The sequence below is a fragment of the Quercus lobata genome, chromosome 7 (assembly GCF_001633185.2).
Source record: "Quercus lobata isolate SW786 chromosome 7, ValleyOak3.0 Primary Assembly, whole genome shotgun sequence".
Taxonomy (NCBI): Eukaryota; Viridiplantae; Streptophyta; class Magnoliopsida; order Fagales; family Fagaceae; genus Quercus; species Quercus lobata.
The window spans coordinates 11,312,227-11,374,009 of record NC_044910.1 but is presented as its reverse complement, the minus strand read 5'-3'; the positions used below and the strand labels follow the sequence as shown (position 1 = coordinate 11,374,009).

Genomic DNA, 61,783 nt, shown 5'->3' with positions numbered 1-61,783 from the left:
ATATTAGGTACGCTCGTGAGGAGCCGGGTGGTGCTGGTCTTGGTTGTTCTCGACTCAGTCACGCCGAGAAGTCGACATGACGAGCCCCTGCTTCGGATTTTGGCTAAAAGAGAGGCGGGACAGATTTTAAGTCTGCGCCACCCTTGCCCTGACCGAGCCATTTCAAGTTTTGTCAGAATATGGTGTTTTGAGGAGGAGCGTGTTTCCTTCATCATTCGTTATGGAGGGCGTATGCGGATATGATGTATAACAAACGGGCTAAGTGGACGCTAAAGGGGGATGCGAATTTCGGATTTCAGAAGGAAGGAGAGGAGTCTGTACGAAAGTCACTGCCACCTGTTTGCCTTCTTATAGGAAGGGCAAAACGGATGGAATTAAATGCGTTCAAAGTTTCCAAAAGAATCTGAAGAGGAAAGAGGCGCCCGTTCCGTTTCCCCACCTTATCAGATGAGCCGCCGGACATAAATGTGCCTCGTAAAGGGAATTCATTTAAGGGCGCGTCTGGGACATCCAAGCGGCAGGAGTAGATCACGAGCGGATTAAACGGAATCCCTTGAAAACCGGCTGACTTCCTGGGAAACCGCTCACATAAATGCGGGGTCAAACTAAATGGGCCATATTGAGGGCCCGGGTTTGCCAAAACCCTCATTTCCAACCCGGAAGTCGGACAGAAGGGTTTTGAGGGGCTATTGTGGGGCCCAACAATTCGTGGACCAGACCCATTTGCCCTTAGAGAGTCCGAAGGCCCAATCCGAAGAGAGCTGTGGCCCAAACTCTACAATACAAAGCACAAAAGAATTTTGGGAGGCAGCCGAGGACAGTGTAGTCCTCGGCAGATCCATAGTCCCACCAGAACAAAGGGGTGAAACTGGTATAGGGACGAATTCGTAAGGAGATCCAAGATACCTTGGGGAGGTTATCTTTACTACTCTTCCGGATAAGACCCAGCGCCTGACAGAGTCGTACTCTGCAGCTTTATCGAACCATCCCCAACAATTCTGGGATTGGACTGATGGGATAAATGTCAGTGATTGTAAAGATTGACCCTACACGTGGACGAAGGATAGCGAATGCAAGCTAGTATAAAATAAGGAAGTAAGTAAATCCCAAGGGGGATCCCACCTCCAAAGAAAGGGAGACGATCTGGGTGAGAAGATCTCAACAACTCCTGAGATTACAGAAAAAAAACCCATCGTCGGGTAACCGGGGTAAGACCCCAACAGTCCTCGGATGAAGTCCGAGGAGGCCCATCCCACGGGATGCGAGGCCGTAGGGCTTAAAACGTTCAAGCCCAAATCCTTTTTTCTACACGAATTCCTCTAAAACCAGGACCGGGCACCGCCTCGCGACCAACGGCTAGTTTTTCAAGCCCACTCTCTACAAATCATATTGTGAGGGATCTTTCATGCGCGAGCCCAACATCCTTATTAGGCCGCTAGAGAATTGTGTCCTTACACTATCCTTAATAGATGTAATAATTTCTAACATTAATATATTTCCAAATAAACAAACTTTCTATATTCACCTAACAATTATGGAAATAAAAAATCATCAAAAAATAATTCATCTCTCTAAAATTTAAAATATTTTACTTTCTAGACAATATAATTGTATGAATGAGATATTTCTTAAAATAGAACTTAAGTTTTATTCTAATATTATAACTCACAACCATACTAATAAATATGTTTAGTTATTTCATTATAACACATTTTATTTCTAGTAATAAATATTACCATTCATGTTGTAATCCACATTCAGTATACTGAACATTCCCTAAAGAAATATAAGCCGACATCACATCGATACCACCTAAATTTTACATATGTTTTTGAATGTGTGTAGGCATTGTATTGAAGATTGTCTAAACCATGCTATTAAATTAGCTGGAAAACCTTAAAAAATCTCAATTCCAAAAGAATTGAACTGCATGTCCCAAAAGATTTCCCACAAGATCTCCAAAATAGTGTTTTATATATATATATATATATATATATATATATATATATAATCTTAATCCAAAAAATTGAGGAGTCCCAAAATGCCTCCCACAAGATCTCCAAAATAGAGCCATCAGTTAATAAGATGAATTATTTAAACTTTACGTATGTGCCTTTTCAACTTGAGAACTAGAGATCATCAATTATAAAGAAAGAACATGTCTTGGACAACGATTTCATGCACACGCCCAAGAACGATAAGGAAAAAGAGGGCTATGAAAGTTACCAAAAGAGTGGCAGTATTGTCACACGGCATACTATCACAGGACTGCCATGCAGATTCGGTGGCTTGACGTGACGTGGATATCCATGTCCATATGTGTATGTGTCAACCAACGGCAGTGGAAATGGACAAGATAATTATTTGGGGGCCTTTATTAGTGCCGCACGGCACACGATAGGGTTAAACAATGCGACAGATTCTATTATCACTCATTTTCACTGAAAATGATGACTCCACGGCACCTGATGGGCACAGTCAATCATCTTCCCAATCAAACAGTATTTCTTTTTTCTTTTTTTAATATTTTGAGTATTTCATTCCATGCTGTGAATTTTAGGTTCCGCTTTAAAAGAAAGTAAAAAAAGAGTCAAATTCAATAATAATAATAATAATAATAATAATAATAATAATATATCGTAAACAAGATGGTCAACAAAAGAATTATTTTAAGCATTTTTTTTTTGCTGAATAAAAATCTTATTGAACCACATCATAAACAATAGTTTGGGATGCCTCAGTCAAAATAACATTAACAAACTTAGAGGGCCAAATCCTACGTCAAAATAACCAAAAAAAAAAAGACTGGCTAAGGGACCACTTGGCTAGCACATGCGCAGTCTGGTTAGCCTCCCTATGAACCCAGTTAAAAAATACATTACCATAGTCACTAATTACATTCTTAACTGAGTCCACAAAATTCAAAATTCTCCAAGGAATAAACTTCTCCCACCAGCTTTAATGGCATCTATACAAACTTTACAATCACTCTCTATGATGCAATTACAAAAAGAGAAATTCAAAACAAAGTGGACAGCCAATAGAATGGCATTAGCCTTAGCTTGAACAGGGATGTTGGTGTTAACTTTCTGTGAAATCGCAAACACCAACTACCCTCTCCAATCTCTGGCAACAAGAGCTATACATGAAGATAAATCACCTACTGCTGCATCACAATTCAACTTTAGCATACCTTGGCTTGGACAACACCACTTGGCATTGTTTCTAGTTGGGACACTTGCCAACACTGGGACTTTGGGCCGCCAATGCTCCAAATACAACTTCTGAATGCTTCTGTTAACTTGACCCTCCAGAGAAAGAGAACTCTCATTAATTGCTTTGTTTCTCCACATCCAAATCATATCTAAAGTAAGCTCCAAATAGTAAGAAATCATTTCTTTGCTCTTTATCCAGCTGGAGAGATGGCGGAGGATCAACAAGTAACTCAATCATTTTAAAGTAATATTCCTATATATTTACATATATTGCTCCGTTAATTGGATTTCTAGAAAAGCAAATAACACAGCTCATGCCTTGGTGAAGTGGTTCTTATTGAACAATGTATATGGTTTTTTTTTTTTTTTTTGGACAATGACCCTCCTTGTGTTGTATCTATGATTAGATTGGAGACCGGCTTGCTCTCTTTGTAATTGTTTTGCTTTTGAATAAGAATCTTCCAATTCATAAAAAAAAAAATAATAAATAAATAATATATTTACATGTATAAAACTATAATAATATAGATTTGAGATTGAATTTGTAAATTTGAAAATAAGTTTATAAATAATTAAATATTATCATTTATAATATAAATACACTATTTTCTATTGTTAAAATTTAACTTTTATAAGTTCATAAACAAAAATAATGCTATATAAGCAACTCAAACAATATGATTTCAACTGTAATTTAGTTCTTATTTATTATCATATATTTGAGAAGGAGAAAGTATTTAGTTACTATAAATGAGAACATAAAAAGTTAATCAAGTAACTCGTAAACAAACTATACTTGTTCGACAAGATAATGAATTAAGGTTGAACATATAATTTAGTTTGGTGATGAGCTCGAGCTCGAGTTTTGACTTGTGTTTAAATAAAATTTACTTAACCAATCCTTAACTTTTTTTAAGGGTAAATTGCAAATTACACCCTTAAAGTTTAGAGGTGTTTGGATTTTATATTCTAAAGTTTCAGAATTTGGAATTTACCCCTAAAGTTTGAGGGTGTTTGGATTTTACACCCTGATATTTTAGAATTTGCATTCTACCTTTTAATGTTTAGAAGTTTTCGGATTTTATGCTTCAAAATTCTAAAACTTTAGGGTGTAGAATCCAAACACCCCTAAACTTTAGGGTATAAAATCCAAATACTCCTAAAATTTAGGGGTTAAAATTCAAATTCTGAAACGTTAGGATGTAAAATCCAAATACCCTAAACTTTAGAGGGTAAAATCCAAATTTTGAAATTTCAAGCTGTAAAATCCAAACAATCTCAAACTTTAGGGGTGTAATTTGCAATTCATATTTTATTATTATTATAAAGTTTCAACCTGTGGCCCAATCCTGAACTTTTGATACTTAGGTCAATTCATTTACAACCCTAATTAATTTCATTACTCAAATATGAAATTCCAAAAAATTTACTTAAAAGTGGGATGATGTTAATTTTATATACTAAGTTCCCTTGTTTGAATTAAATAAGGAGTAATTTTAAAAAAAATTATGACCCAAGGTGAATTATCTAGTACACTAGTTAGGAAAGTTCAAAAAAAAATATGACCTACTTTATTATAATATATTTTTAGGAAAATTCAATAAAAAAAACTATTCTCTCTTTTTTATATTGTATATAAATATGAAATTTGATAATAATGATAGTTATTAATAGAAATTTATTTTGATTTTGTTTATATATGAAATATTAAATATGAAATTTGATAATTATGGTAGTCATTAATAGGTATTTATTATGATTGTATTTGTATAGATTTTTATTACGATAATTACTTTTGATAGATATTTATTATAATAATTAATAGGTATTTGTTATGATATTTATTAAAACATAATAATAGTAATTATTATTATTATTATTGTAGGGTCACAATTTGAGGCCCAAGCCCAAAATGTATGGAGTCATGGTCCAAAGAGCCCAATATAATGAATTTGTAGAGAATGGGTCAAAGAACTAGGTCCTAATGAGTTGAACAACGGCTAGTATTAAATTGTATGGCGGTCAAATACAAACCAGGGATGCTGATATCAATAAACTTTTAGTCCGAGGAGGTTAAATCTTTATAGAATGATCACTCTAGAATATCAGAATGGTTCAGATTGCTATATTGTTCTTTTCTCTCCCTTTTCGATCTCTCTTTCATAAAGGGTCTTTCACCTTATATATCCTCTTTTGAATCATCTTCACCCTTCACTTATTGATTATCCAAACTTCTACTTGAATACTTGTCCCATCAGATACCTTCTCTAGCTCTCAGTAAGTTGCGGTAGCCAAAGTAGCCTGTTCAGAGGTCTTCTCCACATAAATGCGGCTAGTAAAGTAGTTGTAGTGCATTTAATGCGGTAGTGTCAGCCTTCCCTTAGATATTTTTAGGTTTTCTTCCTTCTCACATGTCCATGAAGCACATCCCTGTCATTGAACCTTCCTGAAAGGTCACTTTAATTGCTGGATTATATATTTTGAACCATATTCATTAAGTCCGAGGAGGATGTACTCCTCGGACAGCCATTCATTTGCTCTCTACTTATGGAACTTGGTCTGGGAATATCTTAATAATTATTTGCTTCTCCTTAGACCCATTTATATCCTCGGATAAAGCCCAGGGCTCACTATACGATCTTGGACCCTTGCCCCTATAATTATTATTATTATTATTATTATTATTATTGTGTTTGTACATGAAACTTTCTATTTCATTAATTAACAAAAGTAGGATAAAATAAGATTTTAATTGAGTATTCAAATATAAAATAATTAAACTTAAAAATATATATATTATAATATTAATGTGTAAAATTTGTGAGGTATCAAAAACTTAAGTGATAAAGTATTAGAATTTCAATCTTCAGCTATATATATATATATATATATATGTATATCACTAATCTCACTTGTGAAATCTTATTATTGACGCCATCATTAATATTTCCACTAACCCTATTGTTGCTACCACGATCATTCTCATCGTATATCATGGTTATTGCAATTGATGTCACTGTCACCACAGCCCGATCACCGTACCATGACTACTGCTTTCACATTACAACCATATTATTATAGGCTTATAGCAATGCCACTACCCTCTTCATTGCTCCTCACCATATAATTAATCACCGCACAGGGCCATACTGTCATTGATGCTACCAATACCATTAGCGCAATGTAGCCATTGCCATCACAACCCCACACACTGCTATTATCATCTCTTTAATACCACTTTCATTGCTTTCTTTGTTGCTGCCATCACAATGTCATTGCCAGCAATATTAGTCTATTGTTATTAGGGCTGTAAACAAGCTGAGCTGAGAATTAAAAAATTCAAACTTGTTTATTTAATTTTATTTCGAACACGAGTTGAGCTCAAGCTCATCACCAAACAAAATTATATGTTCAAACTTGGTCATTTACTTGTCGAGTAAGCATGAGCACTCAATTAGCTTGCAATAAGTTAATCAAGTAGCTTGCAAATAAGTTAATCATGTTCAAAAGAATAAGTTAATCAAGTAGCTTGCAAATAAGCTAGCTTATTTGCAAGCTACTTGATTAACTTATTCTTTATTTATTTATAATAAAACTATGACTAAAGTATTTTACCCATTTACAAATCTATGAATTTTTATTACAAATAGATTGTTTATGTTTTGAATAAACTACAAATACTAATTTTATGTCATATGAACTAATTTACAGACTTATACAACTCAATTTCTAGTTTATATAAATATAATTTTAAACAACTATACATATAAATATGTAGTATTATATATAGTTAATTCGAGTCTCCATGTTTATGAGTTTGTTCACAAATACATTATTATATTTGATCTTGACATGTTTAATAATCAAGCCTAAAGTTGGTATTGAGTTTGGCTCGTTTACTAAATAGAAGAATATAAACAAGTTTTTTCTCTAGCTGAATTTGAACTATTCATAAACAACTTGATTCATATACAACTCCACAATCGTTATAACAAGGCCCAGAGGAATTGCCATTATCATCGTATGACGTTGCTACCATCACCTTTACCATCACCATTGTCATTATGTTGCCATTGATAGTGTTACCACCACCATTGTGAAGCCTTAGCATCAAAGGCCCCACTACTAATTTTGCCATTTACTATATTGCCATTGTTGTGATCTTTGTAATCGGTACATAGTAGTATGTAACACCGTGAAAACATACCACCATTAGAATTATTACAACAAGGGCAAGTTAGTATTATTACAACAAGGGCAAGGCTTCCATCCAATGAAATGGAGCGCTAAACGTGATTAATTTTGGACACATATTGTGTCTGTGTTGCATCCAGTATTCCAATGCATTAGATATGAGAGCCCACACCTTTACTACAATGCCATTTTTTACTTTTTTTTTTCTTTTAATTCGATAGTTATAATGAGAGTAGGGGATTTGAACCCTCTTTTATTTTATAAATTACCTATAGCGTCCACTCCTGTTGATAGCTCTTTATCAACAGACTAAGATACCAATCAGTTTTTGGTGTAGGCAGGGATTGAACCACAAATCTCTTATACAACCATCAGAGATTTTACCAGTTAAATTAACTAGAACCCACTCTACATTCATTGTTATGGTTATTATTATAAGACCATTCATATCCATCGTTGTAAAATTTAACCAAATTTTACAATAAAAAATCACTCTTTCTATTTTTTAACTATATATCTATTGTTTTAAGAGCATCCACATCAGTCCATGGATACTCTTACAAAATACATAAAACAGTCCTTTTTACACATTTTGGCCAAAAAAACACCCACATCAGTAGGTGTAAAATTGTGCAAAATATACACCCGGCTGTGCAAATGAACAGTAACCGTGTAAATATACACGGTTACTGTTCGCGTGTAAATGATTTTTTTATTTTATTTTCTCTCTCCATCAAACTACTTCTCTCAACCATTACAAGTGCGCCAGAATAACCACCCTAGCATAGAGTATTAACCAAAATCAACTGAAAATTAACCCAAAATAAACAAAAAATTTTCCCAAAATCAACTGAAAATTAACCCAAACACATCCACACAGACAAATCAACACAAAGATACACTTGCTCAAAAAAAAAAAAAAAAACACAGAGATACACAAACACACCCACACACAAACAAACCCAAACGAACAAACAACAAAGAGAGATCGATGCTTATCGGAACGTTTGGTGCTTGACTGGAATGACCGGAGCTCGTGGGTCTCGCTTGATCGGAGCTCATGGGTATGGGTCTTGCCTGATCGAAGCCTAATCGAAGTTTCTAACTGATCGGTGCTTGTGGATCGGAGAGATAGATCGATGCTTGTGGAGCGTGGATCGACCGGTGAAGAAAGGATTTGGGTCGCTGGAGCTTGGTTCGTGGGTCGGCTGGTGAAGAAAGGATCTGGGTTTAGGGATGGCAATTTTTCCCCGCCCCTCCCCGCTTCGCCCCGTGCGAGTTTTTCCCGCCCCACAAAGGTGGTGGGGCGGGGATGGGGCGAGATTTTAGACCCACACCACGGGGCGGGGCGGGGATGGGTTTACACTTTTTAAACCCGCCCCACCCTATCCCCGCCCCGCCCCGCATTAATAAGGGTTAAATTGTAATTTTATTGTACCTTAAAACCCTACTATTTAAACAAAAATATCATCAGCTTATTTTATTCTACTTAACGTGGCTCTACCTCTTTTTTCTCTCTAGCAAAGTTGGAAATAAGGTACCAATTTTAACTTTTTTTTTTTGTCTTTATTGGAAACAAATTTATATACTATTGAATTGATGATTTCATTCATGATTCAAACGATCTTTCTCAACTTATTTTTCATCATGAACATAATATAATTTTTTTTAATGAGTTACGGCTCTGTGGCTTTAAATATGTGTCTGTGTCATTGTTTTTGTAATTTTGTGTGGGCATTTGGCTGCTTAACAACACTGTTTCTTTAAGCTTGTTAAAATTTTATTTTATCATGTTATGAGGTTTTTGTTGTGATATTGTCTTGTTAAACATTTAGATAATATTATTTAGTTTTTGCTAAAAATTAGTTTGATTTGATAGGATAAATTTATTTATAATTTCAAGTATATTTTTATTATTGAAACATGTCATTTTATTTGAAAAACTGGTAATAGTTGTAGGGAAAATTAACAAGAAATAAAGTTTTACGGTGTAGGGCAGGGCTTTGCGGGTCTTTGTGGGGCCTTAAAGGGCAGGGATGGGGCAAGAAATTTTCCCCGTCATGCGGGGCGGGGCGGGGATGGGGCAAGAAAAATCCATGCGGGACGGGGGCGAAGATCTCATCCTTCGGCCCCGCCCCGCCCCATTGCCATCCTTATCTGGGTCGTCGGGGCTTGGTTTGTGGATCAGCCGGTGAAGAAAGGAACGGGTCACGGAGCTTGGTTCATGGATCGGCCGGTCGTGGAGCTTGGTTTTTGAGAAAGAGAGAGAGAGAGAGAGAGAGAGAGAGAGAGAGAGAGAGAGAGAGAGAGAGTGGTGATCTGTTCTGAAAAGAGAGAGAGAGTGCGCGTATATAGGTAAAGAGTGTTGAGAGAAATAATAAAAAAATGAGAAGAATGAATATTTTATTGAAATATCTTGTAAAATAGATAAACTGATGTGGGTGTTTTATAAAAGTGATAGTGTAAAATAGAAAAAGTAGGTTTTTTCGTGTAAAATGGACAGAAAATTTAGAAGGACTAATGTGGATGCTCTAATACTCCTTACATCTCAAGAAATTATAAAATTCATATAGTGGAGCCTCTCCCCTCTCATAGGAGGTGGGGCCCTATATGAGTCCTATAAGTAGGGCCCACACCCCCATAAAAGGGGTAGGATTCTACTTGACATGCCCAATAATTTCTCCCATGTCTTACTATTCATTTTTCAAGGCATCCTATTAAAATATTCTAATAATTCTTTTTTTGCCCTCCAAACTTTCCCAACAATTTAAATTTTGTAGTATAATGGTTGCATACAAATGTTAGTGACTCAATGACACACACGCACAACAAGATTAGCCATTACTTGCCTCGCAGTAGTGACCCCTATGGCCAGATCAACCACTGTGGGACTCCACAAAGCAATCTTGATAACGCCATTGATAATTTGATACAACCCCAACAACACCCCAAAAAAAGATCCCATTATGGCGCCCTAAATTAGCCACTTCTCAACAGACGCCAGTGACTTCCCACGACCGAAGTGTGAGAGGAAGGTTTATTTAGTGACTTCCCACGACAAAATTGGCTATAATGCTTTCATTATGAGAGAGAGAGCTTTGCCTAACTAAGAGCATTCACCTCAGTTCGTGCACAAATTTCTGTTTATTTTAGCATAAGAACCTACTTTTTTTTTTTTTTTTTTTTTTTACATACTCACTTTTCAAAATACTTTACATCAAATTATCTATTTTACACTATATTTCATTAAAGTAATCAATTTTCTTGATTTTTTTTTTAATTTCTCTTTCCTCAGTCCTCATACACAACAACCACCATTCACTCCCTTCATTCATCCTCGAAATACGTAAAAAAAGAATAAACAACTAAATACAACATAAATAGTGTCTGTAAAAATTTATATGGTTACTACAACAAACTTGTAAATTTGCACAACTATAAATAGATTGATTAAGTCATTTTTGTACAAAACTGTGTAAATTCTACACTTTTTTCTATTATATATGAACAGATGTAAATGCTCTAAACATGGGTTTTTTTTTTTTTTTGTGGCACAATTTTAAACATGGGTTTTTTTTTTTTTTTGGGCACAATTTTGAACAGTAATGCAAAGCTGGGTGGGATGTACAAGTCTTTTTATTTCTAATATGGTGTTTGCCAATTTGGCTAAAAACTTTTTTTTTTTTTTTTGCTGAGATTGGCTAAAAACAAATTACAAAAATTGCTAATTCGCTTATGTATTAACACTAATGACCTTATCAAAAAAAAAAAAAAACACTAATGACATCTCTATATATTCTAATATCAGATTCACCAAATCTTATTTTCTGATCTTCTATCTATTTATTCAAATCAAATTTATATTTATCTTTTCAAGTCTATCTTTTCTTACTATTCCTATAAATTAAAATTGAAAAGCTGACGATATTGTATAAAAGGAAATGACAATCAACACCAGATTTTATATCTTCCATGCCACCTGCACTTAGAAAATGGACTTACGATAAGACTTAATATGTGAAAAAAGATGGTATCGAGCGGTTGCGGAGCCAAAAAAATTTCTCAGAGGGACCCGTGAATGCATTTTTGTATAATCTTTAGATTTATTATCAAATGTAAAAGAGATTAATGGAAAATTTTAAAAGTTAGAGGGGACCATGGCCCTCCTTGGCCCCCCTAGCTCCGCCTATGTATCAAAGTAACTAAAATTAGCATTGAGATAGGATGCCCCTTTAACTATTTTTGCTCATTTAAAAAGCTATTTTGTTTTTTATTTTTATCTTTTTTTTTTCTATATATATAGAAAGGTAAGAGTTTTCTAGGGTAATTTTTTTTTTTTTTTTTTACATAATCAATAGTACAAAAAGTGTAAGAGATTTGAATTCTAAATGTCATAAAAACACTAAAAAATGTTAACTAATTGAACTACCCAAGGTAATTTCAACAATAAAAATTATTTTTACTTGGTGTCATGCATTGTTTTTGGAGGTTGACAAAGAAGATAAATTTTTTTTTTAAAGAACACTTTAACTTGGTTCCAGCGTTTCAATATATTGGATCTGATACAATTTAAACTCGTGTAAACTTAATCATGTGTCTACATCTCGTCTAGTGGAGCATTAGACTGAAATTTTTCCCAAAGAAAAAACTCAACTATAAAGGAAAATAAATAGATTGTAACGTGATAAATTGTGGGTGGGTTAACTCATCATTCTTTTTTTTTTTTCAACAATCTCACTTTATAACATTACAATTGTAGTAAGAAGTTATGGAAAATTGTGTGATTTAGACCTCTAAAATAGTAAGAGTTTGTAAAGGAGGTAGTATTTTGTATGCTGCATGGAGCGGCCTCTCACAATCATCCGCGTCGGTACGAATAATTTCCGTTTGTAAGATCCCATATCTTTCAACGGGCCCATAGCCCACAACTGTCTGCGCCTCAAATCACCGTCTCAATCAAACTAACACACATATCAAACCCAAAAACATAAAACAACCAATCAAATCGTCCAGCGTGGAACATTCGAGCCACTCTACCGGTATCTTTAACGAACCCCAATTAGTCAATCATTCTCAATTATATATAACAAGGGCCCTGATCTTCCCACGTCATCACGCGACCCCACACGCTAACCGAAAGTATCCCTCACGTACTTCACTTTGACACGTCGACAGCAGCCAAACTCGCACGTGCCAAATCCCTAACCTCGCACGTGCCAGGCAATCTATATAAGCACTCTACAATTAAACACCAAATGATAGGCACAGAGAGAGAAAGAGAAAGATTCGCCGGAATATTCCGAGATTTCAGGTTTGAATTTTTTCCCCAAAAAAAAAAATTCAATGGAAAATGAAATTATTAATTATTAATTTTTACTTTGATTTTCGCTTGGTATTCCAAAGAATCTTTGAAAAAAAATTTCGAATTTCAATTCTTTGCTTTCCAAACATTTTCTCAGTAACCAAACAGGTACAAAGAGATTGATTTGATTTTCATTTTTACTTGCTTATTACCATTTCTGATTAGATTTTGAATTCGTACTAACAATTTGACAAACTGCAATATCAGCATGTAATGCATTTTTTTTTTTTTTTTACAATTGTAATTTTCTCTGTAACCAAACAGAACATAACCATTTTCTGAGAAAAGTTCAGTTTCTAGCTAACTGAGCCATGTATTTCTATGTGATCACCTAAGATATCATAACAAAGTGTAAAATTCACTAAATTTTGAACTTTTTTTTTCTGTGTGTGTGTAGGCAAAAAGTGTTCTTCTAGGGTTTGCACAGAATCGATTGTGTTTGTGTTTGTGTGTGTGATTTTTGTGTTGTGATGCCGTACCGTGTTCGCGAGAATCTATTCATCGGCAACATCAGTGACGCGGCGGAGATTCTCCAAAACGGTAGCGCCGAGATCACGCATATTCTCTCGGTCCTCAGCTCGGTTTCGATATCGTTTTTCTCCGAATGGCGCAGCAGTCTCGTTATTCCGGCTAAGGAAATCAAGAAGGTTTATGCTGGTGGAGGTGGTGGTGGTGGTGGTGATGGTTGTTCAGGTTCCGTGGAGGAGGATTCAATTGCTGATGGAGGGTCCAAGAGTTCCTTGTCGCCGGATAAGATTTTGTACTCGTTGGAATGTGCGGGCAAGGATTTGAAGCTGGTGAGGATGGCCGTGCCGATTAGAGATATGGAGAGTGAGGACTTGTTGGATTATTTAGATGTTTGTTTTGACTTCATTGATCAGAATCGAAAAGAGGGGTCTGTTTTGGTACATTGCTTCGCTGGCGTGTCAAGAAGGTATACTTTGTTTATTCCTATTCTTCTTATTGGGTTTACAGGTTTTAGGTGAAGTTGTTAACTTTTTATGTAGAAACAAAGTTGCTCTTAAACCCTGTTCTGTAATATGAGTGCCTAATGTGTGTCTCTCGTAGTGTGCTTGACTGCTTGATACCTGTATCTGTATTTGTGTACTGGGATTTTAGTGGGGTCTAAGATTAGGACATAAGGTAGGAGTAGTTGGTGGTCTTAGGGATCAAACTGGGATTTGCAGTCTTCCACAAAACGGGAGAGTTGTGATCATAAAATACTTAGCATCAAATCAAGCTCTTGAAGAAGTGTAAAACATTGCAGATATGCTAAATGAACAAATATAAGCAAGATAAGAGAGAAAACCCGATGGAAAGTCTGAGCATAGAAGGGAAAAATAAGAAAAGTAGAAAAAATTGACTAATAAATGCTACAAAAGCTAATTATGCATTCATACATGAATGTATAAAGCTTTGAAAAACTACAAGTTGCAATAAATTAAAGAGAAATTTAGGTAATGGAAGTTCTTGAAAATGGTTTCGAGACAAAGCTAAATGAAATTACTAATGCTGGAATGCCATTTATTTTATAGTCATGAAAATGATTATTTAACACATTTGTGCCTTTTTAGGAATACATAGTTTTTAAGGCCTCAAGATATCAATGAGATCCTAAGTTTGAAACCATTTGCCAGCATCTTTGAGCCGCCCCATGGGACTCCTCCTTGTAATAACCTGGTGCGTGTGGGACGGGGGGATTGCATACACTCGAGGAAATAGCCAGATACTCGAAGAGGTTTAGACACCCTAATTTCTATAAAAAAAAAAAAATACAGTTTTAAAAATTATATGAACATTATAACAAGCAACATTATAAATTAGCAGAGGGAATATACTCAAATTTTACTTGATTATGTAATTTTACACCATTTTTCAACATTGTAGCTTGGTTCCGGGGTGCTTAATGTGGATTGTGTGGTTGGAACGAAATCGTCAATCCTTTGAGGATAAAGAGAAGACGTTGGATGAGTTAAAGCTTTTATGCCACCGTAGTCTTTTGGAGTGGTCTCGGTGTTGGGGTTTTACTGATTGTTCTTCTCTCTCTGAGTTTTTGTCCTCCCTTTATTTAGTTTCCTGACTTCCCTCTGGTTGTTGTGTTGTTTGTTCCTTTTTTCTTTTTTTCTAGTTGTTCATCATCATGAACTTCTTGTATTCCTCTTTTTTCTTTCATTTATAGAAGATTTTTGATTACCTATCAAAAAAAAAAAAAAGATTCTCTGACCAATTAAGATTGCCAGAGAGCCTTGAGCTTATCAAAGAAGAAGGAAAAAAATGGTGAGATTCACTTAAAATTTAAAACAAATTTTAAATTTCCAGTAAATGTACGGCTATATGACTTGTCTTTCAAATTCAACAATAAGATGGTTGAGTTGCATTCAAATACCAGTTTATGGGTCATATGATGAAAAGTTTGCACGGGTACCTGATTTTCAAAGCACAGAATTGAAGTTTTACTTATTATTAAAAAAATGGTAAAACTATTCTAGTTCCTAAACTTTACCAAAGTTTGCTTTTCATACCTAAACTTTAAAAAATTCATTTTTTGTCCCTAAACTATTGAAAATGTTTTCTTTTTTGCCCTTAAATTATACCAAAAGTTTGTTTTTCATCCTTAAATTATTGTAAAAGTTCTTTTTTCACCCCCATTTTTGTCTCTAAACTATTAAAAAAAAAAACTCTTTACAAAGTTTTAAAGATGAAAAAAGAACTTTTTAAAGTTTAGGGACTAAAAACAAACTCTTAGTAAAGTTTAAGGACCAAAATAGTATTTTACCCATTAAAAAATTGTTTACTTGCTACTATATTTTATTTCTTGCTTCTTCTCATAATCCTTAGTGTATTCGAGGGAAGTGTTTGTTATATTCTCAGCCTAGTATAAAATGTCAGATTTTTTTTATTAGTATAAAATGACAGAAATTGTCCAGAAGAGACCTACATTGAATGATAGGTTTTCTGGTTTACTGAATTGTCGAGTCTTGGGGGTTTACACTCTTCTTTGCATGTGTTGCAGTGCAGCTATCATTACAGCATATCTGATGAGAACCGAACATTTATCTCAAGAAGGTGTGAACAAATCCATTGTTTATTTGAAGTTTTGTCGGTCCACAAATTGGTATATGCCTTTGGCTTCTAGTTTTATTTACAATGCTTTTGTTGGGCTTCTTTTCTAATGAGATTGAAAATATTATGCTTTTGATGGCCCCTTTTTTTTTCATACACATCCCTGCAGATGCTCTGGAATCCTTAAAGCAAAGCTGCGAATTTGTTTGCCCCAATGATGGTTTTATAGAGCAGGTTATGCTATAAAATGCTTTATTGCATGGTGATTTTAAGGTGTAATTTCCCATATATCTAGCCTAACAGAAATATATTATTGCCTTCTTCTTATGGCAGTTAAAGATGTTTGAGGAAATGGGCTTCAAGGTTGACCGTGCAAGCCCCATATACAAGCGCTTTCGACTGAAAGTATTGGGTACATATTCGCTCCACCCCCCCCCCCCCCCCCCCCCCCCCTCTTCTTTTTTTCTTCTCCTTTTGCCAAGCTTTATATGCTTAAAGGCATTTTTTACCTTTGCCCTTGTAGCTTAGTAGTACTTCTCCTTGTATAGGAGGTCTGAGATTTGACCCACTGTAGGTGTGGTTTTGTGAGGCTTGTAGGATGATGCATCAAAAAGCTACATAAAATCAGGGGTAGTTCTTTTTCTCTAATTTTCAGGTAAGTTAAACATGCACCCTGGTGGGTCTTGAACCCACATCTTCACTCTCAAGCACCTTTCATACAGAGGGAAGAGGTGCTATTTAAGCTAGAGCTCATTGGCTGTCTGGTTTAAGGTCTACTGCTTTATAAATATTCTTTTTTTGAGGAGAACTTGATAAATATTCTGGAGAAGAAAAAATAAAGGTTTATTACCTGATAAATGATGCATTGAAATTTTGTTGTATAAAAGTTATTTGTTTCTGGTTAGCTTTAGAAAATCATGGAAGTTCCATTCATCTTGGGACATAAGCAACAGAGACAGAAGGCTATAATTCTATAAGTAGATTCTGAGAGGATGTTGTTGCCAATTAAAGATACCACTATATGGCTGGGTATATGTTGGTGTGCAGTGTCATGAGTCTTGTAATCATACGGTTATGATTGAGTGATATTAAGGAGCAACGCTATCCTACAAGTCCTATGGTTTTATGCATTAAGCATTGTGAGGCCATTGTATAAAAGTTTTATCTTTTAAACAGCCCATGAGACATGAACATTGCATTTTTGGGATACATCAATTGCAAAAGCCATATCTCTTTAGATTTACAACTGATGAGACATGAGTCAAGCATTTTGGGAGGAGACCAGAAATGTGTGGAATTCTTTTATGAAATTATTTATTGATTAAAAAAAAAAAATATATATATATATATATATAGTTCCATCCCTAGGCATTTAGACAGAAATAAGCCTCCAATAGTCTCGTTCATTTGCAAATGTTGAATTCAAAAGGTAAGATAAGATAATCATTTCCCTTTGTTGGTACTTATGCCCTTCACCAATATAATGTCAAATCTGTTCATCCTCCCAATTGAACAACTTTATTATGTTTGAGTTTGTTCATAACTTATTTACCATTTTTTCACAGGGTATTCAAATTTAGATCTATATCATCTCATTGACTTTGGGGCATTCTATTAGCTGCCAATTTCTTGCCCTGAATTTGATATTTTTTATATTTGTACTAGAAATACCACTTAGTCCTCTGAAAATATCAGGGTCTAGAATTAAAGCTTGAGTGGTCTATAGAGCAACAAAAGACCCTAATTCTCTTGCTGTTGATGAAGAATTCTTTTGGTGCAACATGATCCATTTTTGAAATTGTGTCTAACAACTTGATGTAGATTTCCACCTTTAAGATTCATTCAGTAGTGAGCATAATTGTAAGTAGGGGTGTTCACCAAACCGCATAAACCGCACAAATTGCAAAACCGCACCAAAACTACCCACAAAATAGTATAACCGCACCACACCGCAAGTAACAATACACTGCACTGCATGGTGCAATGCGGTTTGCGATTTTATAATAAGAAAACCGCACAAACCACACCGCACCCTCTTTATATATTAATATATTTATTTATTTATTTTTAATATTAAATATATTATTAATAGTTTAATAACCCTAGTTTTCAAAACAAAACAAAAAATTGATAACCCTAGCAAGTGTTGACTAGAAAAGCCAACCCAAATAAAGAACAACTAGCGAAGTAATTTAAAACTTGGCCAAAAAAAGGGAAAAATTAGTTTTGGGATGGGTAGGAAATACCCAAAATTGGAAAAATATACCAACCTCAAACCTCATCTTATACGTAACACTGCACATGTGACCGCAAAAATGAGGTGCGGTGCGGTTATGATTTTGGTTAAACTCTAAACCGCACCGCACCACACATGTGACCGCAAAAATAAGGTGCGATGCAGTTATGATTTTAGCTAAACCGCACTGCAAAGTGCAGTGCTAAAAATGGCCCAAAACTGCACCACACCGCACTATGAACACCCCTAATTGTAAGTTTAAGTTAATTCAAGGTAGGTATTGTACTTTTGGATTTTTCTTATTGTTCTTTTTATTTGTTGAGATTGAGAATGAATGATAAGGTTTTCTTCTGTTTTCAAATGTTAATCGTTGAAAGGTCCTCTCTCCCATGGTTTCAGGTGAATCTTATAACCGTGGGGAGAAGATAGAAAGTTCTAAATTTGGGGCAGATCCTGGTTTGGCTACAGAAGTTTCCTCAGAAGTGGAAGTAGCTTCAAATTTAGGAAATAATCGTACTCCTGCATACCGCTGCAAGAAATGCCGAAGAGTTGTTGCACTGCAGGAGAACGTTGTAGATCACATTCCAGGTGAGGGTGAGACATCTTTTGAGTGGCGCAAGCGGAAAAGTGGCAACCCATATAACAAGTCTGAAGAGTCTGAGTGTTCATCTATTTTTGTTGAGCCCCTACAATGGATGACAGCAGGTAAATTATTATTTCAAACTTTCTGATTCTTGGACTATAAAATGAATGTTTCTTGGAGGTTATTAACTCATACAAATCAGATAAGCAACTAATGTACGTTAAAATTACATTTAGTATTTGAAAATTTTCCTCTATAGACTGGGTTGTAGAATAACATTTTGTAAGCAGATCATTTACTCCTGGTAAAATTTTGGGTCTAAAAATAAATTAAAGGGAAAAAAAAAAAAAAAAAAAAAAAAAAAAAAAAAAAGTGCCCTCCCAAGTTCTGTACAAGGGATCCAAGGTCACTTTTGTTCAAACCAGTTTGTTTGAAAGTATTATTATCATTGATGGCATCTTAGGGTTTCACGTAACCTATTATGTACATAGACCTGTTTAAAATAATTAAACTTTTGATAGTTATTTCTTGTCATCCAGTTAAAGAAGGTGCAATGGAGGGCAAGTTGTCCTGTGCTCACTGTGAAGCTCGCTTGGGTTTCTTCAATTGGTCAGGCATCCAATGCAGTTGTGGGAGCTGGATCACCCCAGCCTTTCAGATCCATAAAAGCCGAGTGGACATCAGCACTGTCTAAAATTTGTCAAAAAAACATTTGTCAAGAAAAGTTTCTTACCAATCCTGCAACGATTTGAAGTGCGCAGTATCTTTCCAGTAATAAATTTAGAAACTCAGATACAGCTAAAACAAGGTACATAGTTTCCAAGTCAACCTAGAAGAAAGAGAGGCCTCCTAAAGCCTTTTTTTGCATTTGCTGCAGTAGGAGATCGAAGCTTTGAGTAGAATGCTGTCTTGCATGTCTGGTATACTTTATGATTTTGATATGATTGGGGTTTGACCAACATGCAGACTAGTTTTCTTTATTGTTTGAATATCATGTTGTTATTGAGGTTCATATTTTAGGCAATTTTTTTGGCATGGAGACGTGGAAGACATTCAAGGGTAAACTATGTTAACGGGGAAGCTCTGCTATCCAATATTTATAGAGAATGATTGTCAATTGCATGGGAGATTCCTTTGTTTTTCATCACGTTATCTTCCTTTGTTATAGCTACCTAATGTATATAAGTGAATGAAAAATTTGATATTTTCTTGTCTCGTAACGCACATTCTCCCACCACCTCCCCTTTTTTCAAGAGCTATATATATAATAACAAAGGAATAAGTATAACAGGAGGATTTAGATACTCGGTTATCACTTATCAGATAATTTAAATTTATTTTGGAGAGAGAGAGATGTCCAATGAAGAGCTATTCTTGAATTTAAAAGATATGATGAGCACATCTAGGATCAAATCTATCCCAAAGTACCAACCCTTAGATACAATTCAATTAAATTGATTAATTAATAATTCATTTGTATGACCAAAAAAAAAACCCTGTTCATGAAAAATACTAGGGTTTTTTTTTTTTTCCCCCCCTCCTGTTCATTAAAATTTTGATCTGATTTGCTTGAAGGCACAAAGCAATCCAAGGCTGAAGATGATCTTAGCGGTGGAGGTGAAGGGTGGTATTTCTTAGAAAGTATTGACAATTTTTTTTTTTTTTTTTTTTTTGAGAACAAACGGCAAAATTTTATTCAAAGAAAGTATTGACAATAAAATACAAATAAACTCAATTTCCTTCAAAATTCAACTAATTTTGGAAGGAAAATTGTACTTTGTATGGAGTTCATTTAAGTTCAATAGAAATGAGTTTCTCAATAAAAATAAAAAAATAAAAAAAAAAGTTAGCTAATTGCTTTGTTTTCCAAAATTATGTTATGTACTATTCATTATCCACGGGTGATGGACATGAATCCATCACATTTAATAGAGGGAGCTAATTTAAGGGAGAACCGGACGAACCGAGGGAAATATTAAAGAAAAATGCAGTTGCCAGGATCCAAACCTGAGGCTCTCACACAGATTGAAGTCATGACCAACGGACCAAGTGCTTTTCTTGGGAGCTAATATGCAATATTATTAAATTTACATGATTTATAGTTTCTAAACCTCTATGTCATCTTTCTCAACATATTAAATATTACTAAATTAACTTTTTATTTAAGAATAATACTTATGCAATTTATGAATTTATTTTAAAAGTCGTTTTTAGTTAATTGAAATGATTTCTCTTAAAGAATTATTATAAAAATTTATTTTTATACTTATTTATGTTGTACTATTTTTTATTAACCTTATAATGTACTATTTTATGTATTTTGTTTCAATTTTTAAGATATTTTTAGTAAATTTTGTTAATATTTACAAATTTAATATATTTATTTATATTTAAATAATTATTAAATTAATTATGACATCATCACGGTTCGACCTTAAAAACCTTAAACTTCTCACTTTTACGGTTCAATGAACGGTCCAGATCTGAAAACCTTGGTAATATACACTAAGAAATAGAGATAGAAATGGAAAAACATTAAGAGACAGATAACAAAGAAAGATCTATATATATATATATATATATATATAAATTGAGTGTTAGAAATAATACGATGTAATTGATGACTACTAGAGAAGAAATAATTCAGATATAATCTTACTCTCATATTCCCTCTTCTTGTCAAATATTTCCTTTAACAGATTATGTATTTTCCAAATTGTTCCTTTGAAGCAAAACTAGTCCAAAAAAAGGTCACACATGGCAAAACATATTGGCGGCATGCTATATTATTGAGGAAGGCTCATGGTGGCGTATAGAAGATGGATGTAATGTGCGAATATGGATTGAGAAATGGCTCTAACCCTCCACACTTATAGGCCAGTTTTCCCACGGAAAATTTTGACGAAGGATGGTTTAGTTTTTGGGTTGATTGATGAAAGTTTAAGATAGTGGAAAACAAGACTTGTGGATGCGATTCTTGCCTCATGAAGCTAAAACGATAAGGAGAATTCCTCTAACGGCTATTCAGGCACAAGACAAAACAATCTTATCTAGGTAAGAAACAAGTAGTGGCGGCGCCACATTCAGTCCAGGGTGTTCCCAAACGCAGCTATAGCCTTTAAAAAACGCAGCTATAGGCTATAGCTGCGTTTTTATAGCTGCGTTTCCAAACACAGCCTATACGGCAAGGCCATAGCCCCCTGCGGGGATCTAGAGCTGTGTTTTTAAAAACACAGCCCAAACCGGGGTTTGTAGCTGCGTTTTAGACACCCTAGAGCTGCGTTTTTTTACACCCCCAGATGCGGGACCTATGGCTGCGTTTTCTATAAAAACGCGGCTATAGGTGCAACATAGAGCTGCGTTTCAAGCGTTTGAAACGCAGCCCAAACGGTGTCTATAGCCGCGTTTCTACACGGTACATTGGTTTGGGACCTATAGCTGCATTTTCATAGAAAACGCGGCTACAGGGTTTTTTTTTTTTAATATTTTCTTTCTTCCTCAACACATTACTGCCCAAAACAAAACCTGTAATTCCACATACACATTCCTGCCAACACTCAGATGCAACAATACTGAACCAACAAAACAAATTGCATATATGAAATCATTACCAACTGTTGAATAAATGCTTCTTTGGCATAATTACCCTTTAGAACTATAATACCAGCCATGCCAGCATTAAATGCAGAGATGAACTTCAAATGAGAAAAGGACCCAACTATAATTAATCAAGGAGGTGGGGGTTTAACAAGCAGCCTAAGAATTTCTTATGGGTAGTGAAGTCTATTTCTTATGTGGACATATCCTGGCACTAACTCATGCAACACAAAAAAAAAAAAAAAAAAAAAAAAAAAAAAAAAGTCAAACAACTTGCCCTGCATGTCAAGATGACTTACAAGTATTGCAGATTTAAAAGCTGACCAAGTTGTGGAACCAGTTGACCAGAAAGATTTGCAGTAGCCAATTCACAATAACCAAATCAAGCTATTAAATTCTTAACCTGTATATAGAAAAAGAGATGGAACATAAGTAACATACAAGGTTAATTAAACAAAATCAGAAAACATTCTTCAACAGTGGCATAAATCCATACTTCCTATTTAGAGATGGAAAATAGGCCTCATAGATCTAAGATGATAAAATAGGCCTCATAGATTAAAAAAAAAAAAAAATACTAATACTAAATTGAAAATGATAGCACTAGTACGATATATATAATTAACTAAATTGAAAATGATAGCACAAATACAAAACCAACACATAAGCATTTGAGACCCTGAATTTTACTTAGTTAAACCTTTTACCACTACAATAAGACCTTCATAGACAGTATTGCACTGCTTCCTATCACAGTTCAAGCAAAAAAGAGGTTTAAATTCAATATTTTAATAACTGATTACATTTTTCCCAACCGTAAACCCATTAACATGTTTTACTTTCAGTTTCATAAAAATCTTTCTTATAGTTAAATACAAATTCATCAACCTCAAAAATCTTGTGTCACAGGGCATACAATTGTAAAGAAACTAAAATGTACCCCTTATTTCAATTTTTTTTTTCTTTTTGTGGGGGTCGGGGATACAGGGAAGGTTACAAGGCAAGCAGTGTTATATACCTGTCTACAGCATCAACTCTTTTCAAGGCAATCCTTCCTTTGGGAGCTGCTAACAACTGCCAAGAGTTCAAGTATAACCCAAATCAGCTTAGTTACAAAATAATAATAATAATAATAATAATACCAAATGGTAACAAAGTCCAGAAATGAATAGCTTCTGATACCAACCTGTGAGGCAACATCAACACCAATTTCATCTAGCACCTGCAAGAGAAAATAAAAAGAAAATTTTGCCATTACTCATTCCAAAATCCTATAATTGGTGATTTATAAAGCAAATAAACCTAATAAGGTGTCCATCTAAACTTGTAAGAACTTAGGATATCTGACATCATTTCTTCTCAATCTTTCTAGCTTTACCACCAGAAACCCAGAAGTCTGTAACTAGTGGCTCAAAATTATCAAGTTGGTTCAAATCCATTGCATGCATTTACAAAATGACAATCAAACTCAGACAAACAAGCCATTTAAAAAATATTAGGGACATCCCTGGATAAGTAAAAGGATTAAACTACTCCTAAATTTCATAAGTCCAATGGTAATTCACTTAAGAAAAAAGGTATAAACAAGTGCAATTATTTTACAAAGTACAATTAATAAATGCAATTAAAGAAGCCCGCCTGATTTGTGAGCTCTTCGGTCTCATCTTTAGCCTCGTCGTCATCCAAGGCATCATCTATGGCATCTAACATTATTTCAGTCAGCAACAAGCTTCTTTTCCTAACATGATTTAAAATTATGTGAGAGATAACAACACAAACTTATAAAGAGGAGATGAGGATAATTTGGAAGCTCCTCACATACTTCTAATTGCAATGCTCCAATTTCCTTTTCTATAACTGAATCCACATGGAAAAACAGTAAAAACATTTATTCAAGAATTGATAAATTGCCACAGCCACAAAATTTACCAATGAACTGTTAACACTACTTAAAAAGGCAAAAAGAAAATGTGATTTGATCCCATAAAATAGGGAGCTTAAGAAGCAGTTGCAGCAAAATGATAAAATTCCACATCCCAAAAGAGAGTCACATACCCTTCAACCAATTTTGATGACTTGTCAGATTAATATAATGCTTTGTGATAAGGCTATGTTTTCCCATCTACAATATCATGGGCATTCCAATATCCAATGTAAAACAAAATAATACTATAAGTAAAGGTAAAAGACTAAGTCAAACAACAAACAATACTTCTAAATCAACAAGAAACAACTCATTATGCAGAGTAACCTAACTAAACACACTAATCTTACCAGAGTAATGGATCCACAATATGGTAAGCTTTGAATTTCTAAAGGGTATGTGGTCCTCCTCCTTTGCCAATGCAAATATAACATCACTTGGGGATGATAAACATAAATAAATATCAGAAAATTCCACAAAATGAATTGCAGAAAAGAAATAGAATCAAAATAGTTTTACCAAAATACTTGAGTTTCTTTAAAATTTAGTTTAAAGTTTTTTAATTAAAAAAAAAATCAATTTTATTCCTCCAGTGTGACTAATAAAACCTGACACCCCATTTTTTAAAGCCAAATTGAATCAACCACGTATTTGAGGATCTAAAATAAAACTAACAAGATATTGAAGAGGCCAAAATCAAAACAAAAAGTCAAAAACTATAAATTGAAAAAAAATAATTAAAAAAACTATTTAAAGAACCATCATTGAACTACATAGAATTCCTTTTTATCTAAACTCTAACATCGGTTAGTCTCTTTTGTTATCTCTTCCCCTCTTCGTCTAGAAGCACTATTCGATTAGAAGCTACATGACTCAGGCTTATACATACAGAAAGTATAGTGGCTACTAGCTTTGGATAGCTAGATTAAGTAATTACCCACCAAATAATCAATCAAAGGTATGATTTTTACCCAAATAATAATCAAAAACCTAGAGAAGATTAGAGGACACGAATTAAAAACTAATTTAATTAAACTTCGCTTAGAGCACATCTCACAGCGCTCGAGATTGCACGAGTCTGTTCTCTACTCCTTCAAGAAAAGAATATAAAATCAATAATAATCAGCTAAAAAGAGAAAGAAAGAAAGAAAAAATTTACATCACGCAGAAAAATATGAAAGTACAAAATTTCACCTTTTCACAATTCCCTTTGACCTATGATGGCTGACAGAGAGGTTCGACACAGCGGTGGTGGCAATCGGCTCTCGGAGGTGGCGGTGGCGTCGATGAGAGGCGGCGGTAACGAATGGTGTTGAGAGTGATAGAGGGTCTGTTTGGATTGAGCTTATTGTTGCTGAAACTGAAAAATGAAAACTGAAAACTGAAAACACTGTAGCAAAATAATTTTTAAATATGTGAAAAGTACCGTGGGACCCATTTTTAATATTTTTTAATGCGTAAACAGTGTTGCTACAGTACATGAACAGTACTGATACAATGCAAAACAGTAATTTTTGTGCACCAAAGTCAACATATGCGGGCAAAAGAAAAAAAAGAAAAAAAGAAAAAACAAAGAAAACGCAGAACGGAAACGTAGACGCAGAAAAACACAGTAGCCAAACGCCCTCAGAGAGCGAGGGTTTGTATCTGAGTTTGGTGGTGAGAGTGAGTTGAGAGTTTTTTCAATTTAGGGTTTTTTTTCGTTCTTGTGTCCTATTGAGGGTTTTTTTTTTTTTTTTTTTTTTTTTTAAACAAGCCCAGAGCTGCGTTTTATAAAACGCAGCTCTGTAAAAGTTCAAGCTGCGTTTACGAAACATAGCTTCATGCTCAGGTTTAAGCCGCGTTCTACAACACAAGTAAACGCAACTTCATGCTCAGGTTTAAGCCGCGTTCTACAACACGTAGCTCAATTCAGCCATTTAAGCTGCGTTTCATAAACGCAGCTTTGGGATATATATAGAAAAAAAAAAAAAAATTCCCCAGATGGGTCTATAGCCGCGTTTTTAAAAACGCAGCTTCAGTCCAACCGGGAAAAACGCAGCCTCAACGCCTATAAACGCAGCGTCAGGGCTAGTCTATAGCCGCGCTTAGTAAATGCGGCTATAGGTCCAGTGTTGGAGCCGCATTTATAAAAAACGCAGCTCAAACACCACTTTGAAGCTGCGTTTTTTTTAAACGCAGCTCTAGAGCCCGATTTTGGTAGTGACCCTGACTTGGAAAAAAAAATTATATATAATAATTGAAATTTTTTATTTGATTACCCTTTAAAAAAAAAAATTAGGAACACCCTCAAATAAAAGAAAATAAAATTATTTGTTCTACTTTCAAGCAAAAAAAAAAGCCGAAAAAAATTTTGAACTAAAATCTAAAAAAAAAAAATTGTAACAGAGCAAGCCCACCAAGGAAAAAAAGCCCAACATCAATACTAAACAACAAATGGTAAAGCAAATCCAGTCTAAAGAAAAAAAAAAACAAGGTAAAGCAAACCTAACAGATTACAAATGGTAGCAAACCCACGAATTCTAAAAAAAAAAACAAACAAACAAACAAACCAAAACCCAATATACTGAAATCAGAAACCAACAGACGACAAGAACCAATAGACGGAGATCGGGCCTCAAACTCAAGCTCCAGAATGGCAAAACACATCGGATCGGAGATCGATCTTCCTCGCCTCGACGTGCTGCCTGATGACTCCACCCCTCAGCCTCAGGCCACCCTACTCCCTCAATCTCAAGGTATTTCATCTTTACACTTAACTTCTCTCTCTTTTTCTCTCTTACATATACGGGTTATTGGATTTGGGTTAATGGGTTTCTCTTTGTCTTAGTCTCTCTCTCTTTATCTGAAGAATAAAGTGAAATGAAATGAGACTCTCTCTCTCTCTTTACGACTTTATCTGATTCTCTATTTCTCTTTGAACTGTGATTGGCAAATTGCTTTTGCTTAGCTTTACTTTATAACTTTTTTAATATATGCCCATGTTTTTGGTTTTATCCATTGGTGTTGGTGTTGGTGTTGGTGAGATACAATTAAATGTCTTTTAGTGTATTATGATTGTGAATTTATCTAATTGGCTCTTGTGATTGGGAGCCATGGGGCTTGTCTGTTGAGTGGGGGGTGGATGGGGGCATGGGGCCGGGGTGGAATATTTGAATTGGAGGAAGTAAATGCACATGGGGTGTGTGCTAGTGCAACTAATAAACAATAATTTAATTAACCAATAATTAATTGGGTGAAGCAACTAATAAACAATAATTAATAATTTAATTAACTAATACATTATAAAAGACAAATTAACCAGTACATTATAAAAGACAAACAAATTAAATTATGTTAGACTAAACAATAATTAATAATTTTATAATTAATAAAACAACGATAGAACAAATTATAGTATATAAAAGACAAACAAATTAAAAATATAACTAAACAACAATAATTAATAATTTTATTAATATTTCAAATGAATTTATAATTTATTGTTTATTCTTTTGCTAGAATTATATACAAATATTTGATAAAAAAAACCACTGGATGAATTTATCTTTTTATTAGATTGTGTAATTTATATTTCTTAAGGAACACTCTGGAAAAAATTCCTGAAGCCGCCGCTAAAAACAACGCATATTAATTGGGTTTTGAGAGGACAATGTAAGAGCCGGTTGTAGCATATGATACGGATTTTTGAAAGCACCAAATATTATTAAGAACTTTCTATGTCAAGTGAAAAAAGTCTGAAGACTTATTGTATTGGATTGTACCTCACAATCAATGAACCTAACCATGATATATATGGGGATTTGGACATATATTAATGAGGAAGTTGGGAATGTGGTAGTTGAGAGTTGGAGAAGGTATATCTTGTACTCACTGCATGCAACAGGTCTCTCACAACACGGGAGTCCCACTAGCATGTAGGGCCCACATGTTATGAGATGGCTCACTGTATACAACAGGAACAAGGTATCATTTGTGTGGGTTGTGTGGGAGCTGGAAAAATGGAAGTTGAGGAGATACATTAATAGGGAAAGATATATTATCTTTAGCACTCAACCTCAAATTCAAGGTAGAAGCTTAATGATGTCTTTAAGTTTGGAATTACCTTATGTTGTGAAGAACCCTTGAATAAAGTCATGAAAAAAAATGACTATGGAAGTGACCAAATTGATCTGATTTCATGAAGATGTTGACGTCAGAAGAATGCATGAAGAAAGCTGCATAAGCCTAAGATTAGTGACTAAGGCCGTGATTGTTTCTGTCATTTTTAGGCAGGGTATATATATAGAGGTTTGGACATACATTAATGAGTTAGTTGGGAGGTTGGTAGGTAGGAGTTGGGAAAATACATTAATGAGGAAAGAATGAAAGATACATAATTACCTTCAACATTGAGCATGCAAAGTTTAGAAGAAGGTGGCTACCGAATATAGATAATCTGTGTGTTCTACGCCAAAATGACGTTGTGCTCTGGCATTGCCCTAGCCAAATATGGATAGCTAGCTAGAAGTAGGAGCCTTTTGGATTACCGGCCACACCAGATGTATTTTAAAAAGCTAGTTTGGGATGTGGCAATGAGTTGGAAAATGCTCTTTGTCATGGCTCGGAAATTTTGGGGAAAGAATCCATTCCAATTGAATCCTTCAATTAGCTAGATATCTAACACGTGACATGTAAAAAGAGATTCAATTGGAATAGATCTTTTTCTGAAAATTTGAAACTTACAAATTTGGAAACTACTGGGTGAAACTTATAGTTGAGACAACAGAAGAATGTGTGGAAGATTTCTGGCTAGCGGTGAAGAGCCCACAACAGGTGCAATATACTAGACCAAATATATGGTTCATGGAACCTCCCTCCTCAAAGGTGGTACAAAATTAAGTTATCGGAAGTTTGACTTGGAAGAGAAGCAATTCAAGACATGCACATGTTCTACAATATGAAGCAAAAACCGAAATACAGTACGGCATCCTTCCAAAGGCCAAAAGCTAGGTCACTCTATACAGTACAGTTTCAAAGTTCCAAACCCTCTTGTTCCTGTCTCATTCATCCATCACACTATCGCTGTGCATTTTTTATTATCAACCTGCCGGCCAACTCTTTAAGAAATATGCACGCTGATGTCTGCCTGTAGTTATTGCGGAAAAAAACTCACCATCTTTTGCCAATAGGAGTTAGGATCTTCTCCAACATGAAGGGGGTAGATGGGGAGAGAGAGGATTTTGCTTTATAAATATACAAACACAGTTCTAGTATTATAATACTCTTCCGTCCCAAATTGTTAGTCTTATTTAGAAAATCCAACTTTCTAAAAGAACATCATTTAATGCATTATCTATTAGTTAAAAAGGTAGAGATTTTCAAAAGAATAATGCTAGAATATCAAACTATTTTACACAAATTTTTACAAACTGCTGATATGGTGAATGATTATTGGTAAATGAAAAAGTGATATTAATGACGGGTTTAGATAAAAACCAATAAGATGTTAATCACATCAACTTTTTGTAAAAATGTTGTAAAATAATTTGTGCCTATAGCATTACTTTTTTTCAAAACTATCCTTTAATTTAAACTATAGAAAAAGAATGACATTGACTTTTTAAATAAACTAAATGGAAGAATATGAATTTTATTTATTAATTTTAGAAAAATGACTTTATTTTGGGACATCCCAAAATATAATAGAGGACCAATAATTTAGGACAAAGAGAGTAACACTTTCCTTTTGTAGAGAGAGAGAGAGAGAGAGAGTTAGAATAGAAACCATCTATTTGTGGGTGTTTTCAATAGGATATTATGGCAATAAGTATCGCAATTGTGTTCACGCACTACGAGATTAAGGGATGAAGGTTTCAAATGAAGCTATGTAAGATCGCTTAGGTTGCTACTATATGCCGTATATGGCTGCCAATGGCAACTTTATGAATTTTTTTTTAGGTGGTCATTAAGAAACTTAAATTATACAAAATTTAATTAAAAGACAATTTGAATATATCAACGTCATAAAAAAAAACACGCAAATACATAAAATATTACAATTTTTTTGATATTAATAAAGAGAATAAAAAAAAATAGATTAAAAAAAGATAAAGTGCAAATTGGAAATACTAACATAAGAATAATAAGGTGACCACAACAATTTCATAACAAATCTTATACAACAAGTTGTTAGCCTGTTATTAGTGGGTAAATCATGTCAATATATTGAACCTGAACATATAATAATAATAATAATAATAATAATAATAGGTGAAGTTGAGAGAAACTCAAATTAGAATTCTAAATTAGAGTTCCAATTTTGCGCTATGTATCCTAAATTATTTATTCTTAAAGAGTTTTATTTCTTAATTTTAGAATCAAATGTGAGACCACATTATAAATATTCATCCAAGTGAGTTATTAAGTATAAAAACTAAAGAGTCTAGAATATATAAAAAAAATATATAAAAATAAATAAAAGTGCTTCCCAATAATTTTTTAAAAAAATATGGACATTTTACATTTTATATTTAATAATATCATTACAAATTTTTTTAAAGAGTTAACAAAATATAAAAATGATTATCAATAGTATTTAAATTATATATAAAGGAATTATATTATGTATCTTATTGTATATCCATTTATATGCATGGGGTTATAAGTTAATTAGAATTAGTAACAGCTTACCGTATAAGATTTATTATGAAATTATTATAAAAATGTTGTAGACATAACATTACTTTTATATTTATTGAACTCAAATTCTTATGATTCTCATGTAAAGGCGTTCAAAATTTTGATTAGGGTGGTCAAAATAGGTTAATTTAATAATATATAATTTTTTTTTTAAGTATATATATACATTTTTTTCAAGCCAGGGTGATCATTGAGTATATAAATTTAAAATAATTTTTAATATAATTTTTTTTTGCATGTATAAATTTTTTCTTTTTTTGACGAGTTAGTAGAGCCGCCACTGATTGCTGCAAAAGAAACACAAGGAGGAGGGTCGGTTTTTGTTAAAACAAGAAGAAACTACGTATGCATTTAGCCCAGAGTTGCGTTCTGAAGCAACATAGCAAACCAATCCAAAAGCTTGTTGGCAATGAGCATGCTATACTCATATACTCAGTTTTAGGGTTCTCTCTTAGCAATCTAAACTGAATTTTCAGATTTTGTTTTTCCAATAATCCAGAACAAAAGATAAATAGATTCACAGTAACTTAAATCACAGCATCACAAGCATAAATATTCTAGAAATTAGTTTGTATGTGCTTACAAACCAGAATACCAAATTGTATTTGGCCACCAAAGAAGTCTAAACACCATTTCTACCCATTTCTTTCAACTAAGCAAAGGGTATTAGAGAAAACAAAGTCAACTAAAGTTTGTCATTACGCGTAACAAAAATAGGTCGAGAATAGAAACGAGGTTTGTCCTTACCAAATTTCAGGGGTAGGATATCCCTGGTTGCCATGTCAAACAGTCCCACATCATGGCCTCCATATGCCTTCCTAGGGAACTTTCGCCAAACCCAATGGTCATCGGTAAAGTAGATGCAATCACTTCTGCTAGGGATAATGCTTGTAGGAAAGCGCCTGGAGAAGGAGTTGCTGTCACCAACAAAAAAAGCATGACCTTCCAAGTGTGTCACTTCCTCCCAAGCTGATGCATTGAAGTCGAACTTGTAGACAAAAAAAGATGTAGTCTCAAACCTCCTCTCTGAAGGAATAAGAAATCCGTTACGAAAAACCCCATAAAGATTTCCCAATGACTCCACCAAATATATTTTTCGGTGTGAGCCTACATCTTGTGGATGGTCAGCAATAACTTGGACCATATCTGCCAAAGGAGCATCAGGTTCAAAGCGAACCAGCTTGCCATTGTCACAAAGTGCATATATTTGATCATTAAAATGTGCAACATCCTTGAATTTCAAATTCTCTGGATTGGCAACAACAACCCACTCACCTTCTCCTCTTCTGTTCAAAGCAGCTCTAGTAAAAGCCAAACTATTCAAAGGGCCAAAAATTGCGATGACAAGGAATGTTGACTCATCGGTAGGGCCCTTTAGAAGATTGAATTTGCGTACAAGGCAAAACCACTCTTCTTGAGGAGCCAGTCTTTGAATTTGTGGAAGATTAATTCGGTTTCCTGTCATAAGGTGCACAAGTTGGGTTACATAACGAGAGCCCAAGGTTACAACCCAGCCATGTTGAGATCCCCAAATACGTTTTCCGCGTACTTCAGATAGTTGTAATCGATGATGACTGTTGTCATAGAGGCTAAATAAAGTTCGCATGTCAGTTAATAGTGGCTCAGAAAGCATCAGCGCAGGAAGAGGAAGCTGAGGTCCTCTACTAATGCTCGAACGAGCAGATCGCCAAATGTGGCTAACCCCTATAGCCGCTATATAATCTTTGAAAGTAATCATTCGATTTACAATTCCACGAGCAAGATCTGGGGGGAGATGGGACCAGTCAATGGAGTCTGACGACTCTAACTCAATATCCACGGTTATAGAAAAAGAAGAAACACTTTGAGCTGGTAATTCAAATTTTAAATAAACAAACACAATGGACAACATCATTTGGGAACGCGGAGCCAGGGATATGTCTGGGATCAGAGCTGTCGAGATCATTGAAATTACCAAAAGAACAGGGCCGGCTCTATGGTGGAGCAAGAAATGCGACCGCCTAAGGCCCCAAGTAAAAAAAAGGTCCCCAAATTTTAACCAATAGGATTATTTATAATCAATAAATAAAATAATTTTTTTTATTAGATGAAAAACAAATAAAAAAATAGAGAAAAATGCAACGTCATCCACAATATTTTTCACAACACTTTTACAACTAATGCTAAGTAGCAGGTTGTTATAGCCTATTGTTGATGGCAAAAAAATAATTATAGTGATATTTTCAAATAAAAAACAAAAAGCGGTTTAAAATCTAGGATTTGTTGTAAAAAATATTGTGAATGTTGCACTTCTAAAAAAAAAAGAATAATAATAAGAGTTTAATTAGCAAACTTTTACTAGTTTTCATCTAAATCTACCACTAATACCACTGTTTTACTTAGCACTATCAATATACCACATCAACAAGTATGAAAAATTTTGTCAAATTTTTTTTGTCTTAAAAATTCCAAAAATTTATCATCCTACTAATTTATTTCTTCATTTAAATTTTCGGTGAACCTTAAAGAAATCCCATAACGGCGACTGCGAGTTACGGGGATAAAACAATAATGATGAATATAACGAATAACCAGAGAAGATCTCATATTTATAGGTGTAAATGGTGAGTTACATAAGAATTGAAGAAGAAGATATCCATTAAATGACAATATCCCCAAAATGAAAGGCGAGGTCATTTCTCCGCTCTGACACGTCGATATCTTCAAAATGGAAGGCCCGGTAATTTTTCCGCTCAGAAACGTCGATGCCCCCAAGATGAAAGGCAAGGTAATTTCTTCGCTCAGACCCGTCGGTAGCCCCAATTTCAAAGGCGAGGTAATTTCTCCGCCCAGACTCGTGGAGATCAACAACATTACAGTACTAAAACAGATATAGAATAATAAAGGTAAAAGTCTACTCGTATGAAGTTTGATATTGCTTATATATAAGCCATTTATACTTATTCCAAGTATCATAAGAAAACCCTCAATCATCCATCTCCTTCTGATACCCTCAAGGTCCTCAACCTCAACCGGGTAAGAAGGGTATGGGTGTTCAAAGAAAGAAGAACTATCAATTTCGGAGGGTAGGAAAGAAATGACCCCATCAACATGGCCGAGTGTCCTATTATAAACAGGATAGTCAAGTGAATAACATACTGAGATCATCATGGATGGAATAGAATGAGTCCTTACTGTATAACATACTGAGCTCATCATGGATGGAATAGAATGAGTCCCTACTGTCACTCTGTTTGACGATGAAAGCAACAAAACAAAACACTAGCTCCAAATGCCGATATTATGATCGATCGACAATAAATTCAAACCGATCTGGAGCTAAGCCTGCTGTATTAATTGCTGCATGTGCCTGTGCGTGGATGAGTGGAGTGGAACCTAAAGAGCAATTGGAATGAGATAGGGTTGGGTTTTCATCTGCAAATAGCAAGAAACCATGTAATGTCATTGGGTGTCCACTATTTGTGTCATCCAACCAATCAGGACTCAGGTGGGTGCATGTCACACTAGTCCCCACCTTTTCTTTTTTCTTTTTTCTTTTTTTAAAGAAAGTTTCAACTTATAATCTTTACTCTTGATAATAATTATTTATCATTAGACCAAGATACCAATCGGTTTTTTGTGTAGGCAAAAATGACACCCAACTTATGTTATAGTATTACTTAGAAAAATGAAAAATGATTTGTGTAGAGACCTATATACCATTTTTTTGATGAAAAAAATAGTAACCCCACTTGGTTAAATAAACTTTATTATCATATCATATCGTCAATCTTTTTTTTTCTTCTTTTTTTGTTGGTATTGTGTATAATAAGATACACAAACATCTAATAAAATTTATAAAAAAATTATAAATATATATAAAGGGTATATTCATTGTAAATTCAAAACAAATTCAACTAATGACTAATTTAATTATCACATATGTAATAATATTTAGCAAGCTAACTAAATAAATTGAATAAACATATGTTTATAAGTTATAACATACATATTCAAATTGACTAAACTCAAAAGTGACAATACATGACATACGACCCAAAATAATAATTTATTTTCATCACCTTACCAAATCAACTCCATCTAAGTCAATGCTATCATCATATTTATCATCCTACTAATTTATTTCTTCATTTAAATTTTCTTCATCATCATCAACATTTACTATCTTTTCTTGTTTTTATATTTTTAATAATTTTTAAAAAATATTTCCTCTTGGAATTTTATTAGCTTCTTAGAATTATAACAATAATGAAAAAATAAATATAATTATATTATCATTTAATACCTTATTCATAGTTTCATTTAATACCTTATTCATAGTTTAGAAAAGAAAATTGCAAATATGAAAGTGAAGTGTCAAGTGTATAAATTTTGTATGAGAGAGAGAGAGAGAGAGAGAGAACCTTATGGACATGTTATTTTATTGGGCTCAATTAAGTAACCTAATAATTTTGTATTAAATACAAGTCTAACAACTTGTTGAATTCTAATAAAAACACAAATTTTAACCCAAAAAAAAAAACCCTATTTCAAAGCCACATTTATGTATAGTATGATACATACAATTTTATGTTACGATACAATGTATACAATACTCACCACTAAACGATGTTGTGCTCTAGCATTGTCCATAGCCAAATATGGATAACTACCTAGTAATAGGAGCCTCATGGATTACCCACACCAAACGTATCACAAAAGGCTAGTTTGGGATGTGGCAAGGAGTTGGAAAAATGCTCTTTGCCGTGGCTAGGAAAATTTGGGGAAAACTTCCCTTCCAATTGAATCTGTCAATTTGCTCACATTATTAGCTAAATATGCAACACGTGACATTTATTTTAATTTTTAAATGCCACATATCTTACATTTAAATAAAAATTGGAGGAATTTAAGAGATTAAATTGGAATAGATCTTTTTCCAAAAATTTGGAACTTACAGATTTGGAAACTAGTGGGTGAAACTTATAGCTGAGATAGTAGAAAAATGTATGGAAGAATTCTGGTTAAAGGTGAAGAGCCCACAATAGGTCCAGTATACTAGACCAAATACATGGTTCATGGAACCTGCCTCCTCTTAATTTATCTGAAGTCTGATTTGGAAGAGAAGCAAGTTAGAGGCATGGGAGATGTTATTACTTAGAGATGGGAAGTGCAGCATCAAAGCAACTTCTTGTAAACAAAAGAGAGGAACTAACATCAAGAGGAATTCATTTACCATTTATTCTCAAAAAATAGAAGGAATTCCTTTCCAACTTAATTGTATTCATTTTTTACTTCTAACCCTGGTGACTTATGGGCTTCACATGGGACCTTAGTGATAGGCTAAGAATGTATTGACCCATTGTAATGAATTAACCAATTATTTAGTTAAGTTAATTAATTAATTCAATCATGCAATAAGCGTGGTAGCACAAATAAATTACCAACTAAGTTAAATGCAATGAAAAATAAATTGACACGGTGATTTGTTTATGAATGGAGAAAATCTACATGGCAAAAACTCCACCAGGTGATTTTAAGGTCACAATTCTCGAGAATTCACTATTATCACAACAAGCAGTTACAAGTAAAAGAATCTCAGTACCTTATACTAACCTACAGTTGAACCCTTACCCCAATACCCAATTGGACTTATTCTATAGTGACAATCTCACATTTTCAATGCACAGCTCCCAATACATGACTAACCAATTCGATGCACAAATCCCAGTATGCGACTTACTCACCAACTTGAAAAATATGTCAGTTGCAAAGTTTTTCAGTTCATCAACACGATGAAGATCACGAAACTCCTTGGTTACAAAACCCTATGATGTACAAACACAGCAGCTTCTTGAATAGAAAGATGAACTAGGGCATATGTCTCCGGTTCACAATATACTTGTGAAAAACTTTTGCATTGAGTTGTATCAACTGTGACAGCCCTTAAAATAATCCTTATTTATGTTTAGGGTTGTAAAAAAAGAAAGGTCAAATTAACATCTATTCACAGATTGGAGTGAAATCAGATTTGAAAAACTGATTTCCATAAACCTCAATAAATACCCTATTTGTCGAGAAGCTATCAAGTATCGGGTTTAAACAGTTTTTTAAACCTCAATAGATACTAGCTGTCGAGGTTTAAAATCCAGCACTTCTTCACTTGATTCTTGGACAGACTTGCATGACTTTAACACTTGAACTTGAAACCTTATTCCTTGAAACATTAAACATATCTTAGATCTATCCAATTATAAGTAAAGTGCGTTTTGTCAAAAGATTAGTCAATTCTATATTGACATATATTCCTAACAAGATTCACATATGTCCTAACACTTAAATATGTGTAACTTCGATAAGTGAATGGTTTAAACATTTCCATTTTCAAAAGCTTAGGGACAGTTCATAAAGAATATGGTCACACAAAATAACATACACATCATTTTTTCTGCTTAGTTGATGACAAGAATTTGTGCTCTGGCCGCATGCCAGTATTACTGTGCTACACTTCGCAACAAATTTCAGGAAATGCACCTGTTCTACAATATGATGCAAAAACCGAAATATAGTAAGGCATCCTTCCAAAGGCCAAAAAGGTTACTCTACACAGTACTGTTTTTCTAATTGAGGTAGAAAACTTTATAGTTTAAGTAGCATTAGAAAACTTTGTAGTCGATATATGTGTGTGTGTATATATATATATATATATATATATATATATAAAATCGAATTCTTTGACTTTTTATTGACTTCTCCAGAACTTGTCACATCATTATCATTTTTTTTAAATAAAATTATTTTTGTTTAATCCAAACTTAACAATGAGTGAAACTCTATCTTTTTAACAAGTCCAACTTAATTTCAAACTAAAATGCTAATAATTTATCTCCATATTTGCAAGATTAATCATAAACACTATAAAAGCAACACAAATCCCAATATTTTTTTTTAAAGCCAAGTAGAGAGGTATGAGCTCTTCTTCTATTATTTTCTTCTCCTCTACTTTGTTAAAAAAAAAAAATTATATATATATATATATATTATGGTGTTTTTCATGTATTTATTAAAAAGTAATTTTCGTACACAAACTACCAAACTCTCTTTAGCCGTTTTTTACAAGATAAAAAAGCTTGTAATAATTGAAATTTAAGGTTGCTATTACTATATATGTCTTGACTTCACCTCACGATATGAAAGTATGTTAATTTTTTGAGCAGAAAGCTTATATACGATATATTAAGAGGAGGTATGACTTTCATTGTTTCAACGTGGGCTCAACATTTTTAGGGTGGGCCACAAGCTGATAAGGTTCGTTTAAAATTTAAACCTGTTAAAATTTAAAACTTAATGTTTTATGGGTTGGTTTACTTTTTTCTTTTTCTCATATTTCTCTTTTGAATAGTCATATATTTTTTGAATTGTTTCAATAACTTCTTCTTTAATTATATATCTTTTTTGGTATTTTGAAAGTTTTAACATCTGAATTTGTGTGGTCACAAATATATATATATATATATATATATATTATCTATAATTTGTAAGTTCTGAATCTTTTAATTCCTTTCAATAGTTATAGTCATGGATTATTCTTTTGAATGTAACTCATCTTTCTCTTATATTTCTCTATTGTTTAGTCATATATATTTTGTTTTATTTCAATAATTTCTAAACAATGAATCATCCGATTCTTTAATATTTTTTAGTCTTTCAAAAGTTTTAATATCTAAATTTTTGAGTTATTTTTTTGCAGTATCTGAAACTGTCTGACAAATTTTTTTTAAGCCATTGCACGTTCAAACAATGACATCTTCATCAAATTGTAATACAAATTGAAGTCATACAAGAGCAAATCATGCAATGGTGTAATTTCTTAACCAATTTAAGATTTTATAAAATTATTTTAGTCTACCTCACAAATAGATAAGTTTCCATATATAGCACGGGTTAGCGACTAGTTTTTCTAAGTAAGAAGAATCTAAATTTGCATCACCCCTCCTTCATAATTGTAACTATTGAATTAAAAATTTCGATTGAATTCAAACACTTCATTGCATTAAATTAATTTCAAGTTTCAACCACTTAATTATATTGACAAATAAAAGATAAATAGTAATTGTTTTCAATGATAATTAAAGAAAGTTTTTATAAGAAAATGAAAAAAAAATAAATAATGTTTTGACAGTTTTTTTCATTTCTCATAAAAATGATGTCAAAACTTTCCTAAAATGAATTGTTAACCATTGTCCTAAGGGCACTCATTAATATGAATCTTCAAATTAATACCAAATTGTATTGACATTAATTAGCATTTGGATGTTTGTGAATTGTGTGAGTTGAGGTGGATAACGATAACTTATCTGAATCCTCTCCACAAGGGCTGGGTGCTGAGAATATGCTTACGCGCTCGCATCTCAGTGGCCAAGTTATTCCGTAATTGAGTTTTTAGCCTTTATTATTTTATCTTTGTTTTTCTGTCCTAGTATTCTATGCTATTCTTCTGATAATATTATTTACTAATATAATACGTGAAAAAAAATACTTAAATAAAAAGAGTAGCACATGAGATACAGAATGAATCTCGCTAGTTTAAAATAATTGGATAATAATGAAAATCGGGTTTTAATTAATTAACAAATTTTATTTATTAATTAACAAAAGAAAATGCTAATAGATGCCCTTTGGGAATTTATTAACAATCTATTTAAATAAAGTTTTTATGAGAAAAGGAAAAAAAAAAATTAATGTTTTGACAGTATTTTTCATTTCCCATAAAAGTGGTGTCAAAACTTTCTTTCAATAGATTGTTAACTATTGCCCTAAGAATACTTGTTAACATGACCCTTAACAAATGAAGTATTCCAAGAAAAACGCGTGGACCACCACCTTAATCATAATAGGTCATTACTCAATTAGCAAAAAATTAACCGGAAAAAGAAGCCTTGAGCTTGAGAATTGAGAAAGTGTTTTACATTACTAAGCTTAATTAGCCTCCTTAATTCTCTCTGCTTCTCTCTTAAAAAATGTTGACTTTATAGCTTGTTTAGAGGAGAGTAGAGTTGAGGGAGGAAGAGTAATTAAGTTAAATTACCTTATTTGGATGTTTTTTAAAGGAGGAGGGAGAGGGATTTGGAGAAGTTTGGAGGGGTTCTAACTACTTCTAACCCCTCATTTCTCCCAAATTAGAGAGATTTGGAAGGAGAGTAGAGTATAGAAATGCTTAACCAAATGAATTACCAAATTTACCCTTATCATATTAACAAAATTACAAACTATGAAAAATGCTAATAATTCCCCTCCCTCTTACTTAATTTTAAAAATATCCAAACAAGATAGAGGATAACTATTCCCCTCCACTCTTCTCTTCTTCTAAACTTCCAAACGTAGCATTACTCTTTTGCTCAACGAAACTGCAAAGCGAAAATAGCCCTCAATTGCTGACGATTTCTAACGAATTACCTCATTTTGGCGATTCTCATATTATTATATTTCATCACGTGGTTGGCCACTTGGCCTACAAAACTTATCACCATGTACACGTATACGTCATGTATGAGAGAATAGCCCCTACAATACAAGCCACTCAATTGTTTATGGTGTTGGAGTACATTGATAAATCTCAGCCATTTGATATGAAGATTTCATGATGATACTCAATTATTGAAAAAGAATACTTAATCCGTGTGTGAAAATAACATTTTCACACTTAGGGTGTGTTTGGATATCGCTTATTTTGCTGAAATCTAAAACCTGAAAACTGAAAACAATAAAAAAAAAAAAAATTTTCGAGTTACTATTCACTTAAGAAAATACTGTTCATTTGCCTTCATACACTATTCATGTCCCATGAACAGTGCAAGAGGCGCTGGTCAAAAAAAAAAAAAGCCAAAAACGCCAGACGTGGACACGCTAGACCTGATCCAAACGGTACTTCAGTATAACAATTTAAAATAATTTGATAAATCCGAGCTATTTAATTGAAAGCCTGCAATATTACTCAATTATTGAATATGAATACATTTATAAACCAATCCACCTATACATATAATATATTCACACCCTGTTTCACAACTTTAAGTAATTTGATAAATCTAAGCTCTTTGATTATTTTGAATAATGTGATGCCACTTAATTATAGAATAACAATATCCTTATTTCGCCTACGGATGTAACACTCACACTTTTTTTTTTTTTTTTTGATAATCATAACATTCTTATTCTTAATTTTATAATTTATTAATTTGTACGATTGTGAGTGGTTAACGAAAAGTAACAGGCTGTACAAGACAAAAATTACCCACCGCTCATGCTCACACATGATACATCAATTAAGTGTGTGATTGGTTTTGTCTCTCAAGTTATTCTCGTTAGACTACAATACACCTTATTAGCTTAAAGTATCACATCATTGGCAATGTTATTTCTTTACATAATCTTCTTAATCTTAATAATTAATAGAATAATGTAGACTTTTAAGACTTGAATTATGTGGCCATAGCTATTATCAATAGAGTAAACACGCAGAATTAGCAGCATGCGAAGGTGTAGGTCCCAAGATTGAAGATCCCAACACTGTTTTAAGTTCTTGTAACCCAATATTTAGGGTGCATTTGGATACCGCTTATTTTGCTGAAAACTGAAAATAATAAAAAAATAATTTCTAGATTACTGTTCACACCAAAAACACTGTTCATTTGTCTATTTGCATTGTTCGTGTCCCATGAATAATGCAATAGGCGCTAGTTTAAAATTAAAAATAAAAAATAAAATTAAAAAAAAAGGTTAAAACACAAAACGTCCAAACGTGGACGTGATCCAAATGCTCACTTAACCTTCTCTCTCTCTCAAACTCACACTCTCCATATCTATCTCTTTTTATATAATTCATTCAAATTTCAGAGTAATGACTACGCCTAACTGCTCCCCAATATCAAACTTAACGACCTCACCAGTGCCAAAACAAGACATTATTGGGAGGCACTATAATAAGGGGAAGGCAGTGATTAAGGTTAAATTTTTTTATTGTAATTGACCAACTTTTTAGTGCAATTGCATTTTTTTTTTTTTCGAGAAAGAACTGATGACTTTAAATGAACAATGACTAGAAATCAGCAAATACAAAAGATGCAATGTCATTTGGATAGGACTCCAACCAGACAAAGATAGGAAAACTAAGTCTCGCTCTTTGGGCTAGGGCATGAGCTATCGCATTACCCGGCCTACAAACATGAGAGAAAGATGTACTCACAAAGGAGTTTACAATACATAAAATGTCTCGAATAAGATGACCACTCGAAGCAAAGTCCTAACTACCCCATTGGAGGGCTCTCATCACCTGCTCCAAGTCCCCTTCAAGAATAACCTGTCAAGACTAAGTTCCAGAGCAAAAAGTGTAGCTCTTCATGCAACCAGCAGCTCCAAAGCTTCCACTGATGGTGCTTTTTAATCTTTTCCGCCAAAGCGACCTTCACCTCGCCTTTTGAATTGCGAGCAATCACCCCGATCCCAGCTTCGTCAGATTCACCAAACATAGCCCCATCGAAATTAATCTTCCAACTTTCTCGTGCTGGCAGACTCCATCTCCTAAGAAAAGCTTTACGAACAGGGGAGGACCTATGAAATAGAGACTTACAACCACAGAGATACTCGCGCGCAAAGCCTGTAATCTGATCCAACGGCATGGTGTTTTCATTTAATTGGGTCTTGTTTTTGTGATACCATAGAGACCACGCAATCATAGCAAACAGAGGTACTTTCTCTGGTTTTGTGAAGACAAGTTCTACCAGGTTCCTAAATGAAGTAAAGACCAACCCAGTTCTGAAAATCAAGCCAAAATCCTTCTCCCATACCTCCTTGAGACCGATACAACTCCATAATGAGTGAAGGACATCTTCAGAAGCACTTGAGCATCTGGTACAGGCTGTTTCAGTGAGAATTTTACGTTTAACCAGGTTCTCTTTAGTTGTTAAGGAGCTTGTGCAGGCCTTCCAAAGGAAGTGTTTAATTTTACCCGATACCTAAATTTTCCAAAGCTTCTTCCAGAAACTCCTTTCATCAATGCTGGCTTAAGGCGAATTTTCAGGAAAATCCTGGGATTCACACAACACTCTGTACCCTAGTTTTACTAAATACTTCCCGGATTGTTCAAAAGGCCAAATCAACACATCGGGCTGTGGAGTTGAGCAGGGAGGAAAAGCTTTGATCCGAGCTGCATCAGGAGGATGAAAACAGCAATCAATCAATTGGTTATTCCACCAACCCAAGGACTGATTAATAAGCTTAGAAACGGTAGCTTCCGGATAGAGCTCACCCGATGAGGAAGAAATAACTCCATCTCCATTAGGCAGCCACTTATTAAAGAAAATTCTAATGTGTTGCCCGTCTCCTATTCTCCATCTTGCACCGGCTTTAATCAAATGTCTTGATTTCATAATACTTTGCCATGCATAGGACCCCAAAGATGCGGTAGCTTCAAAAATGGACCCATGAGGAAAATACTTGGCTTTAAACACCTTATAAAACGGTGAGTTCCTATCATGAACCAACCTCCACACTTGTTTTGCCAATAATGCCTCATTGAACTTGCATAAATCTTTAAAACTCATACCGCCCTCTTCTTTGGATTTACACAACACTTCCCATTTCTTTAAATGAATTTTGCGACAATCCCCTCTTTGACCCCACCAAAATCTACGAACAAGCATCTTAATATCTTGACATAGGCTAACCGAAAGACGAAAGCAGCTGATGGCAAAAGTCGGAATGGCTTGGACCACGGTTTTGAGCAAAAGTTCCTTCCCGACTTGAGATAAAAGTTTTCCTTTCCAATCTTGAAGCTTACCCCACACACGGTCTTTTATATAATTAAGACTTGCTCTTTTGTTTCTCCCCACAACCGCAAGCAAACCCAAGTATTTCTCATATTCCTTTATTTCCGGAACACCCAATAGATTTTGCACTTGTTGTTTGGCAGACTCAATCACATTACCGCCAAAGAAAATTGTGGTTTTGTTTGCATTTATTTTCTGCCCTGAAGCTCTCTCATACTTCCCAAGGATCTCTAGGATTTTTGACACATCTTCAACTTTAGCACGGCAAAAAAGGAGACTATCATCAACGAACAAAAGGTGAGATATTTTTGGTCCATTTTTACAAAGGGAGAAACCTTCAAGGTGCTTAGTTGCCACTGCTTGTTCCAAGAGGCCATTTAAACCTTCCGAACAAAGAAGGAAAAGGTAGGGGGAGAAGGGGTCTCCCTGACGAATACATCTAGTTGGGGTAAAGGTATCCGTAGGTGCTCCATTTATCATAACCAAGTAAGTCACTGATTGAATGCACTCCATAATCCAACCAACCCACCTACTATGGAAGCCCATTTTTTCCTTCACCTTTTTGAGAAACCCCCACTCCAATCTATCATATGCTTTACCCATATCCAACTTTAGAGCTAAGTGCCCCACTTTGCCCCCTTTCTTCCACTTCAAGTGGTGAAGAGACTCGAAAGCCACTAAAATGTTATCAGAAATAGCCTTATCAGATTGAAAGGCGCTCTAAGATTCTGAGATAATATACGGTAAGACTTTTTTTAACCTATTTGCCAACACTTTTGATACCAGCTTATATAAAATATTACAAAGAGCAATGGGTTGAAATTCAGTGACAAACTCAAGATTTTTAACTTTAGGAATAAGAGAAATAAAAGTATGGTTCAAACCTGAAATGAGACTACCTGAGTTAAGGCAAAACAACACCGCCTCCACAACGTTGTCGCCAATATCACTCCAAAATTTTGATAAAATATAGGAGGCATTCCATCGGGACCGGGAGCTTTAAGGAGAGCCATTTGATTCAAAGCAAACTCAATCTCCACCCGAGAAAAAAGGCTAGTCAAGTTGTTATTCATATCCTCAGTCACAATAGATTTAATGGATTGAACAACCCCATCAACTTCCATCGACTTTGAGGAGAGGAACAGATTTTTGTAATAGTCTCGAACCATACCCGAGAGATTACCTTCACTTGAAACCAACACCCCATCTGAATTTCAGAGCTCTACTATTCTGTTACGGCGGAAGTATTGCGTAGATTTTGCATGGAAGTATTTTGAATTACGGCCGGTAATCTAATATATATATATATATATTTTTTTTTTTTTTTTTGAAACCCGTTCTTCCAAAAATTTTTGAAAAGCCCATAGTTTCTCCTCCAAAAATGACCTTTCCAGTCGGGGAACGCATTAGAAATTAACCTAAACCAGTAGGTCCTTGAGCGGATCCCAAGTTAGCCCCAAGACGTTGGTCTCTAACTAGAAAAGTAAATGCTTAAGCTTGAGTGAAAAGGGCCTCTTCCCCCTGCTGGTATTTTGCCTGTATGGTGTTTACCGGGCGGGACCCCGATTTGGAAGGTATGCCACTATCGGCTACTATCTATACATGTTTGCCTCCCTTGAAAGGTCTTGGTGTTGCGACTATCACCGGTAAGTTGCGTCGGATCAACATCGGGATTCAAATCAACTGCAAAAGCAACTAAGTCAACGTCTATTTGCTCTGGATCTACTGGTTCGGACGCTTGAATCTATTCCACCGCAAACAACCGAATATACTACTGCAGGATCTTGCGTAGCTTTAGAAAGGAGAGAATTTCAGAAAGTCACTCTCTCCAACCTTTTCTATCTATCTTTAGAAGTAGGGCGAGTGTCTAAAGACCGGGGTATCTCTCTGAATCAGGTTATTCACTGGACTGTTAAGCCACCAAGTCTTCTAGGGTTGATCAACCCCTTTCAAGAAGATTCATCCAAGATTCTAGATCTCGTTAAATTCTAAGGAGGAGCCCATTCCATAAGGAAGACGAGAGGAAGGCAGGCTTGAAGGCATACATAGTTGGCTGGTTATTTGTCTTTCCCATCCCTGCTGCTACTGCAGGTGCCCAGGATTCATAGATTCTCGGTAGAGGGGATTTTTTTCATCTAGGCGAAGGAGGTCCGCTATATCCGACTTAAGCTTAAGGAACCTCTCCACATTTTTTTCCTAAGTTGCTTCACGTTCAGCCACTTTCAGCATCTTCTTTTTCTCTGAAATCTCTCATCTCACATGGCAAAAAGAGTGCTTACTCCATTGCAAAAGACTCTTCTAACAAGCGTCCAATTTAGCAACTACTACTTCCATGGGAGAACCCATGACTGATCTATCCCAAGTCCGTTCCACTGCCTCCTTGCAGCCTGAGTCCTCAAGCAACATCTGTTCAAACCGCCACGGTCTCAAAGTTTTAACTTTAATCTCCTCCAGTCGAATGCAAATTGGGTTGTGATCCAAAGACACACAAGTCAAAGTCTGTACACTTGTTGACGGGAATAAGTCATACCACTCCGCCGTGCACACTGCCTAAACCAGCCGCTTCCAAACCATACCTCCATTAGGATAAGTCCATAACCAAGTGAACTTATTTCTTGAAAATCCAAGGTCCAATAAATTACATTCGTCCAGTACTTCACGAAACTGCTCCATCTGACCATAAGGTCACAGTCTGTCACCTCTCTTTTCATGTGATTTCAAAATTTCATTAAAATCGCCTCCATATGGCCATGGCAAGGTCCCATGTAGCCGATCTCAATTGCGTTTCTGGAGCTCCATAAACTCCTATAAAACGCAATGCATTGTCTTTTCCTTTGTTGATCACCGCATCAATATGATTTAAAGATGAGGATTCCACATCTAAAGTTAATCCAATCTTCCAAAAAAGAGCTAAGCCATCCCCACGAGTAATTCTTGACACTCCATGGTAATGGCCAAACTGAAGAGAACCACAAATATTGCTTAGCCTTGCTTCTTCCAGCCATATTTCGGCTAAGAAAACGACTGAGGGATCTTATGCCCGGACTAGATCTCCAAGCTCTTGAACTGTCTTCTAGTTCCCAAGCCCCTGATAGTTCCAACAGATGAGATTCATTGTTCTTGGCAAGGCTGGGAACCAGCCTCCACCAATATGATTGCATTTTCTTTTTCAATCTGAGAAACCCATTTTTTTTCCCCCTCCTTGTTGATTTTTCCTGGACAGAGTAGCCCTTTTTTTCCCTAAGGATACCTCTAATTTTTCTGATAAATTTTAGGCCCCTTAAAACAATTGATTTAACCTAGGTAATTAGCCAAGTTGTTACTTAGTCCAATTTAACAAATCTAGGTTATCACAATAACAAATATCATATCATGCAAAGCAGCAGAAAGATAAATAACACAAGATATGATCACCCAGGAAACCAAACCGGCAAAAACCTGCGGAGGATTTGACCTAGCTATCCTTAAGGTGAACTTGAATCCACTATCTTGGAAGAATCGAAGTTCATACAGTAAGACTTACAAGCCCCCACGCTCGACTTCTTATTGCTACCAACTAGTAGAACTTACTGACACGACCACGTGCAAACTCCGAATCCATAGACTCCTTCTTTCTTAGATTCACCACCAGATACAAGCACACCTGCTTGTGTTTTCTTTAAACTTCAATGGCAGCAACCGAGTTGATCATCAAGGTGTAGATAAATTTTCTCTTTGAAAACCCTAAGTTTGTGTAAAGAAAAGCTCCTCTAGATCTCACAAGAGATTTACACAAATCGCAATATGAGCAACACTAAAACGTGGCTAGGGTTTGCCTTTTATACTTAGGACAAATTATAAAACCCTAAAACGTTTTAAAACAACTAGGGCTGAGTTGAAAAATCTGCAGAAAAAACATTTTGCCTGAGCTTCGATCAATCGAGCCAGGCCAAAATGCATTAATCTTTTCTGCATTAGCTCGATTCCAACTTTACATAAATGCACAACTTTGAGCAAGACTAAAACACTTCTAAACACATTGTTTTGGTCATGGTTTACCAATAATACATATTAGAGTTCTAAATACATAAATACCTAAGTCTTTAGAACCTAACAAACTCCCCATTTGGCAATCCGTGACAAAACACAACTAGAAGTTCAAAGTTTACAAAATAAAAACCCTTTACACAAATAATGCTCATAAAACAAATTCAATCCTAACTATTATCAATCAGTTGTAAGTGTAGACAGCAGCTCAATTGAATCAACCTGTATATTTCCTGAAACACTAAACAAAATGCATAACCACATGTGTGGAAAAAATACAAGTAAACAAATTAAATTCTTGATTTCAAACAACACACAATAAAGAGATATATCAATGAATAACTCATAAATATAAATCAATAAACAATTTGAAACAAGAAACATATAAGGTAAAAAAAAAAAATAACACTCCCCCTAACATGAATATCCCATCAAAAACATGGCAAGAGCTAAAAAGGTAAAATACAATGTGAAGAACCTAGATACAATCTAAACTCCACAAGCTCCAACCAAAGAAATACTCTCCCCCTGAAAACAAAAACTCTACAAATACTCCCCCTTTTTTGTGACGGAATGCCAAAGGGCAAACAAACTCCATCATCAAAAGGGAGGTGGTCTAAACTGTGCCAACTCCACACGCAAGGCACGGATCGCATCGAGCACGTCCACCAGAATCTGTCCATGAGCCGTCTGAGTGGTCAAGACATGATCCAACGTACGTCGAATGTCTGAATCATCCGAAGTAGTCGGTGGAGGAACATCAGTACCAGTAGCAGCAGCACCAGACATCTCAGCATCATCAGCACCTGTAGAAGAGAGAGGAGGGGGAACAGCACTAGATGACGCACCCCTACGACGCGAAGGAACAGCTCGCATGTGAGCAGCCCTCTGTCTAAGAAAGGTGGCACCTATGGAAGCAACGACATGAACAAGCTCACCAAACGGGAAACCATCTAGACCTAAAAAGAGCAAAATCCTATGAATGAAAATAGGATGAATAAGCGCATTCCCTACGGCAGAACTCCTATGAACCTCGTTCAAAGAACGAAGGAATAGATGAGGGAAACTGATCGACACACCAGAAACAAAAGCATACAAAAACACACATCGCTTTAGAGGGATGGTGTGGAAATGAGAAATAGGCCACAACGAATGACACGCTATCCTAAAGAAAAGATAGGCAGTCTCGGTAAGCTCAGCGGACGTGATCCGAGGATCAGAACCCCACTGGATAGATGACCCAGTGATGTATGACATGACAACATCTAAGGAGGGCGACTCTTCATAGGGATAGACAGGCTCCTGAACAACCGGAACCCCAAGAGCCTCAGCCACTACCCAAGGGGCAATGGTGAACTCAACACCTCGTGTCCAACTCCTAACAAGGGTGTTGGAATCTTAGACGTGGCAAGAGAGGTTCGAGAAGAACTCTCTAATCAGGGCGGTCGGGGGAGGATAATCTATCTCTAAGAGAGGCAACCAACCTGTAGACTCAAAGTTAGCCCTAATGGCCGGATCAATCTCATCTAAAACCACAGCACGCTCAGCCCAAATCTTACACTTACTGTTCAAAGTGTCAAAGGCCTCTCTGCTCTTATCATTCCTAAACACCTCACTCTTAGAGGGACACTCAGAGGAAGTGGAAGGGGTCCTATGGGCTCTAGTTTTCCTAAGCATGGTGCTAGGATAAGGACCAAAACACAAAGCAAAGGAACAAAAAAAAAAACCAAGGGCAGACTGCAAGTTAGCACATGAAAAAAATATAGACCAAAATCAATATGACGCATAAACAATTTAAATGGCATGATACATGTCCTAATGCAATACAATTAAGTCCAAATAAGTTCAAATTCACAAAATTGGCTTGAACATAGAGGCATTAACACAAAAACCCCAAAATTTGGAAAACCACTTGATCAATTTGAAAGATATTGACTAATTGATCATCTTACAAGATAGATTTCAGAAAATAATGACTAATTACATCAATTGAACAAGCCAATTTCATCAATTTAACCCAATTTGAACAAAATCCCCAATTCGAAACAATTACAAACCCTAGAATTTTCAATTTTTCACAAATCCCCAAATTGATCAAATTAACCAATATATATCATGAATAAAACAATATAGAGACAAAACCCAATGATCAATTTCAGAAAACATGACTTGAAACATCAAAAACCCCAATTTGAAAAGTGCCGAAAATACCCAATGAAATGCATGAAAAATGCATGAAAACATGAAATAAAATGCAAAAGGAAGGGCATAAATGACTTACCGGCTTAGAGAGAGGAAAACCTTGCAAAAATTTCGAAGGAAAAAAACAAAAAATCCTTAGTGGAGCCTTGCCAAATTGGAGAGAGAGAGAGAGGAAAGTTTGAAAAGTTTTGAAAAAGTCCAATCTGACTTTTTAAAAAGCATGATTCACGAGTTTCGATCGATCGAAAAACAGCCTCGATCGATCGAAACAGACAGAGACTTTAACAAAACAATTTTAAAAAAGTTCAATCGATCGAAAATCAATTTCGATCAATCAAAACAGTCAGAGGCTCTCTCAAACATATTTAAACAATTTTGATTGATCGAAAAATAGAATGGATCGATTGAAATGGACAGAGGCTCACTAAATTTGAAGAAAAACACAGTTTTTTGAAAAAAATTCAGAATCAACTCAAAGCATTTGAAATTTAAGAACAAAATGCATGAGTATGTGATGATGTGATTTTCAAAAACAAGAATTTTAAGCCCAAATTTCCCAAAAAATAAAATTCCTTGCATTCTCCATAAATTTTCAAGCAACAAATTAATTTTGCACAAAATTCAAAGTATTTGCAAAACTTGGTTGGTCAGACCATAAACACACACAATAACATGTACAAAGTTTAGCAAAGAGTAACTCGTGTAGTGTGTGCAACTAGCAAAAGCTTGAGATACATGTGAGATGATATGTGAATAGCAATCAATCACAAAGTCTACAAAATTCATCACAAAGAATTTAAAAGAAACTATCACCTAAAGAGTTACATCATATAACTCCCACATCTCCTAGATCATAAGCTTGCAATCATGTAAGTTTCTTGAATTTATGCCTCATAATATACACATCAATTTTAAGTCATGTGATTTTGGCATCAAACGTAATAGTACACACCAATTTTAAGTATTAAGCAATTTAAACCGAGGCTTCACCTTATGTTCTTTTCGTGCATGTGCTACACTTTCTCGAGCACAAAATCTTATGATATGCACTAAGGTGTTTATGATTGGCTAGTGAACAGTAGTGAGATGGTTATTTATGCCTTTCTCTAAAAGTTCAAGTCCGACAGTCAAAAACATGTGACTTCAAGATTAAGACAGAGTAATCAAAAACCATAAACATCTTTCCTACACAACATGCACTACAAAGTTTCAACTAGTAAAGTGCAATAAGTAAGCTCATCAAAGCTAAACAAGGTACAAATGGCATGTTATGTGAAAATAAATTAACCAACGTTGTTCTTCAAAAACCAAGAAGAATAATACAAAACACAATTTGCTTCCTTTTTCTTCCTTTTTTTTTTAATTAAAAAAACACCTAGAATGAAATGCATGAATGTTATATAATGCAAAAAAAAAAAAAAAAAAAAAAAAAAAAAAAAAAAAAAAAACAAAGAACAAATGTCACAAAGGGTAAAGCAATGAAGCACAAAGACTATGTCAGAAAGACTCAGTTAGTTCGAGTCTTTTGCATCCAAAACCTTTTAGATGCACCATGAGCATTGGAGTTCTTATTCACATAGGAAAGATTACCAACTCCACGATTGGAATAAAGGTTTAAAGCCTTTACCAATTCACCAATAAATACCATAGGATCTTGTGCTTGAGGCACAGGTACTTTTGGTTTGTTTGCTCTCTTTGCAGCTTGCAGCTTGTAACAGTTAAGACGTATGTGTCCAGACTTTCCACAAAAGTGACAAACCCATGCAGGCTTATCATGTGTCTTGTCCTTAGATAGGGTAGGCTTCTTAGACTTAGACTCTTTCAGATCAACCCTAATCTTCCTAGATGATGAAACTTCTATGGGTTTGACAACCTCACTCACAGGGGGTTTGACAGTTTCACTCACTATCTCACTCACAAAATGTTCAGAAGAAGATGAAGGGACAAAGTTTGTGGAATGGGAAGCAGACACAGAGATGCTTTCAACATAACCTAAACCGGATTTGTTAGAAGGAAACTTTTGAACACTCAACATTTGATCAAGTTTAGAACTAGCAGATCTAGCAACAGATAAATCAAGTTCCAAAGATTTAACTTTATCAAGCAAAAGCATATTCTCAGTTTTCACATTGTTCAAAAGTTTAGTAGCATTAAACAGTTTTACAAGCAAATTCTTCTTATCAAGTTCAAGAAATTCAATTTTCTTTAAACCAAGTTCAACATTCATAGCATCCTTTGCAGCAATTTTGTAAAGTTTATTATAGGCCTCTTGAAGATCTGCATCCTCAGAGAGTTCCCCATCAGAAGGGTTCTCTTCAACAGATATGCTCTCATTGACTATAGCAGTAGCAGTGAAAGTAATGAAGTTTCCATCCTCATCACAATCAGACTCATTATCTGAAACTTCACCATCAATAAGGGTTACAACCATAGCCTTACCCTTAGATTTCAAATAGGTAGGACATTCAGATTTTATGTGACCATACCCTTGATATCCAAAACACTAAGAACCCAAAGAATTATTAGAAGATTGACCTACTTTTTCTCTAGGTTTATCATTATTGTTAACCTTAGTGGGATCATGCTTCCTAAAGTTTCTAGGTTCAGCAGTGTTCGTGCCTCTTACCTTTCTGTTACTATTCCTGAGAAAGTTTCTAAAATTCTTGGTAAGGTAAGCAATCTCTACAGCAGAGAGCTCATCATCAAATCCACCACCTTCAACATCATCAACTGACTTAAGAGTCATTGATTTGGATTTGGTAATTTTGGGTAGATCCAACTCATAAGATTGAAGAGATCTTACAAGTTCATCAACAGGGATGGAGTCCACATCCTTATTTTCAGTAATGGCAGTCACCTTGGATCTAAAGTCTTCAGTTAAAGATTTAAGTATCTTCCTAACAATTTTAGGTTGATCATAGATTTCACCCAAGTTTAAAGCAAAATTAACAATATTATTCAGTTTAGCATAGAATTCATCAAAAGATTCATCATCAGACATCCTAATGCTTTCAAATTTAGAAGTCAATTGCTGCAATTTATTTATTTTGATAGCCTTTGTGCCTTCATGCACAGTCTAGAGGATATTCCAAGCAGTATGAGCAACCTCAACGTTAGAGATTCTTCTAAATTCCTCCATAGAAACAGCATTAAAGATAGCATTCATAGCCTTGCTATTAAACGCAACTGCTTCTTTTTGAGAAGTTTCCCACTCACTAAAAGGAGTAGTGGGCTTCTCCCATCCGTATTCAACGGAGTTTCACACTCTCTCATCAATAGATTTCAGGAATGCTTTCATCCTTACTTTCCAATAAGTATAATTATTCCCATCAAAGTGAGGAGGAATAACTAGAGAGTGTCCGTGTTCCATGACAACAGGGGTCAAGGATCAGCTCAGTGATCAAAAGATCAACAACAAAAGAGCAACCCGCTCTGATACCACTTGATAGTTTTTAGACCCCTTAAAACAATTTATTTAACCTAGGTAATTAGCCAAGTTGTTACTTAGTCCAATTTAACAAATCTAGGTTATCACACTAACAAAGATCATATCATGCAAAGCAACGGAAAGATAAATAACACAAGATATGATCACCCAGAAAACCAAACCGGTAAAAACCTGAGGAGGATTTGACCTAGCTATCCTCAAGGTAAACTTGAATCCACTATCTTAGAAGAATCGAAGTTCATACAATAAGACTTACAAGCCCCCACGCTCGACTTCTTATTACTACCAACCAGTAGAACTTACTGACACGACCACGTGCAAGCTCCGAATTCATGGACTCCTTCTTTTTTCGATTCACCACTAGATACAAGCACACCCGCTTGTGTTTTCTTTAAACTTCAATGGCAGCAACCGAGTTGATCATCAAGGTGTAGATAAATCTTCTCCTTGAAAACCCTAAGTTTGTGTAAAGGAAAACTCCTCTAGATCTCATAAGAGATTTACACAAACCGCAATATGAGCAACACTAAAACGTGGCTAGGGTTTGCCTTTTATACTTAGAACAAATTATAAAACCCTAAAACGTTTTAAAACAACTAGGGCTGAGTTGGAAAATTTGCAGAAAAAACATTCTGCCCGAGTTTCGATCGATCAAGCTAGGCCGAAATGCATTAATCTTTTCTGCATTAGCTCAATTCCAACTTTACATAAATGCACAACTTTGAGCAAGACTAAAACACTTCTAAACACATTGTTTTGATCATGGTTTGCCAACAATACATATTAGAATTCTAAATACATAAATACCTAAGTCTTTAAAACCTAACATTTTCCTTTGATACATAAGGAATACGGTTAACACGGGTCCAAGAGGGTTTTGGTGGAAGTGGGGTACACGTGGGAGAGTTTAATGAGTTTGAGAGGTCCACTAGAGGGGACCGTTCTGACCTGTCAACATGTGATGGAGATACACCCGTGACTAAGGGCAGAAAAGTCCTTCTTACATAAGTAGCCTCAGTAACAGGCTTAGCTGGGCAACTAGACTCCTTATTTAGTAAGAATTCAGAGTTCTCATCCACGCCTTCCATCCCGTCAAACTTAATCAACTCTGAATTGATCTCTTGCAGAGTTTGCGTAAAGTTTACTTCAGCACTGATTTGACCCCCAAATCCCAGCAGAGGATCATCCAGATCCTTGCAATTTGGGTACAGAGCATCATTAGAAATATCTTGAGGTAGAGAATCCGAATTTACCTTGTCCAAAGATCCCGTCGGAGCTCTATTATCTGATGAGGGAGTTTGATGAGGCTTTGAAAGATCTGTGCTTTCCGAATTTTGAGAGACCTTTGAAACTTTTTTATGTTGGAAGAAACCTGGGACTACAATGGTAGATTTTCTAATTTGGTTTGATAAAGGAGCTCATAACCAAGCCCCATAATTCCGATCCTTAACTGTTAGGTTCTAAAGTGTAGGACTTTATGTATTTAGAACTCTAATTTGTATTGTTGACAAACCATGATAAAAACAATGTGTTTAGAAGTGTTTAAAGTTAGCTCAAAGTTGTAGGTCAATGTAAAGTTGGAATCGAGTGTAAAGCAGAAAGCACTGTGGCTTTCAGCCTGGCTCAATCGATCGAAGCTTAGGCTCGACCGATCGAAGCTCGGGCAGATTGCTTTTTTGCAGAATTTTCCAACTCATCCCTAGTTGTTTTAAAACGTTTTTAGGATTTCTTATTTGTCCTAAGTATAAAAGGCAAACCCTAGCCACGTTTTAGTGTTGCTCATATTACGGTTTGTGTAAATCTCTTGTGAGATCTAGAGGAGCTTTCCTTTACACAAACTTAGGGTTTTCAAGGAGGAGATATTCTCTACACCTTGATGATCAAAACAGCTGCTACCATTAAAGTTTAAAAAATACACAAGCGGGGGTGCTTGTAGCTGGTGGGAATCCAAGAAAGAAGGAGTCCGTGGATTCGGAGTTTACACGTGGTCGTGTCAGTAAGTTCTACTGGTTGGTAGCATTAGGAAGTCGAACAGGGGTGCTTGTAAGTTTTTTTTTATGAACTTCGATTCTTTCAAGATAGTGGATTTAAGTTTACCTTGAGGATAGTTAGGTCAAATCCTCCCCAGGTTTTTATTGGTTTGGTTTCCTGGGTGATCATATCGTGTGTTATTTATTTTCCGCCGCTTTGCACGATTTGATCTTTATAATTGTGATAACCTAGACTTGTTTAATTGGACTAAGTAACAACTTTGCTAATTACCTAGGTTTAATCAATTGTTTAAGGGGTCTAAAAACCATCAAGTGGTATCAGAGCGGGTAGCTCTTTTGTTGTTGATCCTTTGATCACTGAACTGATCCTTGACCCCTGTTGTCATGGAACACGGACACTCTCTAGTTATTCCTCCTCACTTTGATGAGAATAATTATGCTTACTGGAAAGTAAGGATGAAAGCTTTCCTAAAATCCATTGATGAGAAGGTGTGGAACTCCGTTGAATACGGATGGGAGAAGCCCACTACTCCTGTTAATGAGTGGCAAACTTCTCAGAAAGAAGCAGCTTCGTTTAATAGCAAGGTTATGAATGCGATTTTTAACGCTGTTTCTATGGAGGAATTTAAGAGAATCTCGAATGTTGGGATCGCTCATACTGTTTGGAATATCCTCCAGACTGTGCATGAAGGCACAAAGGCTGTCAAAATAAATAAATTGCAACAATTGACTTCTAAATTTGAAAGCATTAGGATGTCTGATGATGAATCTTTTGATTAATTCTATGCTAAACTAAATGATATTGTTAATTCTGCTTTTAAATTGGGTGAAATCTATGATCAACCTAAAATTGTTAGGAAGATTCTTAGATCTTTGACTGAGGACTTTAGACCCAAGGTGACTGCTATTACTGCAAGCAAGGATGTGGACTCCATCCCTGTTGATGAGCTTGTAGGATCTCTTCAATCCTATGAGTTGGATCTACCCAAAACTACCAAATCCAAATCAATGGCTCTTAAATCAGTTGATGATGTTGATAGTGGTGGATTTGATGATGAGCTCTCTGCTACAGAGACTGTCTATCTTGCCAAGAACTTTAGAAACTTTCTCAGGAATAACAATAGAAAGGCAAGAGGTACAAACACTGCTGAACCTAGAAATTTTAGGAAGCATGATCCCACTAAGGTTAATAACAATGATAAACCTAGAGAAAGAGTAGGTCAATCTTCCAATAATTCATTGGGCTCTCAATGTTTTGGATGTCAAGGGTATGGACACATGAAATCTGAATGTCCAACCTATTTGAAGTCTATGGGTAAGGCTATGGCTGTAACCCTTAGTAATGGTGAAGTTTCTGATCATGAGTCCGATTGTGATGAGGACGGAAACTTCATTGCTTTCACTGCTACTGCTGTAGTTGATGAGAGCATATCTGTTGAAGAGAACCCTTCTGATGGGGAACTCTCTGAAGATGTAGATCTTCAAGAGGCCTATAACAAACTTTGCAAAATTGCTGCAAAGGATGCTATGAATGTTGAACTTAGCCTAAATAAAATTGAATCTCTTGAGCTTGAAAAGAAAAATTTGCTTGTTAAATTGTTTGATGCTAATGACCTTTTGAACAATGTGAAAACTGAAAACATGTTTTTGCTTGATAAAGTTAAATCTTTGGAACTTGATTTATCTGTTGCTAGATCTGCTAGTTCTAAACTTGATCAAATGCTGAGTGTTCAAAAGTCATCTTCTGACAAAACTAGTTTAGGTTATGTTGATAGCATCTGTGTGTCCGCTCCCCATTCCACTAAGTTTGTTCCTTCATCTTCTTCTTCTAAACCTTCAGTGAGTGAGATAGTGAGTGAGACTGTCAAACCCTCTGTGAGTGAGGTTGCTAAACCCTTAAAAGGTTCATCATCTAGGAAGATTAGGGTTGATCTGAAAGAATCTAAGCCTAAGAAGCCTACCCTATCTAAGGACAAAACACATGATAAACCTGCATAGGTTTGTCACTTTTGTGGAAAGACTGGACACATACGTCCAAATCTACAAGCTGCAAGCTGCAAAGAGAGCAAACAAACCAAAAATATCTGTGCCTCAAGCACTTGATCCTATGGTACTTATTGGTGATTTGGTAAAGACTTTAAAGCTTTATTCCAATCCTGGAGTTGGTAATCATTCTCAAGTGAATAAAAACTCCAATGCTCGTGGTGCATCTAAAACGTTTTGGATGCAAAAGACTCGACCTAACTGAGTCTTTTTGACATGGTCCTTGTGCTTCATTGCTCTACCCTTTGTGACCATTGTTCTTTGGTTTTGTTTTCTTTGTGTCTCTAAGATTTGCATAGCATAACATTCATGCATTTCATTCTAGGTGTTTTTTTTTTATAATAAAAAAAAAGGGGTGGGGGGGGAAAGGAAGTGCAATTTGTTTTTGCACTATTCTTCTTAGTTTTTGAGAACAAGGTTGGTCAATTTATTTTCACATAACATGTCTTTTGTACCTTGTTTAGCTTTGATGAGCTTATTTATTGCACTCTACTAGTTGAAGATTTGTAGTGCATGTTGTGTGGGAAAGATGTGTATGGTTTTTGATTACTTTGTCTTAATCTTGAAGTCACATGTTTTTAAATGTTGGACTTGAACTTTTAGAAAAAGGCATAAATAACCATCTCACCACTGTTCACTAGCCAATCATGAACACCTTAGTGCATATCATAAGATTTTGTGCTCGAGAAAGTGTAGCACATGCACAAAAAGAACATAAGGTGAAGTCTCGGTAAAAGTGCTTAATTCTTAAAATCTAATTGGTGTGTACTATTAGGCTTGATGCCAAACTCACATAAACTTAAAATTGGAATGTATATTATGAGGCATAAATACAAGAAACTTACATGATTGCAAGCTTATAATCTAGGAGATGTGGGAGTTATATGATGTAACTCTTTAAGTGATAGTCTCTTTTAAATTCTTTGTGATGAATTTTGTAGACTTTGTGATTGATTTCTATTCACATATCACCTCACATGTACCTCAAGTCTTTGCTAGTTGCACACACTACACGAGTTATTCTTTGCAAAACATTGTACATGTTATTGTGTGTATTTATGGTCTGACCAACCAAGTTTTTTGCAATCACTTTGAATTATGTGCAAACTAAATTTGTTACTTGAAAATTTGTGGAGAATGCAAAATTTTGTTTTTGGGAATATTGGGCTTAAAATTCTTGTTTGGAAAATCATATCATCTCATACTCATGCATTTTTGTTCTTAAATTTCAATGCTTTGAGTTAAATCAACTTGTTTTTCCAAAATTGTGTTTTTCCTGAAAAATATGGTGAGCCTCTGCCTGATTCGATCGATCCATTCTGTTTTTCGACCGATCGAAATTTTTAAAATTTTAAAATTTTTGAGAGAGGGAGTCTCTGTCTGTTTCGATCGATCGAGGCTAATTTTCGACCGATCGAAACTCGTGTATCAGGTTTTTTTAAAAAGCAGAATTGGACTTTTTCAAAGTCTCTATTCAAACTTTTTCAAGCTTTTCTCTCTCTCCGCGTTGGCTCTTGGTTCCACCATCAAATTTTTGTCGTTTTCCTTCAAGATTTTTGCAAGGTTTTTGTCCTTAGAAGCCGGTAAGACCCTTTTGCCCTTCTTTTTCAAGTTTATTTCTTGTTTTCATGCATTTTTCATGCATTCTCATGGCTATTTTCGGCATCTTCAAAATTATTGTGTTTTTGATAATTCAAGCCAATTCTTGTGTAATTGATCAATGGGTTTTTGTGCCCTGGTGTTATATTGATGTTCTCTATAGTTTAATTTGATCAATTTTGTGGTTTTTGAAAAATTGAAAATTCTAGGGTTTTGAATTTGATCCGAATTGGGGATTTTGTCAAATTGGCTTAAATTGATGAAATTGGCTTCTCCAATTGATGTAATTGGTCATTATTGTTGTTATTATATCATGTGTAATGATCAATTCGTCAATTTTTTAAAAATTGATCATGTGGTTTCTATATTTTGGGGTTTTTGTGTTAAAAACCTTTATGTGCAAGCCAACTTTGTAATTTGAATCTTTTTGACTTAATTCACTGCATTAGCACATGCATCATGACATTTAAACTTGTTCATGCATCATATAGATTTTGATTCTTTTTTTTGTTTTTGTGCTAACTTGCAGTCTACCCTTGGTTTTGGTTTTGTGGTTTTTGTTCTTTCGCTCTGTGTTTTGATTCTTATCTTAGCACCATGCCTAGGAAAACTAGAGCTTATAGGACCACTTCCACTTCCTCTGAGTCTCCACCTAAAGTAGAGCTATTTAAGAATGATAAGCGTAAAGAAACCTATGACACCTTGAACTGTAGGCGTAAGATCTGGTCTAAGTGAGCCGTTGTGTTAGATGCGCTTAATCCGGCCATTAGGGCCAATTTTGAGTCTAGGGGTTGGTTGCCTCTCGTAGAGATAGATCATCCACCTCCGACCGCCCTGATTAGAGAGTTCTACTCGAATCTCTCTTGCCACATCTATGATTCCAACACCCTAGTTAGGAGTTGGATACGAGGTGTAGAGTTCACCATTACCCCTCGGGTAGTGCTGAGGCTCTTGGGGTGCCGGTTGTTCGGGATGCTGACTATCCCTATGATGAGACACCCTCTTTAGATGTTGTCATGTCTTACATCACTGGGTCATCTATCCAGTGGGGTTCTGATCCTCGGATCATGTCCGCTGAGCTTACCGAGACTGCCTATCTCTTCTTTAGGATTGCGTGTCATTCCTTGTGGCCTATCTCTCACTTCCACACCATCCCTTTAGAACGATGTGTGTTTTTGTACGCCTTTGCTTCTAGAGCGTCTATCAGTTTTCCTCACTTGTTCCTTCGTTCTTTGAACGAGATTCATAGGAGTTCTGCCGTAGGGCATGCGCTGATTCATCCTATTTTCATTTATAGGATTCTGCTCTATTTGGGTCTAGATGGTTTTCCGTCAGGTGAGCCTGTTCATGTGATAGCTCCCATAGGTGCCACCTTTCTTCGTCAGAGGGCTGCTTAGTTAAGAGTTCCTCCTTCTCGTCCTAGAGGTGCGTCATCTAGTAGTGTTCCCCCTCCTCCCTCTTCTACAGGTACAGCTGCTGCTGAGACTTCAGGTGCTGTTGCTGATGCTGCTGTTCCTCCACCGACTGCTACGGATGATTTAGACATTCGTCGCACATTGGATCATATCTTGACCGTTCAGGCGGCTCAAGGACAGATTTTGGTGGACGTACTTGATGAGATCCGTGCCTTGCATACGGAGTTGGCGCAGTTTAGACCACCTCCCTTTTGATGATGGATATCTTGTTTGCCCTTTGGCATTCCGTCACAAAAAGGGGGAGTACTTGTAGGTTTTTGTTTTCAGGGGGAGACTTTTTGTTTTTGGTTGGAGCTTGTGGAGTTTTAGATTGTATCTAGGTGCTTCACTATGTACTTAACATTTTTAGCTCTTACCTTGTTTTTGATAGGATATTCATGTTAGGGGGAGTTTTATGTTTTTGTTGGTACTTTATTTGTTTCTTGTTTCAAACTGCTTATTGATTTATATTTATGAGTTATTCATTGATATATGTCTTTCTTTGTGTGTTGTTTGAAATCAAGAAGTTATTTTGTTTACTTGTATTATTTCCACACATGCGGTTATGCATTTTGTTTAGTGTTTCAGGAAATATACAGGTTGATTCAATTGAGCTGCTGTCTACACTTGCAACTGATGGATAGTAGTTAGGATTGAATTTGGTTTATGAGCATTATTTTGTAAAGGGCTTTTCATTTTGTAAACTTTGAGCTTCTAAGTTGTGTTTTGTCACGGATTGTCAAAGGGGGAGTTTGTTAGGTTCTAAAGTGTAGGACTTTATGTATTTAGAACTCTAATTTGTATTGTTGGCAAACCATGATCAAAACAATGTGTTTAGAAGTGTTTAAAGCTAGCTCAAAGTTGTATGTCAATGTAAAGTTGGAATCGAGTGTAAAGCAGAAAGCACTGTGGCTTTCGGCCTGGCTCGATCGATCGAAGCTTAGGCTCGACCGATCGAAGCTCGGGCAGATTGCTTTTCTGCAGAATTTTCCAACTCAGCCCTAGTTGTTTTAAAATGTTTTTAGGGTTTCTTATTTGTCCTAAGTATAAAAAAGGCAAACCCTAGTCACGTTTTAGTGTTGCTCATATTGCGGTTTGTGTAAATCTCTTGTGAGATCTAGAGGAGTTTTCCTTTACATAAACTTAGGGTTTTCAAGGAGGAGATATTCTCTACAACTTGATGATCAAAACAGTTGCTGCCATTAAAGCTTAAAGAATACACAAGCGGGGGTGCTTGTAGCTGGTGGGAATCCAAGAAAGAAGGAGTCCGTGGATTCGGAGCTTGCACGTGGTCGTGTCAGTAAGTTCTACTGGTTGGTAACATTAGGAAGTCGAGCGGGGGTGCTTGTAAGTCCTTTT

The 61,783-nt window shown here is 35.2% G+C and overlaps 2 protein-coding genes and 1 long non-coding RNA gene across 5 annotated transcripts; 1 reads left to right on the top strand and 2 right to left on the bottom strand.

Annotated features, from left to right (window-relative positions):
- Positions 1–12,666: 12,666 nt before the first annotated feature.
- LOC115952987 (dual specificity protein phosphatase 12-like) lies at positions 12,667–19,873 on the top strand. The gene is made up of 7 exons (XM_031070383.1): positions 12,667–12,720; positions 13,169–13,705; positions 15,785–15,837; positions 16,004–16,068; positions 16,168–16,246; positions 18,470–18,775; positions 19,193–19,873. The coding sequence occupies exons 2-7, from the start codon at positions 13,242–13,244 to the stop codon at positions 19,345–19,347; spliced, it is 1,122 nt and encodes a 373-aa protein (XP_030926243.1). The 5' UTR covers positions 12,667–12,720; positions 13,169–13,241; the 3' UTR covers positions 19,348–19,873.
- A 2,353-nt stretch (positions 19,874–22,226) lies between these two features.
- LOC115952295 lies at positions 22,227–28,406 on the bottom strand. Of its 3 annotated transcripts, XR_004083334.1 has the most exons (7): positions 28,280–28,406; positions 25,369–25,548; positions 24,525–25,265; positions 24,073–24,372; positions 23,437–23,472; positions 23,269–23,324; positions 22,227–22,653 (listed from the first exon to the last, which is right to left on the bottom strand). It is a non-coding gene; the product is annotated as an uncharacterized LOC115952295 (long non-coding RNA). The 3 variants fall into 3 exon arrangements; XR_004083336.1 differs by lacking the exon at positions 24,073–24,372; XR_004083335.1 differs by lacking the exons at positions 22,227–22,653; positions 23,269–23,324; positions 23,437–23,472 and adding an exon at positions 23,891–23,988.
- Positions 28,407–31,385: 2,979 nt separating this feature from the next.
- Positions 31,386–32,809, bottom strand: LOC115954037. The gene has a single exon (XM_031071891.1). The coding sequence runs from the start codon at positions 32,798–32,800 to the stop codon at positions 31,541–31,543; it is 1,260 nt and encodes a 419-aa protein (XP_030927751.1). The 5' UTR covers positions 32,801–32,809; the 3' UTR covers positions 31,386–31,540.
- Positions 32,810–61,783: the final 28,974 nt, after the last annotated feature.

Bases quoted from the DNA above. Each gene is read 5' to 3' on its own strand.
- LOC115954037 (XM_031071891.1), bottom strand. From the start codon at position 32,800: ATGATCTCGACAGCTCTGATCCCAGACATATCCCTGGCTCCGCGTTCC.
- LOC115952987 (XM_031070383.1), top strand. From the start codon at position 13,242: ATGCCGTACCGTGTTCGCGAGAATCTATTCATCGGCAACATCAGTGAC. The intron at 16,069-16,167 runs GTTATGCTATAA...TTCTTATGGCAG, and splicing joins ATGATGGTTTTATAGAGCAG to TTAAAGATGTTTGAGGAAAT. The intron at 16,247-18,469 runs GTACATATTCGC...CCATGGTTTCAG, and splicing joins CTTTCGACTGAAAGTATTGG to GTGAATCTTATAACCGTGGG.